Source organism: Cucumis sativus, chromosome 3 (assembly GCF_000004075.3).
Source record: "Cucumis sativus cultivar 9930 chromosome 3, Cucumber_9930_V3, whole genome shotgun sequence".
Taxonomy (NCBI): domain Eukaryota; kingdom Viridiplantae; phylum Streptophyta; class Magnoliopsida; order Cucurbitales; family Cucurbitaceae; genus Cucumis; species Cucumis sativus.
The window spans coordinates 37079750-37142106 of NC_026657.2; the positions used below are offsets into that span (position 1 = coordinate 37079750).

Sequence of the window (62357 nt, forward strand, 5' to 3'; positions counted from 1 at the left end):
CATTACATTGATATCATTGGTATATAGTAGCCTATTGGAGATATTACTTATAGATGCTATTAGTGATATTCTTACGTTGCTACCACATCTCATAAATATTATAAGTGATGGCAATAGAATAATATATTTGATAGTAGCTATCAAAAATATCAATTGGTAGCCTAATTAAATCTTATCAGTTCAAAATTGATATGTTTACCAAGGAGATATCACTTATATAAACTATCATTCTAATGATATCGCTTATAGTTGTTATTAGTGATGTTCTTCTAATGCAATCATTGATAGATAATGTTGCTAATATCATTTTACGCTGATAACAATACAGAAAAATATTAGGAATATCAATTGATAGCAACACCACTGATAGAAGATATTAGAGATAGTAACGGGTATTACATTTCTTAAATTGAAAGCTATCACTGATAGCAGTTATCAACGATAGCAACTAACTATAGCAACTGATATCATATTTCTCAAATTGAAAGTTACTCTGCCAACCAGTGGCTATCATTAATAACAACTATTAATAGTGATAACATCTATCAGCATATAAAGTCTATCAATTGCTATCAACAATAGCTTTCAATTTAAGAAAAACATAAATAAATATTTGTAACGATGATAATATAACGTCTATCAATTGCTATCAATGATAGCTTTCAATTTAAGAAAAACAGAAAGAAATATATGTAACGATGATGAGTTATCATTAATAATAGCTATTAGTGATAACAACTAATAACAACTATTAGTAATATTCACTACTTGTAGCTATTAGTGATAACTTTCAACGTGAAAAAATCGATAAGAAGTGCGTGAAATGATTATTTCTAAAGTTAAAAGTTACCTTTGATAACAATTATGAGTGATAGACGATATAGCTTTTTAATTGAGAGATTTGGCAAAAAAAAAAAAAAAAGTTCAAATGATGGTTAAATGTGATTATTTTAATCTTTTTACTATTTTTGGTATTATATATGCAATTATTTTGTTATTATTTTAGAGTTTTTTACCATTTATGGAAGTAACCTAATAATAAAGTTTTTTTTATTTTCTTTTGAGAAGAAGAAAAGTTGAAAGTAAGAATTTGGTGTATTTGATTTTCTGTTTATTTAAGAGAAAAATGGGTATATTGATTCTAATAAGACTTTTGGAAAAAGAAATAATTAATTTTGGTTTATGTCTCATCATGGATAATTGGATATGGATATCCAACCTCTTATAGTTTACATTCCCAAATTGTAATAAATAAACGGAAAGAAAGGAGAAAGAAATTTTCATACTTTAGAATATACCAAAATGAAAAGCAATTCATTTTCAACTTGTTTTGAGGTCTCTCCATAACCACTTTCCTAATGCTTTCTCTTGAAGCCTCATGTTTGATACTCCCTTTCTTTTTTTATTTTTTACTAAACGTACGCTTTCCTAACTAATTTTACTTTTATCTTTTTAAATAATAAACTTGATTTTAAAATTACCAACCAAAATTGAAAATTGAAAATTTTATGTGAAAAAATCAAATTTTGAATAACAAAAATATTTTTTAAAAATTAATTTTCAAATTCATACTTGTCTTTACAAAATAGATAACAAAACAATAAATTTAAATGTGAAAAAAAAATTATTATTAATTAAATTTTCAGTAAACTAAACACAAAAGAAACAAAATGCTCATAGTCATGAAAACTAATAGAGTAAAAAGAATCAAATTAGGGCACAAAAGACATAACTAACATAAGCTTTAATTTGGTTTTTCAAATAAAATGATTCATTCAAAACTATTATAAAAATTGATTCATTCTACATCAAACATTATACATTCCACTTATGTAAAATTGCTTTCGCAAGAAATAAGAGATTATCAACTCTCATACATTAAAAATCAACCGTTCAAACACGAGACTTAGAAATGTATGTTATATTATACTAAAATACAAGTATTCATGACCTTTGGACGTGAAACTCATCCAACTAAATCTAAAAGAAACAAAGAACCTCGAAGTCAACATTTCATATGCTCATATTCTAAATAGAAAGTTAGAACTTGTTTATTTCGACCGTACACATTTAAGAAAAATCAAACCATGCTTTAAAAATTGAAAATAATAATAACAATAAATAGTTTTTAAAGATTGTTTACATGAATCAAATTTAACTCAGAATAAATAGGAAGAATGAAAAATAATTTAAAATTATTTTTTTGAAAAAAAATTGAAACTATTTAAAAAGAAAAACTAGAATGTGTTTAGAGGAAAGAGATAGATTTTGCTATATTTTGTAAATAGTTTCGATATTTAAAAATATCCCTCGAAATTAAAAAAAAATGTATTTTCAAATATAGTAAAATGAAACCAAATATTATAAAATTTTAGGTTGTATTAACGATGGACATTTATAACCATTAATAGAAACTCATAAAAGTTTATCAATAGTTATTAGTGTCTATCTTCATAAAATCTAAGTTATGTTATATTTTTCACCACTTTTGTCATTTATAATAATTTTTCATATCTAAAAAACTATAACCTAAAATACCAAATGATTATGAAATAATCCAGTTTTAGTTTAATTTTCAATATATTAAATATAAAATAAAAAAATTTAATCAATGTTGAAAATTTTGTAAAAGATTATAACTTATATACTTTCAATTTTTTTACAAATTTGGTTATGCTTACCAAATATTCTATTAGAATCTTACCAAATTGTAGATCAAAATCTTACTCATTTTTTAAATCTCTTGTGAGATTTAGAATTCATGTTGGAAAGACGGATCGGTCACACTCTTTATAAAATAAATAGACTACTTCTTTTCTAAGAATGAGAGACACTTAAGGAACATGTGTTCGATACACCAAATTCTGTATTTTTTTTTTCAATTTTCGGACATGTCTCATACACATCTAAACACGCTCTCTTTCATCTTCGTTCTGTCATAACATTAAAATTCTAACCTCTTTGCTTTCTCTCTCTCGCTCTCTACAGCCTCTCATAACATAAATATCATAGAAAAATATAAAGATAGGAGAGGGAGAAGATCGTTGCTCTTCATTGGAAAAATTCATTCTTGAATTCTCATTGGAAACCGAAAAGATCATAACTAGTGGTGGATCTATAAAATTTATATAAAATGCACCAGACACTATATAATAAACACACTAAAAAATATGGAAATCATTGAAATTTAGGAAAAATATTGATATTTGAGAAAAGAAAATTATTGATATTTGAGGAAAGAAAATTATTGATATTTGAGAAAAGAAAATTATTGATGTTATATTTCGTAAAAATAACTGTAGCAGACAAGATTTGAACTCACGACCAAAAGCGGAATTTAGACAAAATGAAGTTAAATTTAATATATGTTGTAATCTAACACTTCAAAATTAATATTAAAATACAAAAATCAATAATGTGGAGACACGTGCCCCTGACCCCTTATAAATCCGTCATTGATCACAACATCTCCTTCTCTTTTCTCGTTAATTGTGGTTCTTAGATCATTAGAAAAATTCATTCTTGAATTCTCATTGGAAAATAAGAAAGCGGTTGCTCTCCAATGCCTGACTTTTATTTAGTATTTAATGTTATATTCTTTTTTATGAAAGATCACTTTCGATTTTCTATTGTTAGGTTAAATTGCTAACTTAGATATATGTGGATTGTTGGATGTACATCTTACATAATACGTTAAATTACCATGGTTAAATATTAACTTGACAATTGACAATGACACAATGACATTTTATGCTTTTTTTAGTGATGAACATTTAGTTTTTTTTGTTTTTCTTTTGAAGAAATAATGAACATTTAGTATTTTATGACAACTTTACATATATTATAAAAAAATTAAAATTTAAAAAATAGTGTATCCCGAACATGTGAGTTGGGTTGAAAACTAAATTTGGGTTATTCGGGTTACCAACCCAAATAACCCGAAAATATGGGTTGAGTTGAGAATATCTCCCAACCCAACAAAACCCAACCCAATTTCACCTCTAGTATCCGTGTCTATGCTTCTTAGTTTCTCTTATTGCTAATATTTTAAGATGAAAGCCGATGTTATTCAATACGATATTAGGAGCTCATAAAGCCCAAATGAATATTCAATCCAATAAAATTTTTGCACCATCCCGAGGGACAAGTTGAGATCTTGAGAATCTCACACCATATAAACCTAGGGACTTACACTTTTTACAAGAGATGATTTCAAAATGTTGCTAGAATCTTGGTGTAATATCTATGGAGATGCTTGGTCCAAAACAATCAACAAAAACTTGAATTGAAAGATTTTAATTTTCTAACGAAATCTTAATGGTTGATCTGATCAGAAAAATAACTTGAATGATTTAAAATATGAGCGTCAGTTTTCTCATTATATATAAAAAATTATTTAACAAAACCTACATTATTATCCGGACAATGATCAGGTGTATGAAGATATATATGTATATTCTCTATCTCTCCCCACAAAAGAAAAAATGTTTTGAAATAGATGATGAGAATTTTATGTTTGAAGGATAAGAAAATGGAGATCAGATGAGATGAGTGAATCGTGAGAGCACTCAATTTTCTTTCATTTTAAAGGAATATTGGAGTTTAAGTGAGGTTGGGTACAGTAGAGGTAATATATATTAATTACTGAAAACCCAGAAGTTAAAAGAGTTTAGAGTTAAGAGTTTCTAAAAAGAAAGCAAAAGTAAAATAGTTGGGGGGGGGGGGGGGGGGCAGCGGGAGAAGGAAAAATGGAAGTGGCCACGATTACGCAGCTGTTCATAACGCCTTACACGTTTCTTTCCTCTCGTGAACCAGTCTTCTACCTTTCTCCCACTCCCAAACTATGGATGCTTCCTTCACTCTCCACATTTCATCTTTTCACTTTCACTTTCACTTCCAACTCCCCACTCCTCTCCCAAACGCCATTCCACCTACTCCCTAAACCTCTCCCTCTCTCTTCCGGTAATTGCCTCAACTTCTGCTCTCTCTTCATTTTTACAAGCTTCAGTGTCTCATCGCCGTTGACTCTTCTCACTTCTTAGGGTTTTATTGAACTCCACCTTCATTTTACTTACCATTCTCGCCAAACCTCCGATCAGGTGCATGCACCTTTTGAATTCTCTTTCTCTCTTCTTCTTTCCTTTTTCTTTTTTTACCCTCTATTGTTTGAATTTAGACTTCCAAGAGCATCTTCTGGATGGAAATCGTACTTGACCACAACGATGCTGCTGATTGGACTTACAGAGGCGAAGGAGCTGTCAACCTCGTTCTCGCTTACACTGGATCTTCTCCTCTTTTTGTATGTCTACTTTGCATCAATATCATGTTCCAAGGACATCATCCTTGATTCCGATGTTTCAATCTCTCTCTCTCTCTCTCTTTCTCTCGCTAAAGTTTAGTGGAAGAATCTCCTGCGCAGTTTTCATCGCCTTTTCTTTTAAAGCATGATTAGCACTGTTCAATTTCTAGTTCTTTCTTTTTTTTTTCTTCTGTCTGATCGTTTAGTACTCTGTTAAAATGTTCATGAACTATTGATGAAATTTTCTTGTTGTTTGAAACTGCAATTGCTTCAATATACTGCTTGCAGCTTATCTCTGTACTAATTCTATTCTTAGTTCGGGAAAGTTGTACGGATACAAAAGACTGCAAGAAATGGATTGCATTGCACGAGCGTTCGGCATGTAGTTGCTTTGTCCGCGCATGAGCGTCTTTTGTGGAGAGATGTAGGGGACCTTGATTCGTGCACAGATCGTGATGTTGTGTGTCAAATGTATGTGCAGCATGTAATGATCCCGTTATTGGATTCCAAACATGTTGATGCTGGGGTATGTTACTCTATTCATTTCATGCTAATCTTGTTTAATTGATATAAGTTAATGGTGCTTCGTGTGAACCTACTGAAGTTATATCTTAAAAACTGCTATCCACCTGTTAAGTTAAATGATAGTCCATGTGAACCTACAAAATTGATAGCTTAATAACGATTAAATCTTCACTGTAGAACAATTGAAGTCTTTCTTAGTAAACAAAACCAATAATTCTGACTGTGTATTCTCATCAACATTGGTAGGTCCATATTCTTGTAACGAGAGAATTCCTTGAGACTATTGAGAAGAACATTCTTAGTCAGCGTCCTGCTTGGAGGGTTAGTGCAGGGCGAGTCAATATACATTGTGATTCCGTCCTCCTTCAATCTGACCATTCTATTTTTCCTCAAGGTAGAGTTTCCTCAAGCTCTCCTTAGCTATGCTTATTATCATTGTACTAATATTAAACACCTTTAAAGATTAGAATATTATGCATACAGGCTTCTAACTTCTTTATAACATGGTAAAAACATTATCAAGAAATTCTCTTATACAGCTGATTCAACTAAAAATTCAGATGCAGAATATCCATTGCTGTTTGTGTGTTTTCTTATGTATGGAGGTTTGCTTATGTGCTTCTTGCCATGGATTAACTCGTTGCATTACCTCAAGGAAATGGATTCTTGAGTGAATATATAGTTCTACGATCAGGAAGCTTGTTCTGATGTCTAATTGGGTTTTTGTAACTGATAAAACTCCCTCTGGAGCAAGGAAGGATGCTTCAAATAACTCATATAGTGTTCTTTATTGGAGATAAGTTAGAGCAAAAACCAATGAGTACATGAATAAAAAGTTGGAAAATAGGAAAAAAATCCACGAGGAGGTGGGAGATTTTTCTATTACCTTTGAGTGTGATTTACAATTGAGACGGCAAACTGGCAACTTTCAAGAAAATTTTCATCTTATATGCAAGAAACTTCTTTTTCTTCTTTAATTTTATCTTTATTTATTAAAGAATCTTTGTTCTCAAAATTGTTTTGTTATAACTGTTTCAACATTGTTAATTGACAAGCACTCATCTGGAAGTCTATTAAAATATTTACCAGCGCAAGTATCTTTGTTTTTAGGTGGTGAAGGTGAATTTTGCATATCTGTCGAGATAAAGGTGCACCCTAATGATTTTCATTTGTCCCATCTTCCCTCCACCTTTTGGTCTTTTTATCCACAGGAAAGTGAAAATTTCTATATAATACATGTTTTCATTTTTTTCCCCCAAATCAGCCAAAGTGGGGATGTCTTCCAACTTCAAGATTCATAAGCAAAAGAAATGCTATTAAGAAAAGTGTGACTCGTTTTAGGATGCTCCAAGCATGGAAGTTGCAGAAAGGCGAGGTAATTTTGCACCTCTTTTAAATCGTTCTTGTGTGTCAGATCCCAATTCTACACTTGAGTGTCTTATCTTCTGCCTACCCCACTTAAAAGAGCCTCTACGAGGCTTTTAATTGCTTTGCTTCTATGTAATTAATTGAGTACTCTTCTGAAACCGTGAAACATCTTAAATTTAACGTTGCATCCAACTTATGCAACAGATATCAGAGTTTAGTGATTACGATCCTCTAGATTTGTTCTCTGGATCCCAGGACCGTATATATAAAGCAATCAAAAATCTTTTCTCCACCCCTCAGAATAATTTCCGTGTCTTCTTGAATGGTTCACTAATACTTGGGACAGAGGGTGGCTATGCTGTTGACACTAATTTAGAGATTGAGGAAGCATTTGAAGATGCTCTTCGATCTGTTATCCAGAGAGGGAATGGATTTCGAACAATGAGTTTTCTACAACTTGTTGCTGAGGCTGTACATAAATCTGGATGTTTGAATCGTCTTCTTGATGTTCAAAAGCTTGACAGTTTTGACATAGAAGGGGCTATTCATGCATACTATGACATTATTTCTGAGCCCTGTCTGGTTTGTCGACAAATGAATGATGATGAACTGTTGAAAAGATGTGCCACATTACATTCTGCTCATCTTGATCAAAGCTTGGAGATTGTGAGGAACTATCTAATAGCTGCAACTGCCAAAGACTGTAGTTTGATGATTACATTTAGACCCTGGCACGTTGATTGTCCTGGCTCTACATATAACAGCATATTTGTAGAATCAACCAAGCAAACTTTTGACTACAAGGTAAATGTGCACTGTGAAACTTTTTTATTGTCTTTATTATTACAAGTTTCAAGTTAACTGGAAACTTATAATTTCTTTTACTGTATGTATGCATGTTTAATTTCTTTTCAAAGGTATTGCATTAATGCATAGGGTAGGGTAGGGGATTCGAATCTCTCGAGGTTGATAGTACAAACACGCCAATTGAGCTAGACTCATTTTGGCCATGTATAAATGTTTTGCTAGGCCTTTTTTGGGAAATTGTCAAAAATAGAACATTTGACAAAATGTGTAATGAATTGTCTTTTCGTAGTTTTGTTCTATGAAGTGTAAATTGTTTGTCAATTTTTTCTATTTCTGAAAAAGCCCCACTTTTTGTAGTATTTAAAAACATTGAAATTCTTGACAATTTTGCATTATTTCCGCATAATTGGAATGCAGTGTGTATCAGCTTCTGTGGCACTTTATCAATGCATTGTCTACTAGATTTTGGAAAACGTGCATGTGTCTGGTCTTGTGATGAATAGGTAGAGGTTCGATCACAAGTGTCATATGTCTACTGCTTATGTTTATTTATTTGTCTCCTTTTTATTATTGGTCTTGAAAGACTAGTACTCATTTTCCTAAATTACTTGGCGTTTTTTTAATTGTGTTTTTTCAGTCCACGAACTTATCTAGTCTCACACCTTTCATAAATAATACATGAATATAGTGATTTCCATGACTTTTTATTAACTCTCTATCAATATAGTGATTTCCATGAGTTTTTATTAACTCTATCCGGTTAAAAATTTTTAGGTGAATTTCATAGACCTGGATCTGAAACCTTTTAAGAAGATGGAACAATACTATGAACAAGACAAAAAAATAATTCGCAACTACAATCAGATGTTTGTAACAGAATTAGAGGCAGACAATTATTAAAGGCCCGAAGAGTTGTGAATTTATAGCACCTTTGAGGTCTCCAAAGTTTGTGGGAATACTTCTTTTCTGGTAAAACATGAAGTGAACATTTATTTTATTGTACATGCACATTGTACTAGAGATTCATTGTTTTTGTCCTAATTATTTTTGCTGTTATTAGTCAAAAAAGAAAAAAGAAAAAAGCAAAAAGTGTTTGGTGCCATTTTCTTCACCGATCTTCGATTCAAGCATCTACTCCCTGAGTTTTTGTCCAGAAGCTCCTCAAGTAGTTGTTTCTTCCTGCATTGCTCATAATACTTATTTGATGCTCTTATGCAGAGCTGGATGCTTTCCTCGCAGATTTTATCTGCTGTTTTACCAATTCCATTACAGAATCGTATGTATTTATCCCAATATTCACGACTGAGAAAGCATGGATGGAGTTCATCCGGACAATATTTGGGGTATGTATCATACATTATCATCTTTTTTATTTTTTAGAATAATTTGAATCTCAATTTCAATTAATGTACGTCAGAATTGACTATCAACTCTTTTGCCTAGAAATAAAAGAATGAAAGGAAAATGTTGGGGTATATTCTTTTATTTTTATCATGGAGTTCTGTGCATAGTGATTTGGGTAGGTTTGGATTTTGAAATGGTCTATTATCAGAGTGATCTATACGACTCATACATTGATTTGAATTGTCTGTTTTACTGTTTTACTGTTTTAGATGAATTTCTGAGAGTGCTGTTGATTTTGTCTTGAACCGTCTGGCTGAAGTCTTATAAATTTACTCATGCTACGGAATATAATTTTGAATGAACAGAAAACAGAAAAAGGTTATTCCCCAAAAATTGATGCTTTTGCCTTGAACCTTTGTTCTTACCACTTTGTACGCAGTCTTTTACCTTCTTTTTATACACCTTTTTCTTATTAACAATGACAGTTTTTATCTTATATTGTTTCTTTCTTCCTTCAAAGTTTTTTCTGATTCGCTTTTGCACACAATTTCTTTCTGACTCATTATTATTATTATATTAGTTAAACCCACAATATTCCTTTTTTTCCCCTTTCCCTTCAACTGCTGCCTTCTTTTTCATGGGTGTCTTTTTTTTTTTTGTGATTTTAATGAATAGTTCACTCATATGACCATTACTTGCTAAATAGTGAAGGCAACAATAGTTTTGTTATTGCCTATGAACTGATAATTGCCCAATAGTTTTGTTACTTTCCAAATATAGTTTGTTAAGTGAAACTATATTTGGTTGATGAACCGGAAAAAAGGTTGCGACTTTGTGGTCCGGAATATGTGCTATTCCGATTAAGCCTCCAAATAAGACGTCGGGGAATTAGACAAATGGTCATTTATTCATAGCCTAAATTCAATGAAATTTATGTTTTTACATTTTACTTTTTTCAGTTTTGGAAAGTTAATTTTTTTTAAAACATAAATGTTGGTCAAACGTTTCAAAAGAAAATGCAGTTTAGTTTGCAATTTGAATTTGTTAAAAGATACATTATCTAATTATTTACAAATTGACTTGAAAATTTCAAATGAAAAATTGATGTGCCAGTGGACATTCTTGTTCGTTCTTCTTCCACCTTTTCCCCCTCCCTTTTCTTTTGAATGTAAATATCGTATATCTAATTTATCCGAACTTTGTGAATATAAATATAGTATAACTAATCTGTCATACCAACAAACAAATATTGGCAAACAGCTTGATATATTGGATTTTTATATTTGTTGAATTATTGATAATAAATGTTTGTTATTCATTAATACTTTTTTCTTTTTTTTTTTTGAAAAAAATCTTAATACTAAAATGAAATCGATATTAAGAGAAAGTGTACAAATGATCAATGAAACACCCAATTAAAAAAATGTTCATATTTTTTAATTGTTTGATACACGTCAAATTTTAATGGAAGTCCAAAACTTTAACCCAAGCTCAAATTATATTTATGTTTTTTTTTGCTATAGGATTTCAAAAAAAAAAAAAAAAAAAAAAAAAAAAATTGGGGAGCCTCCCTCCTTACCTACATTTTTTAATTTTGTTCCACCAAAATTGTGAATTTATAAAATCCACGTAAGTATCGTATACTTTTATTTATATTGCATATATTATTCGTTTTTTCTTTTCTTTTCTTTTAAGGATGATACTTTTCTTGATCTTTGACCAATAATGTAATAGGAAAATTGATTCTCCATTTTATTCCTTAATCTTTGGGATTTTTGTTAAATATCATATAATCTTACCCTAGATGGAAACACTTTTCTTTATTTATGTACACTCAAAATTCAAATTAACTATTAAGTCAATCTTTTTCGAGATTAAAATAATATTTTGGTCTATGTACTTTCAAATTTATTTAATTTTAATTCTTATGTTCCTTTTAAAAAACCAATCTTAAATTTAGTTCAAAATGCTAATTTATTGTTTATTCTTTGTTTTTTAAAAATTATTATCAATAATATTTTTATTATAAAATTTTATTTTATTTTCTTGGGTGAAAACTATTAAGTAAAAACTACTGAATTTTAAGATTTAACAAAACTATAAAGACTAAATCCAACAATTAAAAGTATAAAAATTAAAACTGAGCAAACTCGAATGTAAGCTAAGAGCTACTTCAATCAACATAGTCATAAGGTTAGGTCGTTGATGGTGTTGCCTAAATGTGGATTATTGGACATCCTCCTTTGGTATTGGTTTGTAAATCGTTGTAAGGTGTGATTATGTATTATTTATTTTTAGAAGAAAAAGTAGTCCGTTAATAGAACATTTGACGGAATATATTTTATTTATTTAAAGGAAAAATACCTTCTTAATCTTAATATGTAAGAAGCCTTGAGAGAGAGAAAAGCCTGTGAAGTAATTTTTTATTTTAAATAATATTTTGATTTTTCTAATTTAAAATGTATGTATATTTATGGTAAATAATAGAAAAATATTTAGGAACCTTTCAAACATATTCTTAAAAATTCATTTAGAAATTGGTGACACATATGTATAGGTTAAAAATGTGTCAAAAAGAGGTAAATACACTTATGTTATAGGTATCTATTTGGTCCATAAGATTAGTTTTAATCTCGGTTTTTGAATAACGCAGTTTAAAATGAACTGTGACCCCTTACAGAATTGTAAAAGGTTGGAGGTGGATTTACTTGTCAATTTTGATTAGAACACTAAAATCAAATTAACTAAAAACTTTGTAAGTTAAAAGTTGAGATACAAAATATTTAAGAAAGAAGAAAGTTTTTTTTTAAAAGAAAACTTATTCTACATTTTGAGGTTGGAGCTGTTAATTTACCACTCGAAAAAAACAAACATATTTCTTTTCTTGAAATGCAGTAATTAATTAATTAATTTTTTTTTAAAAAAAAGTAAAATTTAAGATGAAAAAAAGATTAAGAAATCTTGATGAAGACAGCATGCTTTTACAAAAGAGTTCACCGTTGTCCAATAATTCAGAAAAATAAATCAAATGGAGCAACTAAAGGACAATCTAGAAAAACCCTAACCCCGTCGCGACACGTTGGTTTCCGGCGAGATGAAACGCCGTTGGAGGAGGCAATTCTTGGTGGTTTCCAATGAGATGAAACGACGACGACGTCATCGGCTGCGGCGGCGGCGGTAGCGCTGGCAACAGAGGCCCTCCAATTCTTACTGCTGTCAGTTTTTCAACTCTCTCCGCCACTTTGGCTCTCAAATCCATCAATGCTGATCGGAAATCTTTCAGTTCCTCCAATCGCAACCCTTCCACCGCCTCCTGCCACCAAAATCCGCCGTTCTTCCTCGAATCCTCGGCCGCGCGAATCAATTCCGCCGCTCGTTTCTTCTCTGCCTCAAACTCCAATGCACAATCAGCGAAATCACGATTAAACTCCGCTACAGGAATGTAACTCTCCGCTGGCTTCGGCGGCGACAAATTTCCGGTGAGATAACGATCCAAAAGCACATCGACATCAGGATGACCGAAACAAAAAAGCTTATCATTGGGAGAGAAGACGATAATGGCTACCTCTGCTCCACAAAGAACGGAGAGCTCGCCAGCTTTCTTGAAAAGTCCGGCACGACGTTTCGAAAACGTGACTTGTTTGCTGCTCTTCTTTTCTAACTTTTTTATTTCTATCTTTTGACGGCCGAGAGTTTTTTTCATCGGAATGGTGTTTAATTTCTCCATTGAAGATGACGTCCGAGCTTGTGGTTATATAGAAAGTTATATGTATATATATATATATATATATCGGAAATTTCCAAAATCAAAGGACTATAATAATTTGATTGGAGATTCTGATTTGGAAAATATGGAATCAAATTTTGTCCTAACATGGTATCACGATAAAAGCCTTAAAAAGGGTAAAGCCCACCTTTTCTATACTCAAAGAACCCACGTTTTCATCCCTTCATCTGTTAACACTTTTTTTTTTCTTTTTCTGAAATATTTTGTTCCTTTTTGCCTAATGTAATTAATATGATCATGTAGGGGTTCACTTCTGAAATGATTTCATTTTCAATTTTCTCTTCCTTTTGTAAATTAATCAAAAGCATGTTGCTAGAGATGTGATCTGATCACCAATGGCTAACCCTACAACCACCGCCTGGCGTCGCCACCACTTCTGATGACTGCTGCTGCAAAATTCTTTTAAAATACTTCAAATATATAACAAATCATATTTCTAAAAATACTAATCCTTTTTTTTTTCTTCTCTCTCTTTTATTTTAAAAATAATTTTAATATTTTACTATGTATATGATAATTTATCTTGCATGGACAATTGACAGGTTCGGAATTAAATGACTGTAGACTTATTTGATGAGGTTCTGATGCCTCGAAATTAGGTTGGGGGCATAAATTGAGGGCATGAATTAGTAATATAAATTTCTAATGCTTGTGTTTGTGTGTTGGTTTTGAATTTCTAGATTTAGTTTTTTTTTTTTTTTATGAATTGTATAATCTAAATTTATGGTGTATAAAATATTTAATTGATTTTTTTAATATTTTGTACATGTGATTCAATTTCTTGACTTATTGATTTTCATGACAATAATGCAAAACAAAAAATTTTAACATTTAATAACAATAATTTTGATTATAGTTGCATTAACATAAATGATCTAATTAGAAATATTACAAACTATTCATAAGATATAACAAGTTATGTAATTGGATGAAGTTTACAAAAGTCCCAGTTAAGCAAAACATCAAAAAGCGTTTAATTAGCTAGTTTTCAAGATAAGCATAGCAAAAGGATCTTACAAAAACGAAAGTCAAATAGAGTTACATTTACATTTAGTGATAATTATGTGTCAAAAATGATAAAACAAATATGAAAAAGAAAGTTTTAATGTGTTCATTTACTTTTATTTTTTGAACCAAAATGTACCATTACATTTTCTATTTTTTATTTGAGGAATAATTTTTCTTTTAATTTTACATATATAAAATATAAAAAAATCTATGTTTATTTGCTCAAAACAGTAAGAAATTATACTAACTATTTTGACTAAAAAAATCGTATTTAATACATACAATTATAAACAAACTTGTAATATTTTTTTTAGTAAAACCAACTCAAATTATTTTAATCTTTAATTCATTTGACTTGTCATGTAAAATTATAGTAGTAATTTTGGAAAATATATTAAAATAAAAGTGAAAGTACTAGTTTAAATTTGAGAACTCTTCATTTACCCCACATAGGAAGCAAACACGAGCTTGACATCAAATGTCAAGTCCATCTAATATCCAATAAGTCAAACAACCCCCTAAAGTTATTTCTTGGCAAATTATGTCAAGGAGGCCCTAATCAATTGTAACCACGCTTTTCCACTGACATGTGACATCCGAGTAAACCCCTCTGTAAGACCATAACAGTCGAAGATATTTCTAGTTTTCACATGTCCCATCCGTGCACTCCTAGCTTTCCTTTTTAGATAAGTGCGAGAATGACAAAATATTGGATAAAAAACTGAAAAATTGCAAAATTTTAAAATATTAAAATTGATGGCAAAATTGCCAGACATTTTTTTATTTTCTTTTTTACCGATTATAGCTCTTTACAGAGGAAAATTCTTTTTCAACATATACAATGTATTTGTATAAATTAAAAATGATACATGATATCATAGATTCACGGACGAGTGTATTTACAAACGTTTAGTTTTGAAAAATCTAAACTAAATTTTTATTTTCAGGCTAGATAAGATTGCACCAACATCCGCTAGATATATGCCTCCAATATAAACCAGATTTTCAGATTTTTAGGTTTCAAATCGATTGATTACCATTTTTCTTAGACATTTTTCCTTTTATTCCTTTTGTTCCCGTTATCCTATTTTTGATGATTTTCCAACTAAAAGCGAAAGTCTCTCCTCCTTCGTTACAAATATCCACTCCCAACGTAACTCGGCAAAATGATCTCCTCCTTCGTTACAAATATCCACTCCCAACATAACTCGGGCAAAATGATGGCGATTCCACAGGAGTTCTTGCCTTCACCCAAAACCATTCCATCGTTGATGGCATCACTCACCGCCTCCGCAGTGCTCTTCCGAACCTTCTACAACGAGCTAATTCCCGATGCGGTTCGGGACTATTTCGTCTCACGGCTCCATGATTTCTACACCCGTTTCTCCTCCCAATTAATCATCGTTATCGAAGAACTTGATGGGCTTACTGTCAACCAAATGTTTGATGCAGCTAATGTATATTTGGGCACAAAGGTCTCTTCGTCCACACGAAGGATTAAAGTCCACAAGCCACAAAAAGAGAAGGAATTAGCCGTCACCATAGACAGGAATCAAGAACTCATTGACATATTCCAAGGTGTCAATTTCAAGTGGGTTTTGGTTTCTTCCCGTATTGAGAGACCAATTTCAAGTAAGAATCGCAATGCTAATGTGCATGAGCACTCAGATGTTAGACATTTCGAACTAAGCTTTCACAAGAAACATAGGGAAATGGCACTGAGATTCTATCTTCCACATATTCTACGAGAAGCAAATACCATTGGAGATGAGAAGAAAGCCATGAAGCTCCATACAATAGATTACAATGGGACTCATTACTGGGGTTCAATCGATCTCAATCATCCAGCAACATTTGACACTATAGCCATGAATCCTGAAACTAAGAAGGCATTGATCGATGATCTCAATACGTTTATTGAGAGGAAAGAGTATTATAGAAGAGTAGGAAGGGCTTGGAAACGTGGGTATTTGTTATATGGACCACCAGGAACAGGGAAATCAAGCTTGATTGCGGCCATGGCTAACTATCTGAAGTTCGACATTTATGATATGGATTTAAAGGAAGTCCAATACAATTCAGATTTAAGAAGGTTACTGATTGGTACTGGAAACCGTTCAATATTAGTAATTGAGGATATTGATTGTTCTATTGAGCTGCAAGACAGAAGTTCAGATTCAAAAAATCAAACCAAATCTACAGAGGATGAAAAGGTACTAGATTCCTGACTAAGTATTTTTTAATCTAAAGCTTCGTGACATATTGAGGATGCTGCTGATCAAATTGTTTATTGCATTTAGATTACTCTGTCTGGATTATTGAACTTCATTGATGGCCTATGGTCAAGCTGTGGAGACGAGCGGATAGTGGTATTCACCACAAACCACATGGACCGGTTGGATCCGGCATTGTTGAGACCTGGGCGTATGGATATGCACCTGCATATGTCTTACTGCGACTTCGGTGGTTTCAAGATATTAGCATATAATTACCTCTTAATTCAGGAACATCCCCTCTTTGAAAAAATTAAAGAGTTCTTGAATAAAGTTGAGGCAACACCTGCTGAATTAGCTGGTGAGCTGATGAAGAGTGATGACACCATAAGTTCACTTCAAGGAATCATTCAACTCCTCCATGATAAGCAAGAGAAAACTCGACTGTCAGACCTCAGAATAAACTCAGGGAAAGCTTAGATTTGCTGTTACTGATACCCCCCTTGAAATCAACTAGAAATTTACTTACCAAGATTTTTTAACACTTGATATTCGAAATGAGAGTATATTTCTGCTTTTATGTCTCCTCATTTATGAATCTTTCTCTCTTGCCACTCCAATAAGTAGCCGAATGGAATTATTTTTACAATCCGAGTTTGTATTTAAAGCATGGAAAGCACTGCAGGCATCTCGGAAACTGATTTGTATGTACTATCTTAGATGCAGTTGTGGCTCCTTTGAATTCCTCATCCTTTTCTACAGCTTCAAGTTGTCGAAGTTCTTCACTCTTAACTTTTGTTTGCTTCTCAACCAGTTCTAATCTGTATTAGTCTCTCTCTCGTTTTGCTCTTATAATTACATTAGTCTCTTCTAAGTTATACCAGTACAGAGTACTATTGAAGCGAGAATCTGACTCGAGCTCATTTTGATTTGCAATTTCTCAAGTTCAAGGAAGACGAAGGTTCGATTACAGAATTAACAAGACAACAGTTAATACTGCAATCGACTTCTGGAAGTACAAAATCTTCAACATCATGAACACAGACATAATAAATTGAATCTATAATGGTAGAGACTAATTTTATCTTCCGCATTGCAATCGTGCAGATTCATAGTTATCGATATTTATACTCAGGACAGACAAGCACAGGGTTATTGTTGGCCCTCATTTTCGGTTGGTAGTATTATGAATATCAATATCTCTTATCTAATATTATTTCTTTCTCATATTGATTTTTCTTTCATCAGTATGAGAAGCTATTTCTTCATGAAGCTTTCCAACATATATGGACCTACTTTTTTTTTTAATTTCATTTTTAGGGATAATTAAATTATAAAACACCATTGGTAATCCATCCGACTTTTAGACTACCATACAAATAATTAGTTATTGTAAAAACATTCACCATGTTGTGGTCATTACAAATTAACAACTCCAGATAGAATTCCCAAGTTATTTCTTAAAAGAACTGTTCGAAAATACTTTTTATTAAGAAAATAATAATAATAAAAATAAACTTGTTGAAGTACGAACAAATTAAAACATTTAAACAAGTAGTCAAATCTGTTTACCAATTAGAAAATATACAAACATAGGAATAAAACAAAAGAAAAATTATTATCTTCCGTCTTAAGACTTTTTGTAAAACAGTTTATCATGCAAATATTTACGAGCTGTCCTATAGGTTGTACATCTGTGTCCTTAGTTCTATAAAGATCCAGAATATCCAGTTTTCACCCTTTGGTCCTTTCACATCATTTTGCAATTCATTTATTCCTTTTTCTACGTTAATTCTGGGTATAATTTGATGGAAAAGACATCACCATTTCAAGGATGAACAACAGTGGTTAAACTAAAAGGATCATCTTTTGATAAATAATATATACCTATCTTATACAATGGGACTCTTGGCGATCATGTCACTGCTATAAATAAGCAATGTAGTTCATTCACAAATTCTATCTTTGTGATTGTGGAACATCAAAGCAAATTGGTTATTTCATGCATTTTTCACAAATAACGCATCCAATGACCCAAAACCACCAAATTCTATCTACATATATATATATAGATATGTATATTCACAGAGTTGCTAAATACATAATGCAAGTAGAAGAGGCCAGAGGTAATGTAGTTCACCCACGCAAACCGACCTCAGCCATGAACAATTCCGTTCTATGTACAGGTATGCTATCTCCAGGAGTAACTGAAACAGAAACAGCAAGCACTTTTCGGTCTATTATCTTATTTCCACCAAGAGAAAAGGTGAGACAGAAATATAGAAAGCGTAAGACCCATCAACATCTCAGTTAATACAGGAGAATAAATGGGCTTCTGTACCTCTTGTTATGCCAAATTCCTCCTAGCCCTCAGGAGATTGAGCTTGTCCCTCCATTGAGCTGAAACAAGGTCATCCATGAAAACCAAAGGTATATTACTCAACACAAAAAGTTAACGAACTCCAATATTGATGGGGTGTTTTTGTCCTAAAACAGCACTTGACTAAACAGAATCCCTCCGACAATTTTTTAGAACCATCCAAAACAGAAGGCATTTTGTTTGTGGTTGGAAAAGTATATCCCACATAAAGCAACTAATTACTTTTGGTATGGTACGCATATTCAATGCTGTCATCACATTAAAACCACGTCCAATAACGTTGTGACTAAACTCTACTTACGAATGCAAATTTCCATACTAAATCAAGGAAATAAAATTGATTTAGAACATTCATAAATGAATTTAAGTATAATGATCTTCTCAAAACAGCACAAGTATATATATATATATATATATATATATCACTGAGAACAGAATAGGTACCAGCATCTCTATAGCGCTCTTCAACAGCAGCAATCAGCATGTTCCTCACGAGATTGAACTCTTTAGCTTCAACACAAGGCTGACCACTAGGCCTGAAAACAAAAGCTTTAAATTAAACTATTTTTTCTAATCAAATGAAGCCGAGTCCCAAATAGCTGTTGATAGAATAAGGGGCCATTATTCTGTCCACATCAATTTGTGAAAGCAGAACTTTGTTCTGCACAGTTCAAATCTTCAGATCAACTTCTATGCACATCTAAAAGGTTGCACAAACTTAAACTATCAAGCATAATGCGCTTCAGTCTGATAACGTTTTTGGATCCAACATAGATGGTACACTACCACTATGACCAGTTAAATTATCATAAAAGAATTGTTTACGTATGTGCAGATATAAGCAGAAATTGGAAAAGGATGAATTAAAGGAAAAATATCAATATTATTCATTTAAGAATAAAACAGTTGCAAAATTTTACTTGAGTTTCCTTTTCCTACAAGACAATAAATCATCTATAGAATTTTATGTAATTATTTTATTAAAAACATTTGATAAAGCTTATTTCATCAGTTTATTCTTCTATACATATAGTCTCTGCTCTATCATAGTCTATCAAGTATAATGGATGACTCAATAATTTAAAATGCTGGCTTACAAATATGAAAAATACTCAAGTACAGAGAAAATCCTCACATTATACATACCCTCCATATTTTGTAGGACCAAGGCACCGCCTTGTCCATGTTTCTAAGAAAATAATTAGTACTAAAGAAAGTGAGACTGAAAAGTTATTTATTACCTATCCAGTTCAGTGAATAATAAACCATCCGTAGCCAGAGCCTGAGTTGACAGCTTCCCACTTTCAACAACTCTCATACCATCACTGAATGCAAGATACTTGTTCACTTGAATTGGCACCTAGATCAATTGCAAGAAGTGATACGATTCAGATACCACAGCACATAATCACGCCCAAATTTTGAAATACATCTAAATACAACTCATACAAATGTAAAGAGGCATCCTATAACCAATAGCAAACGAGCTAATTACCCAGAAAGTCAAAATATTTATGCACTTGCAGGCAATTCAATGCCACTAACTGAAATATTTCAACAGTTCTTTTGGCCACTTAAGGAAGTAGTTGACCTGAGTCTCCATTCTCAACCAACAAAAGGCATGCAGGAAATTGTTTTAAGTTACCTGGCATCGGACTGCAATGTTTATTGCATCTGAAGGTCGGAGATCAAAGCTGAGGCAGTCGGTCTCACAGCCAATCTGAAACACACAATTTTTATTTCTTAAACTTACCTAAGAGAAAGATAAAGAATCCAGAAGGAGAAATTTATACATGCCTTTGAGAGGTATAACTGAGCAAAATATGCCTCATGTACTCTCTTTGTGACCCTTACAAGTTTGACCTGCATCGATAAGTGAATTATTTTTTATTAACATTAGAAAGAGGGCATATCCCACTTAAGCTTTACAAAAACATATGCTATAGATATACAGCAAGGTAGACTTAAAAGAAAAGGTGGGAAAATAGAAAAATGAATCAAAGCATACTTCATAGCCCATCTTGTCAATCATCTCCTTTACCACTTGATACATAGTTGGTCTAGCCTGAAACCAAATAATAATAACTGTTAGAAATCCCTTTTGAATAGAATATCATGTTGCTACCTTAATTTCACAAATTAAAAGAAATTCAAATTCCAACAAATTTTGTTCTCTCTCAAGAGAAGACAAAGAAGACATACAATTGGAACATTGCGCACAGCAGCCATAAGCAACACACTCGGCATTTCCACTGCAAAAGATGAAATGTTAACAGGGACAAATAAATATACAAATTCGTCAATAATATTAAGCTGATGTATGATTATGTGAAAGTCAATGATAAAATGTTGACAGGGGACACAACAATAATCAAATTGGTTCAGTAATATTAAGTTCATGTAAGAAACTATAGTTCACTAAGACATACACACGATTATGGGAAGAAGAAGACCAGTTCCATCTTCCATCTTCAACACAATTGCAGGATGTGGAGCATAATCAGGCAGATGCCCGCCATGAGGGTTGTTGTGAACACACCTTAAGTGCCTACCATCCCTCATTTTAATCACGAAACCATCCGCACCACTTTTCACCTCAACTATACAGCACAAAAAACAAAACAGCATTTCTATTAGTTAATTGCACCATCTAACTACAAATTAACATACATTAGAATTAAGTTCCCAATATACAGACACTCTATCATTAAAAATGTAATCATAGGATTTAACCCATCAACTTAGCGTACCGGCCTCGACCACGCTGGATTCAACATATTCTTCATTTTTCTCGTTGAAGTTCTCGGCTGTACTTCCATTGTCGTCAGATGATGAACTAAAGCTGCAACGCAATGTCTTGCATTTTCTAGTACAACGTTTGAGAGAAATAGCCGGTAACTTAGCATTCAATCCGTTGATTCCCGTGAATCCCCATAATTGACCTCTTCGAAAACTAAAAGCCATTAAAGAACGATTGATTGGCAAAGAACAAAACCCTGCTTGCTTCGCACAAATAGTAGGGCAAACAACTGGTCCTTGCAACGACCCCATATCGCCTTTTGTTCACCAAAATGAAAATGATCAGATAAAAAAAAAACATAATCCCCAATCTAAACCAAAAAACACACAAGTCACAACACCAACTGAATTTGCTTAAGGAATTGGCGATTCGAACGCATATATAATTAGGGAACACCGCAAACTAAAGTCTTAACTTAAAGGAAATTGAAATTTGAAGTCAAAACATTCAGGCGAAGAAAACTAGAACAGTGTAAGAGTCATCAGCTTGAATGAATTCAAATATTAGTTCCTCGGCGACGAGTTAACAAGGAAGAAAAAAAAGAGTAGAGTAACAGATTCACAGAGTCGGATTCAACGTTTTTTATTACCTATAAGGGTTATCTAGATTATTGTGTCCTGATCATCAGTCTTAACACTGGGAAGTGTTTGAAGATCCATTACCTTTTAAAAGATACAAAAAATTAGGCCGTATCACGACCAAAGCTCGAAAGGTGCGCTAAAAATCGACGATCACAGCTCGAGATTGTAAAACAATTCCCGCCAGATTCTCGATCCCGGAATTCTAGAATCCAAAATCTGAATTTCAAGAAGGGAATGGATGGCTAAAATCAAGTTCAGAGACTATGAACAACATAGATCAAAGAAGAAAAGTGAAGGAAAATAATAATTAAAAAAAAAAAAAAAAAAGAACTGGGAAGGAAAAGACCGACAAGTTGAGGAGATAAGGAGAAACGGTAGACGGGGAAGAAGATAAATGGACTCTGGAAAGGAGTGTGAATGAAGACTTTTGCTCACAGTACACGCCATTGCTTAATTATTCATTCACTCATAGGCTTCGTAAATTTACCATTTTGGCCCTCAAACCATTAAGGAAGAAAACGACGAACTTAGAAAATTATGGACATACATTTATTTATTTATGGTGGGATAAGTTGCTAAATAAAGTTATTATTTAAATGCGGTAGCATGTTTTATCCTCATCTATATACTTCAATTAAATAAATACAATTATTATTTAAATTTTTTTATTTTTATGTATAATTAAAAGAAAAATGTTTCATCACCTAACTCGTGATTATTAACATATTAACCCTTAGTCCGTTCAACTATTTAAAAGTTATTAATTTCAATTTTATTTTCTTCTTCAAATTTTATATCTACTTCATTCTTTTTATTCATAATTACGTTTTACTTTTCAACCTCAAAAATATTTAATTTACTATCTCTATCATTAGAAATTTTTTTATTCTTTAACGAAATAATGATGTAACTTTTATATTTGAATCATTAGAACTTAGATCGATCATATTACATGAATTGGTAAATAATCAATAAATCTTGTTAATTTATTAAATAATCTTTCTCGCCCCCTTGCAAATATAATCAACATATTCATCCAAATAAACCTAAAACATGTTTTCATTCCACTTTGATTCTCCCATCCTTTGTTATTATTTTTCTACTGTTTTTCAAATTAAAATATTAGAACAAATCAAAAGAACATTAAGTAGGTTAAAGAAATAAAGTAGAATATCATATTTGTGTTAACATTAATGGTAGGGTAAAATAATAAAAATAATATAACTACAACTCATATAAGTATAAGTATAATATCAATGCCTCAAAATATTTTTTGAATTTTTTAATAAAAATATTCATTTATCATCTAGTCTTTAATTAAAAATTAAGAACCTAGATTTTTAGGAAAGATTATCTTATTTTACAGTCTCTCATTCACACATAAAAATTAGGAAAGAGACTAAAATAAAATAAGATAAAAAAATTTAAATATAATCCAAAATTATATTATCTTGATCGCTTTCCAATCATAACACACTAAAAACTAAAAAAATATAAGCACTTAGTATACTTTTAGCTAAAGTGCACTTAAATAGTTCTAGGTCAAGTATAATTTTGATAGCTCTTATTTAAAGTTTTTCATTTTAGTGTTTACTTTCATTAAAATATTGTTAACTTAAAAAAAAAAAAAGTCCTTATTAACATTTTCCTAAATTTTGTTATTTTTAAATCAAGATGATCGGAGAATTCTATTTTCAAAGTCACGTGTTTGGGAGAATTCTATCATCCATGGTCTCATGTTGATAAGGCAATTATTTCATACGAAAAGTATAACAAGATGACATTTTAGAAATAACAATGTATTAATATTATTTTTTAAAAATGTAAATATAGTAAAATTTATGAACAATAAATTTCTATTATCGATAGACTATTACTAAAATTTGCAATATAGCTTATCATAGATAGACATTAAAAAATTTGGGTATATTTGTAGTGGTTTTAAAAATGTTGTTATATATATAAGTTAAAGTTAGGTTATTTTCATCCTTTTTACATAAATTGTACAAATATATTCATATTATGTGTTTTCTTTAATAAAAAATATTCATACCTCTATTAATTATAACCATGCACTTTATTAGGGTATGGTTATAAGTACATTAATTAAGCTTCCAAATTGGACAAATCAAAAAAGAAAAAAGATTGTTAGTCTGAATGTCTATTTAAAATTGTGTATCTTGTAAACATAACAATAGAAGAATGGAAGAGTATTGATATTTGGTTGAATGTTTATTTAAAAGTAGAGGATGTTTGATGGGAGAAGTAGCCAAATAAAATTGAATTTAGAATCCATATTAGAAGGAGAAATATGGATATAGTTAGTGAGAAGGAGAAATGTGTGGAGTGGAGTGCAGGCGAAGATGGGGAAGAAGCCAAAAAGAATTTAATATGGGGGGGAGTGGTGGGAGGGGCGTTTGTGACCTTTTAGAAGAAAAGCGAAGGGAAGGATAAAATTGGGGGGGTGGGGTGGGCGGAATCTTCACCATGCGCTCTGCCTTACATCATAAAATAAATAAAATATTGTGAAGCGTCGACGGCGGCGGGCCACATCAAACTATCAAAGCCTCCACCCACAGCCACGTGTATTACAATCGTCCTGAAACGTTCTTGGATAAGGCTACCCCCGATATCAAATAAAATATCTGTCTTCTATTCCATTTTCCCTATGAAAATATCTTTTCCCAAACTCTTCGGCGTTGACAGCTCAGTGGGGACACTGACCCTTTCAATCCTCTTTTCCATCTTTTTTCTTAATACCATTTTTTAAAAAAACTTTCTAATCAATCCGGTTCGGCTTTCCCAATATTCGGTTTTCATTTTCTCTATCTTCTGTTTCCGGTCTCAAACTTAATCAAACCCAACATTTACACATTACTAATTTCATTTTATTCTCCTAAACTCCTATAAGATCTACAACTTTACCCACCACCTATTTTAATATTAAAATAATTTATTTCACTAAAATTTCAAAGTTTATTATTAAATTGTTTCACATATGCTTCACCATGTTCAATAAATACCATAAACATTCTTTCACATATGCTTCACCATGTGCTGATGGTTGATGATGAAGAACTTTTCAGAACAAATCCTTGGGGTAGGTTAGCTTTTGATCTTTTAGTTGATTTAGTGTACAAAGCAGCATCTAGCAAATGTGCTACATGCATGACATTGGACAGTTTTGTCTTTCCAATCCTTGCATGGACTTATGAAGTAATCCTCACTTTGACCTCGAGACATAACTCTTTTGCAAAAAGAGTCGAAATGAAGATCCTAAGAATAATAAACTGGGCAGCTGATAGCCAATTAAAATGGACAGACTTGCAGAAGAAAGTATTTGAATCACTTGAGGTTATATCTTTTAAGTACTACACGATAATTTTTTTTTTTTTTTAATAATCAACATCCTTTTAATAGTACACAATAATTTGAATTTTTTTTTGTATGTTTGTTATCCTATAGTTTGAAATATGTCCATTCTTGGAATATCATTGAAGTTGAAGCAAAACTTCATAAAAGTAGATTAGAGTTAAATGTAGTAGACCTAACAATTAATAGAGGGGACACTACTTAGTTGACATTGATCTTATATTGGAAAGGCTAGAAAGAATAGAGAAAAATCAAGCGATAAATGAAATGTTGAATGAAAACCAACAAGTTCTAATGAGGACTCAAGCCTTACGGAAAGAGCAAATGGAACTACTTATGGAGAAAATGAATCCAATGGTGAATAAGATGGAAAAAATAGAATGAAATGTAAAGGAATAGGTTAACGGCCAACAATTTATAGTATGTAGTATAATTACATGTTCTATTACATATATTACTCAATAAAAATATTTACATACTATTGCCTTTGAAATCTAAACAAGAGGCTACTGAATTCAAAGGAGGCTTGATAGTGAATGAAAAAAATATGATGAAAATGAAATGGATTAAAATAAACAACATGTCAACGTGAGCTTAGCTCAATTGGCACCTATATGTACTTGTGGACAAGAGGTCTCAAGTTCAACTCCGAGTCAATTGGTTAAAATCCCGTTTGATAAATTTTACCTTTTTGTTTTAAAATCTAAAAAATCCACAAGTTGGACACTGTTGCAAATCTCCGAACTCCAGACAATACACATCCGTACTTGCAAGCAATTTTTGTTTGGCTTCATAAAATGAACTAGAGATATTGGTATCACACATTGGAAACACACATTTTATTATCTCTAACATCATGTTGAAGGGTTTGTTGCTCCAACCATTACCTTCACATGCATTATCGTAACCAAAAAGTTCAGGAACAAAAATTCTAAATAGTCATTTTTCATTCGTAATTATTAACGTGATGAAGAAACTAGCAAGAGATGTATTATTCTAAAAATTCAAATTTAATAAACAACCTCTCAATTCAATATAACCTATAAATCTCAAAACATTCAAGTTATATATAAATCTCAAATTCAATCTCAACCTCAATTTTAAATCCTAAAAACAACTCAAATTCAATACTAAAATCTAAAACTAATTCAATATTAAAACCTAAAACTAATTTAGACGTAAGTCTAAATTCTAAAACTATTTCAAAATCTAAATTATACAAAATTCCTAACACTAATTAACTAAACTAAAAAAAAACAACAAAGAACACGCAATACATACATTTTCTTAAATTCTAAAACAAAAAGAACATAGAAAACAAACCTTGATTAGGAGCGGTGGTCGACAAATAGGACGACGAGGGAGGACGACGGACGACAAAAAACTCCGACAACAACAACAGACGGACGACTAACAGTGGATGGTGGACAAATCTCCCTCTCTCTCTCGACAATCTCTCTTCCTCTTTATTCCTTTTGTGTTTTGTGAATACTGAACTCAAATTTATAAGGCTTTTTTCGATGCACTTTGAAAACATCGAAGAAGAGATTTTTTTCCTGACGTTGTAAAGTGAAATGTCAGATCTAAATCAAACCATTTCAGACGTTTCACTAAAGAGTCGAGGAATGTTAAGCAATTAATTTATTATTTTAATATTTTTCGACGCCATAACCTGAAACGTCAGATTTTAAACCCATCCAATCTCGACGTTTATCTAATGGCTTCAGTATTAGTTGGACATAATTTTGACGTCATGCAAGGATGTCGAAAAAATTTAAACAATTTAAATATTATTTAATTTATCCTAACGTCTTTGACGTAGATGTTAGGGATGGTTGACACCATCACCAATGTTCCTGCATACATGTCGGGGAAAGTTCACAATAAATTTAAAAAAAAATCAAATTGGTTGAGCAATACCGACGTCTTTATTGGGACATCAGAATGGCTTACCTATACTGATGCCCCTTTGTATCTGTCAGGAATGGTGGAACATTCCCGATGTGCTTATTCCTGACTTTGTTTGCAGCATCAGGATATATTCTGATTTCTTGTACTGTCAAATTTGTGATTGTTGATACTTTTCATAAGTTGTTTGAAGTTGTAAAGTTAGAAGTTTTGAGTTGTTGAAGTTTTGGAGTTGTGGCGAAGTTGTGCAGGTTGTGTAGTTGAAAAGAATTTGCAATAGTTAATTGAAGTTGGTTTGTAGTTGTATGTAATGTATTTTGCATATTTTGACATTTATAAAAATTTTTTAGCTTGTTTGAGGTCAATTACAGGTGACTTATAGGAGGGTCATTAAAAGTAAATTTTTGTTACGAGCAAAACCCGTTAGTAGAAGGGCTATCTTGATGGACAAAACCCATCATTAGAAAGGCTATTTCGATGGAAAAAACACGTCAACAAAAAGAGTATTATCTTAGTGGGCTGATCCAATTTCTTGATGGGCAATTGACATCAAAGTCCCTTTTCTTAATGGTCAATTCCATCAAGAAAAGGTTTTTGATGACATGTCTAGGCCATCAAGTAAACTAGTTTTCTTGATTGACTATTCAATTTTATTCATTGGCAAAAAATATCAAAGTCTCCCTTCTTGATGGGCAATACCATCAAGAAAGGGTTTTTATGATATGTTTTGGCCATCAAGAAAAGAATTTTCTTAATGGACAAAAAACATCGAAGTCTCCTTTCTTTGATGACCAATACCATCAAAAAAGAGTTTTTTATGACATGTTTTGACCAGCTTTTTTGATGGTCGGACTTTCTATTTTTTTGACATGTTTTGCACATCAAATAAGGCCAAATTTGTAGTAGTGCAAATTATCCGGCGTTAAGGTCAAGGATATATGGGGTATGAAAGGCGAGCTACCACGGGTTAAAGTTGATCAAGGCGTTTTGAGTTTTATTGTTATAGTTGTATTTAAGAAGCATGTGAATTGTATTATTGGACATACACGTTATCTTAAGTTAATAAAGAAGTTTGTTTAATTTGAGATTTCGCTGTTTGGTATTATTTTCTCATCACTTAAGTTTAAAGCTAGTTTAAGTTTAAGTTGAGTTTTATTAGGCGATCAAGCTAAGTTCAAGGACATAAGCCAAGTATTTTGACATTTCACTTGAAGCGTCAAGACTGCTTAAGTCTCACGGCATGTTGCATATCGAGTTTTGGGACGCAAGCGAGGCAGGACGTGACATTTTTGTTACAATAATTTCTTGTTTGTACCTATTGAGCTTATTTCTAGCCCTGAATTGTGATTGGTACTCCTGTGGTTGTGCATGCTTAACTATGTGTCTAATGAGGGATGATAGAAGGTGCTAAAAAATGTCACTTCGTGAAAATGTTTAGATGTATCTTGACCCAACATATCATTTTCTACAAAAAAAAATTAACCTGGAGAGAAAAATTCATTTTCTCATATCATCCTGTGAGGCCAGTATATATAGACATAACTTTTTTTTAAGTAAAAAAAACATCACAACAAAATTCAAACTTACATCTCTGAACAAAAATGCATTTGAAGAAAATAAAAATGCACTTTACATAAATTTCTTACTACTAATTTATCTGTATCCAATTAAAATGGAAATACCTTCCAGGGAAGGAAATTTTCTATAGGAACAAAACTAAATGTAAAGTCAGGGGTAATAAAGGGTAATTGATAGATCAGAAAATAAGAATGTTAAGTGTTGGATCCAACTGACAATTAACAAATACATGAAACTGATTAATGTTAATGGATCAAACTTGGTCCATTTCTGCATCTATCCATTGCTTTAAACAGACTGACCAAATTTGCTCCATTAATTCATAGAACCCTACTAGTCCTTAATTAGAGAATTTAAACTAACTTCTTTAACTTATCTCAATAATCTATATATATATATATATATATTAATAATATTAATTAAGAAGTTCCTCCATTAAACCCTGGTGGCGGCCAAATTCCGACGCCACCGCCGCTGTCGCCGGTCACGTATGACAAGCACCCCAATGGAACCAAACACAGCCCTCTACTTCTGAGATCTCGATTTTGCCCTCCTTCATTTCCGTCCTCCACCGAACTCTAAAATATATATATATTTAATAGCACATTAATTAAAATCAAGATAAATAAAATTGTGTTAAAAACAATTTAATCATCTAAACTTTTAAAGTAACGAATTAGTTTCTATTAATCCAAATATTTTAAATTGGAGTGAAGTTTAGTGCTAAACTATTGCTTGCTGAACCACCAAACTGATTTTTAACCCAATTTAGAAAAAGAAAAAGAAAACTCTATTAAAATTAATTAATTAAATTTACCCGATGTGTGGGCTGAGTGGCTTTGTTGCCGCCGGCGGGCTTCATGTATGGAACGCTCAATGTCTGCAAATTTAAAGGGTTAGTTTCTTTGAAACGACACACGAAAATAATCAATCAATTCATTATAATGGATATGGAGGGAAAAAAAGAAGTACCTCAACCTGATTTTGAAGGAATTTGATGTAACCAATGGCTTCCATTAACACAGATGCTGTGTCTGTCTGCAACATCACCATTACACGTCATTCTAAAACCTACGTTTTCATATATATATATATATATATGCATGTAACACCATAACACAACACAACAAACAAACTAAGCAGTGTCCAAACTATATAGAAACCCTGCCGGCTACAAATTCTATGCAGTATTTTAGGATTGGTCATTCACAAATCCCTGTGGGTCAAATCATTCATATAATTTGTGAAGTCTTTGGAGGCAAAAAAAAATATATGTCATTTTAATTAGCCTCAACACTTGATATAATAATATATACCATGTTAAATCATCAGTCAATTTAAAAGTCCAAGAATTAGGGCGTTTAGAACATATATATTTAATATTTAGTTGCAGTTAAAATTGTGTTTTATATGTTTTACGTTTACCGAGATGAGCAGATATGTATTTATGAATAGAGAAAATGAACTCTATTTTTAATATTGTAATTAGTAAGTCAATTTTTTAGAAACTAACATATTTATGCTTTCAAATATATCGTGCTACAAACTCAATTATTTTTAAAATAATTGAAATATGTATCATGCATGTATCCTAAATTATAGGATATTACAAAATAATAGTTTAGAAATTTTCTTATATAAACGCTTGTCCAAAAAAGTTAAAAATAATTAATTAAATTAAAATTCAATTTCCGGATTTACTACTAAATCAAGTGTCTTTCGTGGAAATCCAACTCTTTCAAACGAATCCCATGTTTTAAATTTTGGATTTTTAGATTTCTTATTTAAACCAGCTTATAATTATCACATCAATATAATCAGGTAGCCATTTATTAATTCCATTTAAAAATATAAACACAAGTCAGTAATTAACATAATACTTTAACTTAAAATACCTTGCCAAAGGGTGCAACCAATTGTTGAAGTGCTGCAATTCTATCACCCAATTTCTCCTTTCTAACCTGCCCAAAGTAAAAGAGAAACCATGCAGGATAAATAAAAATAAACAAATAATTTTATTATTAAATAAATAAATAAATAAGATGAATGTAGTGTGTTGAAACCTTAAATGGTGGGCAAGAAGCGCGTGAATCCAATCGTGATTTCTTAAGAGGAGGAGATTGTTGATTCAACCTTGACTCCATGGAATTACAACCTCGTTTTGGTTTACATTCTTCAGCACTGCTATATGTTGTCATCTTTAACAATCCAAGAAAAAAAGACGAATCAGAAAAAAGAAAATTGAAAAATTAAAAGAAAAAGAAAAAGAGAAGAAAAAAAGAAAGGGAAAGTGGTTGACTGGGAAAGCAAATGCATTTACAATTACAAATGTATAAAGCTGAAAGTACCTTCCATGCTGCAAAAAGATCCCCTCTTACTACTATTTCATGCTCTAATTAACAACAATGATACAACAATAATAATCATCATAAAATTAACTAACTTACTTTACTTGGAATAATGCATGGGAGAGTGCCCGTCGGCGGAGATTCTTGAATCTGGTCGTGAAAATCGGAGACTGTTTCTTTAAAAATACCGAAATTATCCTGCCTGAAACTTCCAACCAACATATCGGCGGGCGTTTGTAAGTTCAAATCTAAGGAATTTGAGAACGAAGGTGGCGGTGGGGGTTGCGACGAGAGGTTCCAATTAGAGACATTAATGCTAGGGTAAATTTGAGGGAAATGGGGAGGTCTATTATTATTACTTGATCTTGAAATGATGGGGTGATCAGTACCGTTGATTTGACAGCCGGATGAAATGAGGGTTTTGATCAAGAGCTTGTGAGTGAGGTCATTGAGATCGGAATCGTTGTTGTTATTAATATTGATGAAATCTTGAAGATTTGTAATGTTGTTGTTGTTGTTCAAGATTTCTGTGAATTTAGGGAAAGATTGATGATGAGGAGGAGGAGGAGGGGGAGTTGTTGGAGGTGTGGAGGAGATTTGTTGTTGGCTATGATGGAGAGATTGAGTGAAAAAATTATTACTACCTGTATTTACAACATTATCACCATTAGTATTATTCCATTGATCATAATTACCCAAATCTTGAAGCATTATTGAACTACTGTTTGTGTTTTTCTGCTCACAGTCTGATGATCTAATTGGATGTGAAGAATTAGTTGTTGTTACTTCTCCATTGAATATTGTTGGGTTATCGTAGACGTTGCAAGTATTATTGTTATTCCTGTTACAACACAAAACAACCAATAAATAAATAAAATTGCAAAACCCTAATCAGTCTCCATAATTTAGCAATTAAATGGGCTCTTATGGAAGTTCTAAATGTCTCAATTATTGTTCTCTAATTTTTTTAAAAAAGCATATAATATATCAATCAGTAGCAGTTAAACTTTATATCACTCTTTTTCTTTCCTTTTATTTTATTGTTAAATTGAAAAAAGAGCAAAACATCTAAAGATTGAAGAAATTAAAAACCCTCAAAACCTAAGTGAAAACATAAATCTGAAAATCCCCCAAATGCTTATATATTGAAATGAAACTAAGAAAAGTGAACTTACAGAGAGATATTAGAAGACCAGGCAGTTCCAAGGCCAAAATAAGAAGGAACAATGGACAAAGAGGAAGAAGAAGAAGAAGAAGAAGAAGAAGAAGCAAGAAGCAGCTGGTGATCTTGAAGCTGATGCTGGTGGTGATTGAGATTAGCAGTAGACTCCATATACACAATGATTAAAATTTATATGTAATAAATATATATTTATATATATATATAACATAAACCCCACCCAAAAAAGAAAAAAAGAAAAGAAAAGAAAAGGGAGAGGTTGAAAATCCCAAGAAGAGAGAAGAAGAGATGATGGGCAATAATCAAAACAAAAAACAAGTAGTAGGAAGTGAAGGAATTAAGTGAGCCCAAGTAGGGTTTGTTTTTCTAAATGTTTTAGAATCTGTTCATTGAAACAAAGGCCACAGCCACATTCCCAGGTAAGGCAAACACAAACCAACACATCATATTTTGCTTTTACTACCCCCCCTCACTTTTTCATGTTTTTTATATAATTAATATATTATAATAACTATTATGATTATTTATTTTTAATTTTTTCTTCCCTTTTCTTTACTCTTTTTTAAGTTTGCAGCCCCTTACTAAAGTAACCTTGAAAAGAAAGAAAGAGAGAGCGTGGGGTTATTCATCCCCATACCCCTCTCTGACTATAACTTTAGTTATTATTATTATTTCTTTTTCCTTTTCTTTTTCTAATTTCTAATTTATTTATTTATTTATTTCTTTCTTTCTTTCTTTCTTTCTTTGAATTATCTGCAATTACAGGGAGATGATTACTTCCTCAATATATGATCTGATTTAAGAAACACAGTTAGTTGCCTTCAATCCCAAGGCTTTTCAAAACTAAACAACCTTTAACTTGTCAATTCAAATCATACCAACCATATGCTTATCTTTATAGTATTTATAATTTCTCCTTTTATTTAATAATTGTACCACAGGTCTAATTGTCTGATATTCTTCTGTCTACTTAAACATATTAAAAATGTCTTTTTTTTTCTTTTTTCTTTTTATCATTTTCCTCATAGTTTCCAATACCTTTGATGTAAATTTTAGAGCAATTAAAAGAGTATCAAGAAAGAACTTGGGGAATTATTCTAAATCCCATAAATTTATATGTTCTTTTGTTTTTGTTATTTATTTTAACAACATACGATCAATAAGATCTAAATAGGTGCATCCACTCGTCTTCCTCTTTAATATCTTAATAAGATATGTGGTTTTGTTAAGATATTAAGAGTGCGTTTGAAATCTAAAGACCGTGTTTGAAATGCATTTTTAAGTGTTTCAAGTGTTTGGATACTTAAGATAACTTTTGAAGTATATTTTAATTGGTTTCTGTGAAAGGAGTTTAAATGGAAATGAATTTTTTCTAATTGAAGTCAATCTAAACAAACCTAAGCTTGTTTCTTCCATTGTTCTCTAAGGTGTTATGAACAATTAATATACTTGATTACCTTAGCTTGTTTGTACATGGTGGAAGATATTTTATTTTCTACTATTAAATATGGTTTTTGAGTTATGATCACGTTACTATGAATATGTTAAAGCTAGCTAGTGAGATATTCTGTTAATTTCTTTAGTTTCTTGTTTGAAAAAAAAGTGGTTGGATTTAAAGAACTTGGTTGATCTATATAACAGAAGACTCAGACTAATTTATGCTTTATTCAACACACTATGATGCCTAAGTATAGGGTTAATAAGCAGAAGGTAGTTTTGAGCTCAATATATTTATGTAGTGTGTACATTGTTGTTATGGAAATGGACTCGCTACTTAATTCTCTTCTATTTAAGCCTCTTGGTAGTTGATGAGATTGTTTTCTCTCTACCATCTGAAAGCGCATGTTGAGAATATTATCCCACACTAATCCCGTAAATGTTTAAACTACTCATTCTAACCCTACTGTTTATCTAATAATAGCAAAATTGTCATATTTGTTGAACTAATAACATTTATGCTCCCTTACAAATTCAATTGTATGTTTCTTTTTTTTTTCTTTTTTATGCACGAATGTTTTATTAAATCCTAAAAATTGAGGTTTTGATAATCGATCTCTTCGTTCACAACGCGTATTAACGATAGTTGAACTAAGTTATTGTTTACATATTTAAATAATTTAATCTTAACTTATAATATATATTCTCAATTTCATACTAAGTTGTTCCATTCCATGTCAATGTGTGTCTGTTTTCTATCTAAAGCTTTGATCCTAATTTTAAACTGGAAGGATCAGATTGATATATAACTTTTCTAATTTTGATACTAAGTTGATCCTATTTTGCATTCTTCCACTTTTCTCTCTCTCTTTTTTTTCCCTTAACTATTTTAGAGTAAGAAGTAAAAATAAAAATAAAAAAGGAGAAAACTAAAAAACTGCAATATATACGATAGAAAATCAAACATCTTAATCTCAACCGATAATACAAACACAACGTAAAGTTGATGTATATTAGTTTTTGTAAATGAGAGGAATAGTCTACCTATATATTATTTTGGTTTTTTCAATATAGAACTCTCAACATCTCCAACATGCCCTCTCGAGATGGTGTCTCTTTGGATTCACCTATATTGTATTAAATATCTATATGAGCTTAATGGACTCTGATACCATGTTTGATAGAATGAGGTTCTATCTTGAGGGGTATGTTGGAGATATTGAGAGTTACACATTGAACAAATCAAAGAGAATTACAATTCATATAATATAGATGAACTACTTTTCTCATTGTCAATTGATTTTTAGATGGAATCTCATACTATCAAACAGATTTAACTACACATTTGATTTTATGATTTGTAGAAAGTTAAAGAATTTAGTTTTTATAGTTTATAATTAAATTTAGGGTAATTGTCAAAAATAGCAAATTTGACAAAATATTTACAATATATAGCAAAATTTTTCAAATTCTCTCAATAATAGATATTGATAGACATTAGTGATAGGAGTCTATCGGTGACTATCATTGATAGAATTTAGAATTTTGCTATAGCTTGTAAATATTTTGATTTATTTTGCTATATTTATAAATATCCCTTAAATTAAAATTTTAATTTCTTTTGTTATGGATCGTTAAACAAGATGTTATCAAATTATAGTAACCAAATTAATACATTCAAAATTATAGGACAAAAGTATACCATCTTTTTTCTTAAAACATTCATATCTATCAAATTGGTAATTAAGAAAATAGAAGAGATAATATATATAAATATATTATTTTTGGGTGTTTCTAATCATAAAATTGTGGACCATTGAAGTTGAAGATTGAGAATTATGTGGACATAATTTTATTATCGAAAGAGGGGGTTTTGATGTTGGTGTAAGAGTTGTCCCATGGTCATCATTGTTAGTAGCATGCATTAAAAGTAGTTCTTACTTCTTTCCCAGCAACCCCTCAAGGCCACGTCAAACTCTAGCCTTGAACCCCGAAATTCAATATCAAATTTCTGTCAGACTATTATTCTTTTTCTATTTTATAAATTATAACATAAACCTTCACTTCAAGACTAATACTTGTCATAAAACCCTATCTATTTACAACAATTAAATTATATACATCAAAACACTTTCTCTCCTCTTAATTGTTCAATTTTAATTTTCAATAGTTTTTATTATCTTTATTTATTAATATTATTCTTATTCTTATTTCTATTATAATTTTAGAAACAAATTTATATCTAATATTTTGTTGCATGTGAATCATTGTACTTACACTTTTTGAATACCAATATTCTTATTATTAAAAAGAAAACATAAAAAGAACTTATTCGTAAAAATTAACTTTGGTACATTTAGTTTAAGATTTATTAAAATATTGAAGCTAAATTAGATATTTGAAAATAACTAAATCAAAATTTAAACTCCAAGCAAGATAGAGAACCACAGTGGTATTTTACCCTAGCTAAATTAGTAAGCTATATCTGTAATCCTATTCAATTGCAATAATTTAAAATTGGTAGATGATAATCACAATTCAAATTGGCAATTTAAGGAAGTTGACATGTTAATTTTAAATTAACTTAGGAGTGGAATTTTAATATATATATATATTTAAAAAAATTATGTCAATGGACATGATCTACTTTATTTTAATTAGGTCCCATATATCCTATTCTTGCTTCCTTTTTCTTTTGTCTTCCCAATTTCATAGAAAATCAAACTAAAACAAAAGGCGAGAATAATGTTTAAAAAAGAAAAATCAAGGGAGGAATTTACCTTTATGCCACGTTTGATCCGGATGAGTGGGGTATCCATATATAATTTTTGGAAATAATAAGAAAACTAAAGAATTAAATTGATTACTTGATATTGATAACAATAACAATAACAATAATTTTTGTAGGTTGGATGACACAGCAACTTTTCAAACCAATTTTGACTAAAGCATTTTTTAGAATTTTCTGATTTAAACTTATCGGCAAAAGGTGAAAGCTTTACAATGGTAACTTCTAGCTCCCCACCAACGTCCATCCTTCACTTCTTTCTAGGGAAAACCATATTCAGAAGGAGATAGATTTTCAATAATTCTTTTGTTAACATTCAATAACTCATCATTAATCGTTATATACACTTCGTTTAATTTTTTTTTTTAAAAAAAACATATGAATTAAGTTTAAATGGCCTACACATGAATTTAAATTTAGGTACGACAGCTTCACGATTATTCTCTTTGGAGAGTATTTATATCATGAATTTGTTCCTTGTCTCAAAATTTTGATCTTGGGACATTTTGTGTCTCTTCAATTGATCTTTAATTAGAGTTGAAATCAAGTTAGAGATTTAAAGAATATACTGAGTGTTATGAGGATTAGAATCTTCTTAAATATTGGTGTCTGTTATGTGTATATAATTTGAGTCCGTATGGGGGGATGAGGGGCCATGGAGCAAACGCCATTGGTTTCAAAGCATTGATTATGATGCTATAGAAATTTAGACATTTTGTCACACCCGTATACCACCTAAATGGCAAGCAGCATATTTATTACTTTCTAACCTACAAAGAATATTGATGGCATATAAACGACTAGCCGACAAATAATTGGATATTTTTAAGAAGGTTGTCTATTTGGTAGGTTATATATCGAGCATGAACATACGACAGATGCAATGAACTTAAAATCAAGAGAAATTGAAGAAATGGCCTTACATGAATCTAAATTGAAGTTAGATTATTTGGAATTTTCATGGCAAGAGAATGATCCTTTCCCGACGGTCGAAGTTGTCGAAAAATGTATTGTTGGAAAAGTAAATTTCCGACGACATTTTTTCATCGAAAAAGTGATTGGAAAAGCTATGTTGGGAGAGGAATTTCTGACTACGTAAGATTAAACGTCAGGATACCTCCAAAGTTCAAAATCTCGACGGACTTGATAAGACGTGAGGAAACTAGGGTATACATAAGTTAGATTAGATCGGGTGGAAGGAAAATTATGAATCAACTCAAAGTATTTGAGTTGGCAAAAAATGAACTATGTCGGTTTAATATGAAAAGTCAACCCAAAAAATTCGGGTTGGATTGGCGTTGGTTTTTTTTTTTTTTATCTCTCCATAATTTATTTATACAAAATTTCATATTGTTTTTCAATATCTAAGGAGTGAACAAATTGTTATTCAAGGTACAAGGTGACATATATATGTGTTTGTGCATGTGTATATATTCAATTTCCAAGTATACAATGTTCATCCAAAATGTGGTTTATTTTAGGTTTATATATATATATAATCGGGTTGAGACGGGTCAACTTTTTTTTCTCCAATTTTCTACCTCAACCCAACCCAACTCAGTTCTTAAGGTTTGGGTTGGGTAATACGGATTGATCGGGTTATCGAATTTTTTGAACGGAGATCTTATCTTCTGATGGCGTACAAACAATGTCAGGAGTTAAGGTCAACTCCTAACTGTCTACATACACTCGTCGAGAGTTCTTGTATATATATCTGATGACGGAGTTCATCGTTCGGAGTGTCTGAACTCCCTACAAAGTTGTCAGGAATAGTTATGTTTTTTCTTTTTTTGTAGTTATTATTTTGATTTTTTAAATTGTCGCTCAATTAAGTCGTTTCTTCTTCAGCTTTGTGATCTAAAATTTCAATATAATATTTTCAAACTGAACGTTATATATTAAATAACTAAATTGAAACATGAAACTCAATGTTTACAAAATTTATAAAAAGGTTTGCATAATGGTCTAAAACGTGCTTTTGAGTTAATGTTTACATAAAAAAAGATGTCATATCCAAAATCCATCTCCAAACGTCATCTCGAACAATTACTTATCTACAATCACATCAAATAAAATACATTGTTTCAAACTTCAAATAAACCAAAGAATTTCATATAACCCCATATTCAACTTTCCAAAATAAGTCAAAGTCATTCGCACCCCTCAACAAAAGAGATGGTTAAGATGACAAAAGAAAATTATTTGATAACTTTCCCCTCCATCTCTTTTAAGAAAGATGGTTAAGATATAATCTGAACTCTCGATATTTTACAATTTGATTTCTCTTTTATAAAATTAAAAAAAAAAAATCTCTCAAAAGTTTTTCCTTTTCACCAAACCAATCACAAAACCCACAACTCTCTGTTGATTTTCACCTTGAGAATAACGAGGAAGACTTCGTGGTATTCTTGGGAGATTCAAGAAAAGTTCTTGTTGAGATTCTACAAAGTAATTTTTTCCACTTCCTTCTTAAAAGCATGTTTAGGCTTTATTCTTTTGGTTTTCTTTGAATTCTTTTTGTTTTTTAAATTGGATTCCATTTGCACAGTGTTGATACGCTTCCGCTACGGGAATTCCATTCTTTCATGATTGACTTAATGGTCTATTGATTGTCTTTTCTCGTTGGTGTTGGTCCATTTATTTGAATGTTCTTTTGTGTTTTTACGAGAATAGTTTTTTACCTAGCAGAGTTACGTTGTGTGGTTTGCATATTTGTGGTGTTTTTGATAAAGCTTCTGTATTGTGAAGATAGTTTGTTGTTCTGTTTTATGAAGACTATTTGTTGTTTATATGTTGTTCAACATTGATTGCGAAGTCGGATTATAATGTGTTGAAGTCTAATCACACTATAGTGTTGGAGTTGAATAATCAAAGCAAACACATGGTCGTTTTTGCAAGGAGAATCAAGTAAGTATCTACTACTTAGGTGGGAGCCTAAGTGATCGACTAGCTCAATCTTGTTGTACCTCAATAATATCTTTTAAAAGATAAGTTGGATACTTGATGATCCATTTATATATACTCTAGTGAACATATTTTTTCAATTAGGTGTAACCCCAGACATAGGTGTATTTCACCGAACTGGTTATAACATGAGATCCAATATTTACATTAATCAACCCCTATTGTTTTTTTTTTTCAGTAAAATTAATACTGAAGACTTTATAAAATTTTAATATATTATTGATAAACAATAAACCTAATTTAAAATTGTGAGAAAAATTAATTATTTAAAAAAGTAATTAATAAATTTTAATTATTAAAAAGTAATTTCATGTTATATAACTAATTACAAATATAACTATTTAATTGATTAATAGTTTTATGGCATCCGTTCTTTACATTTTATTTAAAAATAAGCATAAGCATATATGGGTATATATATAAACTAATTTAATAAATTAAAATAACAAGTATACATTAAATTGGAGTAGACAAATACATACACTATAATTTTAATATAATTTTATAAATTAATCACAAATCTAATTTTCATTTAATATAAAATTAAAAGAATAAAGAATGTACTAATGAGAAAAAGAGAGGAAAAATAAAGAATACCAATCATTTTGGATGGGTATAGTTTAAGAATATAAATGATGCATGAGAATAACTTATTTCCATGACTAAACTACAAAATATTGTAAAAATTTTAAGAAATCATTTTTTTTAAAAGCTTAAATTATTTTTAAAATATGCACTAGAGATCCGTAATAAATAAAATAAATAAGATATCATGCAAACAAAACAAATTAAAAATACTCTTATTAAAAATAACTTTTATCGACCTCTCACTAAAGTGATTTTTGAAGCTCATTAAAAATCCATTTTTCCTAATTATATATAATATAAATTATTTCATTTACCATGGTAATTAAAAAGAGGATTCATTCAAATAACATACAATATGATTGAGAGGGCCGGGGTAAACGTTAGACTCTTTGTGTGTGATTGGATATATTCATGTTGATGTTGACCTTTTCAATGAATGTCATAATAATGATACTTGGTGCTTCTTTATATGCTTCTTGATTGCAGATGTAATTATGAGATAGAGTTAAAAAGAGATAAGTTAATTAGTTATGATCCACCCCTTAGGAAAAAGGTTCTACAGTAATTCAAAGATTAACAAGTTAATTAAGTATATAATTCACTTTAAAGTAAAAAGATCTCATAATAATTTGATAAGGTCCACTAAGAATCACATCAAACTAAAAAGTTGATGGAGGATGGTGAGATCAGAGTATGGGCAAAGCCCTCACCTCCCTCTCTTTCCTCTCCCTTATATCTGCAACATTTTGTACATTAATATGCCTTCAATTCATTTAATATTTGTATATTTGACTATTTTATATATCTTTTTATTCTTTAAAGCTTTTCTTCTTTTTATATAGATTTTTTTTACCTTTTTTATTGCCCCCTTTACTTATCTTAGCAGCAACTTCTTATTATGTTATACTAAAAAAAAATCACATTATTTTCATTCCCACTAAAGATTTCTGTATTTGTAGATATATATTAATGAAAGTAGCGTTAAAAACCTTCCAATCCTTTAATCTTACTCTCTGATCTGGTGTACTGTAAAGATTCCTCCCCTTCAAATTAATTAAATAAATAACTATAACTTTAGCAGGGTTTTATGACTATTTGATTTTTAAGTATTATGTTTTTATGGTTACCACGTTTTTACCATGGTTTTTTTTTTTTTTTTTAGTACTATCTAGCTGGTAATATTTAAAAAAAGGATGGCATGCTCTAAACAAAATAATCATAATCATAATTAATAAATATAAACATAAATTTATACTTCAAAATAAACACAAATTTTATTATAAGTTGTTTATATAGACGAATTCAATGTTAGGTTTGATATACAAAAGCCTACAATTAATAAACTATTAAAATGAAAATGAAATTCAAGATTTTGTAATTTTTGAAGTATGATTTCAAGTCACCAATTTAAACAAATTACATATATTAGACAGATTATTTCATTTTACTTTTAATAATTTTTTTAAAAAAATTATTAATATAATAAAAACAAAAGTTTAGATACCCAAATAATCAATATGTAATTTGGACCACAGAGAAGAATGAAAACTTCATATAATAAAGAAAGAAAATGAAAATACCTGAAAGCAAGATTCAAACTTTGAGTCAACCCACATGTAGAATTTGAATTCACTGAAACCAGTGAAAAACAGTGAAAACTTTATGTAAATAGATGCATGTAGACTGGTTAATTATGAAACAGCTGCAGGTTTAATTTTTTTTAAAAATACCCACACCACCTTTACAGAAATTTATCATTATCTTTTTAATTGGACTTGGTTAAATAATGGGTAAGCTATGGTTTGAACATAATTTGCTTATTCTGAAGGGTTTTTTGTTTTTTTTTTCTTTGTGGTTAGATTTTAGGGTTTTGAAAGTGGTAACTTTTTCCCTCTCAATAACTTTCAGCCTTTTTCCTCTTTTACTCATTTTATCTTTTAGGTTCTTTCAATGAGCAATTGCACCAATAGTTTCCCTTATGGTACCACTAAGCTTTTACATGTCTCTTCTTCTTTCTGCCATGGAGATGCTTTTTACAAGTGTGTGAGCGTGCACCAAAATTTAAATCTCTATTCAGTTTTTTTTTTTAATCAAGTTTGTTTGAATTAAAATGATTAGGTTTGGATATAGTTTCCATTTTGTCCATAAATTTGAAAATTTTACGTATTTAGTTCTTAAATTTTGAGTTTGTTATCCATTTAATCTAAAAGATTTCAAAATGTTTAATAAACTTGAGATATAAATTTTATTTCAATTTAATTCACACTTTTTTTAATTTTGATTTTTTTACTAAATATTTCTTTTCCATTTTTAGTATTACTGTTTTAAAATTAATTTTAAATAACTATAACAAGTACAATTAAGTTTGGTTACTTTTCTATCGACTAAAAGGGGAATTAAAATATTCTTTCATAATTATTTTAAATTGATTAATGGATGAAGACTGAAAATTGAGTATTTAATAAATAATAAAAAAAAGAACAAGGTTAAAGATATAAAATATTAAAATCTAAGGATGAAGCAAAACTCAAATATTCCAAAAGTAAAGTTGTAAACATGAAAAGTAAGTTGGAATTAAACACAAAATTTAATAAATAAATGCATAACATTTTGAACGTTAGCTAAAACCTAAAGGTAGAACTCACATATATTTTTGAAACGAGAAATCAACAATGGAAAAATAATAATAAAAGGTTGAGTTTTAGAGGAAGAATTAAGGAAAAGGAAAATGTTAGAAATTTAGGTAAAATATATATATATATATATATATATATATATATATATATATATATATATATAATAGTGAAGTCGTTGACAAGGGTATGTAATTAATAATAATATTCCAGTTTGTAACATAATAAAAATGATAAAGATCTGATTTTTTAGTCTTTTTGGGGCAGAGTCCTTAAAAGAAGGGTTTAAAGTAGTAGGAGATGTAAAGGTGGGTTTTTGAGAAGAAGACAAAACATTGGAACAGGAGAATATTTGCTTTCTAAAATTTAGAGCTAAGGGCAAAAAGGGAAAGAAAAATAAACTATTTATTTTTTATATGCTTATTAGGGCCCATACTACCCTTCCCCCTTCTTTTTACACTATCTTAACAATTGAAGAAGATTATGATGTTGTTGATCTTCACAATTACTCTAGTTACTGTTTGTTTATTCTTCAACAACTTGAGAAGTGGAAAAGATAAAAGTCTCCATAAGAGGGAGTTTAACACTTGAATCAGGAAATCTAATTGTTCAATCTACACACTCTTAATGGGAGCATAAGATTATTGAGAGGAAATATTACCCTTAGGGGAGGTAAATGATAATTTAAGAAGTAAGTTATTTCTTTCTCAACAAATCAAAAATAAAAGAAAATAACTATTTTTGTGTTACTCTATTTGCCGAGTCAATTACAAAATAAGTGCATCCTTCCCGTAATTCTTTTACATTATATTATTGAATGCATTATCATTTTCATAAATTACTTTAAATTGTCCAATTCTGTTATATAAAGTTCAAAAAAGTATTTAAACTTAGTCCACTAATTTATTGTTAAGTTATATATAATATGCATATTAACTACATGAATTATCATTAACAAAATTGTAAAATATAAAAAAAATGAAATGTAATAAATTTTATGTTTGAGTGGTTTTTGTCAATTCTATGGATGTAAATAGCTTTTCAAGTTTTTCTATTTAAAAAAAAAAATAATTATCATTGATTTGTTGACATTCACTAACTAAGACTCACTAAATAAGGTTGAACAAATTGTAAAATTCATAACATACCGAAACTTGATAAAAGAAAAGTGGGGTGGAATTGGTAATTTGACTTTTTGTAATTCATGATATTAATTATTGAAAGAAACATAGGCATGTTGAGAATGTTTTTTAGTGTCTTTTCTTAACCAAGTATGGTACAGACATTCTCTTCCCTTTGATTTTAATTTTTCGACTTCCAAACAAAGAAAAAAAAAAGAGAAGACTTTACTCATTAATGCCTCAAAGAGTTTAAAAGAAAATAAATCCCTCCTTCTTAAAAAAACAAATCTCCATTGGTGCGTTACACCACACCAAAACACACACACACACACTTATACAGAATAAAGGGGCCATCTATGAACAGAAGTTTTGTCTTTCTTTCTTTCCATCCTCATTCTTTCTTTCTTTTTTTAAATAAAATTTTACATTTTTATTATATCCCCCCCCTTTTTTTTTCTTTTTCCATTTTTATACTATACAAGTTGACCTTTGTAATTCTTGGTTTATTCCTTTGTTTGTTTTTCTTAAATAGAAATTATTAGCTCCAATTCTCTCTTCTCCATCTTATCTTTACATGTGCTTGGTGGATTTAATATAATGCATCACTACCTTGCCAATTTCTTGCCTCAAACATTAGTTTCTGTGTTTTAATTACATTTTTCAAGCCTATTTTTAAATTAGATAACATAAAATATCAAATCCTGTCGTCTATTTGTATATATTTTAATAAGTTTTATCATTTTTTCTAACTTCAATTAAATGGATGTGATGTATGTGTAAAGGAATTGAAATGTAAAGCTTCACACTAATTGAGCTTTTCAGTTCTTTTTTTTTTTTTTTTCAATTAATTATTTGTGTAAGTTAAAGAAGGAAATGTACGCAATTTTTAAAACACTATATCCAACGCTCATTAAAAGTTTTAGTACCCTTTTTAGCTTTTCTTTACTCTATATGGAAAAAGGAAAGTACTATGAGATTCGTACTCCTTGAACCGCTGACAATTGGACGTGCTACAAAGAATAACTCATTAATTTAATTATAACAGCTATTAACAAATTGAATTTTAATTTAGTTAGAGACTTAATAAATTTCAATTAATACATCTATAATTAATATTTGAGTTACATTACTATTTAACATTTTTTTTCATTTAATTATTCTAGTTAAATTATTTTATTCTTACAAGTACTAGAACTAGCCTTTTATTAAGTGTTTATTTCATTTTATCGACAATTGAAAAGGGCGGGTTATACACCATTTTGGGCCTATCGGTCAGATAAGATCACCAATTAAGGCCCATTTAAAATAGCCCATTGTATGTGGGCCTCCTTTCATCAAACGTTCGTTTCTCTATCGGGAAACCACTCACCGGTCATATAATACTCGAACTTCTCAACCACATTCGCCGGAAGTGACACGAGAACCCTCACAGCCTTAACATCTCCGATTACCGGCAGAAACAAGCAGAAGACATCGCTAGCCAAAGGGCTCATTTCAAGAGGCTTCCCTGACCCAAAATCCAAGTCCTGTAATCCCAATTTTGTCCAGTCCGATATAACGAAAGTGGCCGACAAGTCGGCTTGGAGACTTTTGTCCTTCAGCAGAAAGATCATGGACTTGACGTAATCGTCATCGACGATGGATTTGGCGTTTTGCACCAAGCGAACGACAGGTGTTAAGTCGTGAGCAAGGGTCAATTCGTTGACGGAAGATTGGGCACATCCGAGAACGATGGCATTGCCGTAATAGCCGTGAGGGATTTTGGGGGAAAGTTTGTTACGGATATTAACAGAGAAAAGGAGCTTGACGTGAAGGGAAGGGGGGAGATCGAGGGAGCGAATCCAGGAACGCCAGGTGTGGGAAGCTAGGGTTTCGAAAGTGGTGCAGTTGGAGGAGGGTTTTAGGAGAAGGATTTGAGATTGGGTGAAGATTGTGGAGGAGGGGATCAACAAGGGATGAGATTGGAGGGATTTAGTGATGTCGAGGTGCCAGTTGGGGCGTGGGGTTTTGGTATACTGGGGGAGAGGGAAGGGGGGGATTTTGGTGGGGTGTTGGTGGTGAGATAACACGTGGCGGCTGTGGAACGGTGGGTTGAGTGGAGGGGGGAGATTTGATTGGGAACTAATGTGGGCCCAAGCATGCAGAAATTGGGACGTTCCAATGCCATCGCATAAACAGTGATTGATTGCGGCTGTTACAATCATACCACCGCATCGGAGATACGTAACCTGAAATTTCTCTACTATCATCAATTCTCTTTCATTCTTGGGAAAGGAAATAAATTACAACCAAAAAAATAACGTATCATATCATAAGGTTATTACTAAGGAAAACTTAACATTAAAAGAAGAAAAAGTATAACCTGAAGACTGAGAGGAGGGAAATCAAGGGGATCCAGCAGCTTAGGCTTAAATAAAAGGGTTGTCTTCGTCCAAAAAGCAGAGTTTGTTGGTTTAGAACAAAATGAAAGAAAATTATGAGAATTTAGGTCCACAAAAGCTTCAGCAAACAAAGCTCCTTCTCCATTGCAATCAACTTCAAGCTTCTGAGGATCCATGGGACAACCCCTGAGTCGCCCAGCCAGTGGGTAATAATCCACTAGAACTCTTGAAAGACAAAATTTCAACCATTCTGCTTCTATTGATTCTCTGTAAACTAAAACACATTTTATCGAAAATCTTAGAAATGTTTGATCGTCCACATCCGAAAGTCGTAGAATATGCTTCGGAGTTTCGCTCATTGGTTTTATCAAAACCGGGTCGTTTCGATACACGCACTTTGGGAGTCGTTCTTCACAATTTTTACTTGTCACCTTCTTTGCTGCCATTGAATTCCTATATCTCTTCTTTTTTATTTTGAAGTGAAGTTGGATTTGGAAGATCATATGTTTATATATATGTTTTTTTCTATCAAAAGTAGTAATGTCGTTTCTTTTTCTTTGTCACTTCTAATGGTTTCAAGCTAGCAAGTTTATTAGTTGTTTAGGTAATTGTAATAAGTAATAATACTATTATTATATGGCAAAAAGTTTTAAGAAATTATAAAATTTATTAATGTTAGACTCAGTTATTAATAATTTTTTTATTGACATACAATATAATATATAAGGTGGATTTAAATTTTAAATTCATTTGGAATAGATGTGTGTTTATATGTGTATGTGTTATTTGTTAATATTTTGAATCAAGTTGTTTTTTTAAATACGGCAAAATTAACTACAATTTTTTAAGACATTTTTTTTTTTTTTTGTAATTAAGCATAATTAATTTGATTTTTAGTGTAGATAGCCCTTCTAGAGTAGAAGCAATAAGGTCCACAAAATAACAAGGATTGATCCCAAAAGAATCGAACTATGAACAAGTAAAATTTTAATTTCTTTACTTTCAAATTTATAATATAATTTTCATTTTTTTATTTTATCGGATTAACAATTTAGTTTATATACATTCAATTTCTAATAATATTAATTAATACTGTATTAAATTCATCAAACTTAAATGTCAATTTTAATTTTAATACACAATGACTTAGTTTTCATAGGTAATAAATTTTATTAAATCTTCAATATATATTATTTTTCACAATATAAATTATAATTGTTAGGTAATAAAAATTTATAACCAAACATCTCATTTTTAGGGTAGACGTGTACCCAATCCATGAATTAGTTTACTTGTGGACCGGGTACACGTCTCCTGTATGAAATTGTGGACCCAATCCACGCAATGCAGGACTGAAGTTGTGTATGTGGTACGACTCCACTCATATGCATGTCTATCTTGTGTGGCTATCGACGATGTAGTTAACTATCACATTGTTCGGCATACAGGGTGTTGTGGACCTGCTGCACGACTTCCGAACCTGATACATGACTTTGCCACATTAATACCCTAGTCGCTCACGATTCTACCTTCCATTCATTCTGCTTCCATTCACAAAAAAAAAAAAAAAAAAAAACCAAAAACTTCATTTACTTTTCCTCTCACTCAACCTTTACGAAAAAACTTCCCATCCCCTCTCATTCTGCCTTCCGACGTTCGTCGTCCCACAAGGTATGTTTCCTTTCTTTCCTTGTATGGTATTGTTGTATTATATTTTTGTTTACAATGTAGGAATGTAAGATTTTGTTAAATTTAACTTAGCCGTGAGGTACACAATTTTATTGAATAATGCTTATTAAATTATACTTCTTGAAATTATTTGATCATTTTAGGTAGTATATTATTTAATTTTAGACATATTATTTTTTAGATACATTATTTGATTTTAGGTATCTTATTTGATTTTAGCAATATTATTTGAAATTATTTGATATTAGGTATCTTATTTGAAATTATTTGACTAAGGTGGGTTCTTTAATTAGTGGGGAATTAAGAATCTCATGTTTGAATAACATATTTTAGGGCTTGAATTCATATATTGATGATTGAATTTTCGTAATGATTGCATTTTTGTAAAAGTTTGGGCTTCAATTCATGTATTGGTTAGGCTTTCTTGAGTTTAAATGTAAATTAGATATAGAGTTTGAATTTGGGTATTGAAGTATTAAGCTTTGTTTAATTAGAGTGATGCATCTCACCTAGTGAATTCTTGATATTTTTGAAATTTAACAATTGATTAAATATGTTGATGCCATCTGAAGATCTAATTATTTTTTTAACTTGGTAATGATGGTGATGGTGATATAAATGTAGAGTTTGCTTAATTATTTGAAAATGAAGAAAGTATAAAGCATGAAAATGAAATATGTGATGCCATTTGAGATATTTCACAAATAGAAGAATACATTGCTTCTTATATTTGTGAATAAATGTCTACATTGGTAGATAGGAATGTATCTGTAGACAATTTTTGTTTAATTCAAAAGGAAATGCTATTTGATTGTAAAGAAGATCTTCAGTTGGTCGTTAAATTAAAAGTATTGTGTGACAAAACACTATAAAATTTTTGTAGTTGAATCAAACCAAAATATTTGGTATGTCAGATGCAAATAGTGGAAAGAGGATTGTAATTGAAGGTTACGTAGAAGTAGACATAAGAGCCACGTAATTTTTTAAATTACAAGACTCGAAAGGGAACACTCATGTATGTACTCAGAGTTAACACAAAATGACTCATAGAGTATGTGAAGATTTTTTATGAGTTCTACTGCTTGACATGAAAGGTCAAGATTGACTCTTTCATGCTTGGTCAAACAGTTCACAAAATTGTCACTAGATGTTGACGTTATGAGCGTCTAAAGATATGCTCGTGCACACATTATCCAACTCATTGGAGGTTTTTTATTTGCCGACAAGTCAAATGCCCTGGTACATTGTATGTTTCTTTCGCTTTTAAGCAATTTTGACTAAGGCAGTACATACTCTTAGGGTGTTGCATGGCTTTATAGGGAACAATAGTATACAATCCTTAAAAATAGATGGGTCATTGATGCTACAAGTATGAGCATATGAATTTTTTTTTATTGAAGCACCATAAGTTGCATTACAGGCTCCAGTTGCTCGATCACTAAATTTCATGTATTATTTTATTTATATATTATTTTTTAAAATAAAATTTACACTCTCTATAATTTATTATTAATTTTTCACACATTAGATGAATTGGTATCCTACCTACATCGAAACAATCAACAAATATGTTGTTGACGTATCGATAGATATTTGATCGACTAATGCACACTCAGGTAGTAAAGTATCATATAAACCTTGTTTACTAATTTTTTGCTGTCTACTTATGTTTGTTTTTGTTAAGAATTAATTAGACACCATACACATCCAATATTATGGCATATTACTTCCTTATCGATGCAACAATGGTGAAGAGGTCTAAACTTACATGGGTCCTATGATATGTTTCCATATCGTTGAGTTGCATCTACCAAATATGTTGCGATAGTTTGATATGCTTCAAATTCACCAACCATTGTTCTTTACAAACTTGACACTACACCAAATTGATTTAAGAGGCAAACATGACTATTCAAAATGCGACCAACTAAGAAGCTTTTAAAGATTATGTGTAGGGTCACAAATATTTACAATAAAATGTCGTGGAAAATGTGATACTTGGAAGTCACAAAAATAGGGTTTTTTTTTTTTTTATGTGTTTTTTTTAAAGAAGTCGTATATTTTTAATGGGTAACTAGGATTAATGGAAGTTGTGTACCCGGTACATGATTTTCTTCGGATAGTTATAATCCACTTTTACAATTTCTTTTCAACCTACCATATTCTTGTCATTACTATATAAAAAAAATCCATATTTTCTAAAGATAGTCCGAAAATTAGAGATAAAAAGTGTTATTTAACCTTAACGACAACAAAGCGTGATCGTGAATAAAAGAAAGCAAAGTCTTTTTGTGTTTCAAATTGTGGTCCACACTTGAAGTGAAATCCTTAGTCTTTCCATGGAATGAAAGTAAAATCTTATCACAAGGATTTGCATGATTATAAGATTAGATGCCTTGTGGAATTACTATAGCAACGAATTTTTATTTTTGGCCATAAGTTATGACAAGCTTCACTTAGCGGATAACTCCTTCACATAATTATATGGGGCAATAAAAAGAAGTAAATGGACTAAAATAAATAAGTATAACAAGTAGATTGCCAATGATTCAAGAAGTAAAACTTTTGTAGAAGTGACTAAAAAAATTCAACATTTAATTAAAAACTTGCTATATTAAAAAATATAAATCTTTAATCAAATCAAATCATTTTTTCTTTTGCCTATAAATTATAAAAAAGTCTTTTTTTTTTTTTACTGGGAATATTTTCTAAAACTCATCTAACTACGTGGAACGATATGAGATCCAATAAACTGGACCCCCGAAAAAGAGCCTCTGTTAATGCCAAGAAAGTAGATTTTATATCATTAAGAATATCTTTTAACCATTTGTAAGTGATTGCCATTTGGTGCCACCAATGTCTAATTTTAGCAACCTAACTCATTTGCCTTCTTTATCCAAAGCTACGAGCCTAAGATGCCAAGGACAGTTTGGCCGAATGAGATGATATCTTATCTTTACCCAACAATAAAATTTCATGATTTGAAAGGTTTATTCACACTTGGGAAAATGCTCATCTTTCTGTAGAATAAAAAAGAATCGAACCAATTCGATGCATTTGACATTTGACTTCAAATGTGCACTCAATCTCTATTCGACTTTTACAGAAACAATCAACTTTTTTGTGATTGAAATGATAAGACTCCCATTTTTTGGTTGGGAGTGAAAAAATATCTTATCATATTTATTTGAACGAGTGACAATGAAAACAGTTATATGGTACTCTTTGCCATTTGCATATACATCTTTCTATCTCTAATCTAAAAATCAATTAGCAATAAATATTATATCGGTAATACAATACCATATCCAGCATAAATTTTTATCACAAAATCAATAGACAAAAGTAGTAGATAGAAAAACAAGGTTAATTGATTTTACCAATATAGGATTCTCGAAAATTAAACATGGAGACTATTCAAAACGCATCACTCAATATTCTTCAAGGCATACTAACCCCAAGATCTGTTCCTCCATTGATACAGTAACCAGGAGGTTTATACCATTAAACCCCCCCACCTTCCAACACTTTATTCACACCATTGAATGCGTTTACTCATCATTTTTCCTCAATAAATATTTCATTTTATTGTCCTTTCAACAATTCCATTATCTTCTTCTATTGCTACTCTTTAAAATAATAATAACAATTTAGAGTCCATTCAATATATTCAAACATATTCTCAAAACTCAAACTTGTAAACCAAATATTTGCATCCTATAGATAGAAATAGACTAAGGAGTGAAGAAAGAACCACTATAAAACGATGGAACTCAAAACTCTATATTCTACTACCTAATCACCATTAAGTTCAAAGGTTCAAGCTAAATACAACAAAGCAAATTTCAAAGCACCGACCTGACCTACTAGAATGCAGACCACCACTCTGACTGAATATGTCTATAGCTCATAAGCCGTAGTTTCCTAATTACTACTTTACAATGCCGTTTTTGACAATTTTGATAACTTTAAAGCATTTTACACTATGAACACTGTAGACCACAGCTATTATGAGAGATACTCTTGAAGGAAGAATAACTAACACTCAAGAACTCCACAAGATAAAAGTAACTCCGTATTATGCACCAAACACAGCCTCAGATAAACCAAAACCCACAGGTGTTTATTTTGCTTACTGACAGAGCAGCTCAAAATAATAAAAAAGAGAAACTAGATCGAGGAAGGCTACATTCACAACCGAGCAACATATGAATTTGCTTGTGTCACATATCTTACCCACCTATATGGGTTATAGGTGTTAGACTTCTTTGCAATCTGCAAGTACTTAACCTGCATGTAAAAAGGGAAGATGTTAGCATAAAGTAATGGATTATTGAAGCAGATGACTTGGCTCTTCTGTTTAGATAACGTGCCTGGAGCCTTGAAGCGTTGTACATTGGAATAGTGAATGTCATACTAACAGGTCCAGCTTCTTTCACAATGTTTCCTGCCATGAAAAATATATTTTAAATGCATATATTTACTTCCTGATAAAAGAATCTGGTTTGTCGATGTACAACATATTTACCATGTGATTCTTGCGAAAATGTGAGCCTCGCACGCAAAGTATGTTCAGATCCACCAACAATCTGCCATGTTACAGCTATTAGTAACAATAAATTTAATGCAGATGTCTAATGATAAGAGAATAATAGACTGGCATACTGTTCTGGCTCCCAATAGAAAAAGATAAAATGACAGGACTGACGAAAAGGGTAAAAGCAAGGCAGTTTGTTATGTTGAGTTCTCCAGGTACTTGTACGGGAGAGTGATGCACAAGTGAGGAAAGGATAAGATGTGGAAGTTATGATATGAGAAACTGATCTTACCAGATTGGACTAGTGAGCATAAACTGAGCTTGTAGCTCTCTCCCGATAATGGATAGTCAAATAATACAAAATTAATATCTAACACATTCAATTAATATTATTTTTTTTTAAAAAAAAAGCAAATAGTTTCTTTGAATTAGTGAAATGGAAAAGGGAAAATACCCTACTACCAAAAGGTGTTAGGTAAGGGCTCTACAATCACATATATAAGACATGCTATAAAAATGAGCAGTTCTAGGTGGCAAGCTAACTTACAAAGTGTTAGTTGACTAATGTATAAACTGAGAATTCATTGATTAAAAATGAAAGTAAAGAGAACTAATAAGCTCAAAATAACTTGCCACTCCTCACGAAAATCCTTGACAAACAACAGCTCATTAAAGAGGAAAAAGGTTGAGGGAATTGTCTTACCTTCTTCAAACTCCATTCTAGTCTCTTGTTCGCCTCTTTAAAATCAGTTGTATTTCCAACTGCTCCAGGTTCCAATTCAAAACTGACCCTGAAAATGTTATAGATATAATAAGTTTAGAAGAGTGATAAAAACAACAGACTATTCAACTGAAATCCAAGAAATGAGTTTACACGATAATAAAAAATGATAACCATTTACTAGTGACTTTCTTCTGTGCTACACTACACGTACCTTGTTGTGAAAGTTGGAAGGGGCATCTGAATCATAATTGTGTTTGCTGTGATGCTGGAGGCAAATTCAGCACGAACTTTAAGAATTACTTCAGCCTGCAAGAGATCAGTACTATTTAATAACAAAAACCACACAGAACATTAACACACAGGAGGGAAGTTCATTCAACCTTAAGGGACCCTGCTTCTTCAATTAAGGCATTAATACGAAAGGGAGGTTTGAATTCTTGAGTCATTCGATAATTCATGACAGGAAATTCACCTTCTGGTGGTACCTTTAAAATTTGAATCAAGAATGAGTCTCAATTAATCCACAAATAAGCCAAAGAAATAACTAGTCTATTTCTCCTTTTTTTTACTAACCAAGACCAAAGTTCTGTCGATGTCAAAATTCTCAAGATGCACAGATTCGTGAAAATTACAATCATCAAGGATCACTGTCCCTCCACCAGATGAACTGCTATAATCTGTCACCACAGGCTGAATCAGGATGAGTCCCAGAAAATGTTACGTCATGAAAAATAGTAAGCACTAAATCAAAAGAAATACACTAAATAGCGAAAAAAAGTATCCGTATTATTAATAGGGAGAGGCTGTTCCCGACCCGTCATGGGAGATGACAACCATCTCTCCTTTAATTGAACACAAAAAAAAGGATTTATCAACTTCCTTTCTATATTGAGTTAGCAATTTATAGAACACATTTAATCATCCATAATAAATCTTTGTAGAAGATAGAAGACAATGGCAGGAGAGCATAAAAGATTAAAAATACACACAAGACCATATACAAATAAAAGAGAGAAAGAAAACCCATAAATCATGATAGAAGTCACCTTTAATTAGAAAATATAATGAAAAATAAAAATTTGAACACTTGGCCAAAGTAAGCCTAACTCAACATTGATTGGCATCAACTTTCTCTCTAAAGTTTGAAGGCTTGATCCCCACTCTCGCAAATGTCGTAGTCAAAAGGTTTCAAATTCCTTGGGCTGCTTGGTAGCCAACTCGAAATCTTGTTTTATGTTTATCAGATTCACTAAATTCAAGGAGTATGTGTTTGGATTCTGTTTCGAGAACTGTTATGGATATTATGGATTCTGTAAACAATTTTTTTATGTTTTCAATATATCCGTATTTTGATTTCAAAATTTTAAAATGCAATATTTAAGAGGTTAAAAACAATAACAAATATTGTATTTCATGTTAACTCAATTATTTTTGTTAAATTAAATATGTACTATATTATATATTATATGATATTACAAAATAATAATTATACAAAAATTTTAACATAAAACAAGTTCATAAATTAGTTAGCAATAATTTATATTCAACTTAACATTTAGTGAGTAACTATAATTAGTTTGATAGTTTATAAATATATATTTAAATACATTTAGAAAAATTGTTTAAATTGGAATTTAATTTCTAAATCTGCTACCAAACACGTATCTAAAAACATAAAATACAATTTTGTTTTCCTAAAATCCCTTGTTTCCACAATTCTATTTTCAGACTGCTTACTAAACGTGTCATATATACTCCACGACTTCTCTACTTCCCCAAACAGCCGCCATCTAGTTACAACTTACAACCCCCCCCCTCAACCACCACCACACTCGGCAGACAGACAGAGAGCATCTATGGAAGGTAACTCAGACTTGAAGTTCACGAGCCTTAAATCACTTCTTGGATATATATCAACGACCTAACAGAATACAGAATCTTACCATAGATTGACCTTCCACCTCTTCCAATGCTCAAGTCCTCATTAAGAGCAAGGCGAATTTCTGGGTTACCCGTTAGATAGCTCTTCATTTGAATGGTACCATCAATCTCTGAAGTAAGTATATACCCCTGCAGTCAACATTTGTAATCATTATGAAAATACCAAGGCAAAAAAAAGATGAGCATTTAGCAAGAACTATTACAGCACATTGTCAGATAATTTCACTTATCCTATTGAGATGTGATGCTTTCCCTTAGTAGAATTATAAGTTAAAAGTGTGGTAGCATTTAGCAAGATGCATAAAAATGTGCCCATCAAATTCAAATTAAAGAATATCAATCCTTAGAAGTAAGGTTTTCTCTCTCATTTTCTCCAAACATGTAAGAACTTGTGTCGTCATTGAAATCGATAAATCCTAGAACTCTCCCAAAGCTTTTCTAATGACTCCCACTTTTAAGTTTTAAAAAGTAATATTCTGCCACAATAACTGGCCCAGTGACCCCAGCTCCGTCTCCAACAACGCAAATTAACCGACTACTAACTTACTCCTCCATGCAAACCATGTTATTTAAATCAAGTATCAACAATACAGGGAAAGCTTTTCAATCATATAGAATTATGCAGGGTGCATCTTTAATTCACACAAAATTTGAGAAGGTTCATGCTTTCCTCAACCTATTGTCAGAGTTCTTTTAGCCTACCGGTTACTGGCTTCTCCGGTTCCTATATTTTGCAGTCCACTATTGGAGAGCACCATTGGGTGGAGGTTTCTCGAGAAATTAACAACTAAGAAGAAGAAAGAAAGCAACTACTAAAAAAGACTGAAATCGAATTGAGTTTTATTATATCCGATACTGGGAAATGGGGAATCTCTTTCATTGTTCTTTTCTTAGTGATTTTACAGAGAGAATTTTTTTTCGTAAGAAGAGATTTAGCTCAATGAGAATCTCATTCTTTATCAATAGCTTCTTTGCTCCTCTCCCTCTGGTCTTTCCTTCCTCCTTAACTCTGAATTCCCCTTTCCCGCCACAAACCCTTGTTACTCATAGAGTGAGTCGATTCCTTACTCACTGAAACCCTTATTCCTATCCAATTTTTTCTATGGATAACCTTCCCCAAGGATTTCTTCATTCTTCTTGTCAACTCAGTAGCTTGAAGTTACTGACTCAGATGCTCCTACTAAATCAGAATCTTACCTCGCTTCAGCAACGGCTGGGGCTTATTCAAGAGAAAGAGAGAATACAGAATAGCCTTCTGCCGATCCCGCAAGATCTCATACCATCGACCCTACACCAACCGACCTGAACATGACGCTACTTATCCTCAACTGGGACCTATGACGCTGTCCTTTCCTTGTCTCACAATAAAAACTGCCTGCCTCTACCTATGATCATTCCCTAGTTTCCGAGCTTCTGCCTCAACGAAGAATCAAAACAGATAATGAAACGATTTCCTCAATGAGTGATTCATTTTCTTACTCAATGTCTCATTCAACAATGAAATACCAACCAGATTAAGACCTCTGCTCTATGGAGCATATTCCAACCCCTGATCGAGACTACTAAAGAAACTGGGAATTTCCTCGCTTTGTCAATTGAGCCAGACTCTGACTCAAGACTCACAGACACAGCGGCTGCCACGGACTCTGATTCAATTGAGTGGGACTTCTTCCTTTATCTTCCGATTCCCCTACTAATCATGAAACCCGATCAAAGAACTGAGCCGTACACCCGAATGGGCTGCTTCACCCCACTTAAAATTCTCCCTTTCTGACTCTTAGAGTGACTCATGAGAATGCTACCCCAATTCCATACTTATTCCATTCCTGTGGAATTAGCATCTGTTTCCATCCTAAGGCGAGTATTTCTTCATTCAAAGGCTTAATGATTCACCATCCCCTTCTCGCAATCTTACTTTACTTGGCAGTAAATGTACAATTTGAACTCCTTTATTGATCTTGCATACGAGATTGTGCTCTTCAATCACTCCTAAGACCCATGAGTCGGAGCACAAACACGCTTATCTTTCTACGGGATCAGGGGCTGTTGTAGAGGTTGAGGGGAGGGAAGGTGTTGCTCACAGGGCGAGTTCCAAAAGGTAATGATAGTTAAGAAAAATACGGGATTGTCCATCTATTGTACGTGAGTAGAAAAACACATGAAAAATATCCTTCTCACTCCAATTCCAGCAGTCAAAACTAGACAGGCATCAAATGCCGCAAGACAAAAAATGATTCAAAATAGACCAGTCAACAACTCCACATTATAGATATATATATATATATATATATACACATATATATATATTGGAAACACCCATATGAATATTTTAATAAGTTTAACAGAGTTGAAGATAACAAACAGGAATAACTGAAGCTGAAAAGGAATAACAAGAAATACTCACACTTGAGCTGAATGTGACACTAATCTTCTCGATTATGTCAACAAAAATTTCCTCTCTTTTTCTACCTCCAGGCTCATTTGCAACCACAGACTTAGTAACAGCTGTACCTGGCATCCGTTTGCTCCCTTGCTTCAATGAGACAAGTAGAAAAAGTCTAATAAAGAAACAGTAAGGCATAAAACTGAGAAAGATTGTCATGTAGTATAGAAAATACCACAAAAATGGAAGCAGGACCCAGGGGTGGCAAGCGTGCAGCATCAACCACAATTGGCTCATTAAATACATATGACTTCAGAACCTCAGTTGAAGTTGTTTGTACATAACCAAAATCCTAACAATTAAAAACCATATAACAAAATGCACATGTTTAAAATTTAGCGTGTTTACTATTGCAGAACATATTTTCTAAACAACAGTAATAAGGCCATGAGGCATTTAAAAGAAAAACTTAACCACCAGATAGAAAAAAATAAATGATTTTCAATAAAATATGCTAGGGCAAATCTAGTGGTTGATTTGTCAAATCCTGAAAAGGAATAGGGAGATAACAAACTTACAATAACTTCATCTAGCAACTCGTACACAAGAACAAAATTTCTCCTGAGGGAATCTTCATTGAGAACCCCAAGGTAATCTTTGATGACACGTGCAATTCTTTGAAGAAGTTCAAGAACAAGAGAAGGCGATGCATTAATCCTTGTTGTAGCAACAAATAACAGTCCTACAACCTTCACGTGAAAGTAGTTTACACCATCCAAATTCTGCCATCAAAGAAAGATGACCCAAAAAATTTTAAAACTCGAAAAATATGAGAAAGAAGTTGTATGATCAACCTATTTCCAAGAAGACAAGTCAGTAAACTACACCAAGAAGCATACAAGTCAATAGCTTTAATGCATAATATTGTGTTTATTGTAACGAATATTTTGGCATACGTTGAACTCAATGTCTTAGTGAGATGCACAAAGCCCATGGCCTGCACAAACTAGTGAAATCAATGGAACTACATGCACAAAGATATCATTCATTTACTTGCTACCAAGAAAAACATAAAACTTAATGGATTGCACTCAATGTCCAATCGGAAAGAAATAGTCAATAGCTTACAACAAAAGCTGGTGGAATGCAAGGAACAGATGAATGTATATCATAGATATCATAAAAGCTACAAAACAGAAGGTAGGAAACACTTCTTCTTATTGAGAAAATCAGAAACAAAAGTTTAACAACTGCTTTTAATTTGAATCTACAATTCCAAATTCTAACATTTTCCAGTGAGTATGCAGCAGACAAGATGCCAGTAGACTACCACGCAGTCAACACCAGAAAATACCTACAAAGACAGGTGGCGCATCTCCTTCTCCATCTTCCTTCCAGAATTTTACTTTTCGGAAAAAGATCTCAGCACTTCCTTTCGGAACTTCGCCACGATCTGCATGCATTTAACAATAATCACAACATATTGAAGAAAAATGATTCACCGTATCAGATTGTAGACGAATATCAGTTCAAACAACAAAAATAGCATCCTTAACTACAAGGTTTTAGACTTATTTAGCACGTCACGCCATTCTGATTCAGAATAGATAACGTGAAAGAAAACAGTATGAAAATCGAGACGAAAACCGATGCAATTCAAAGAAGGGGAGGAGAAAAATCTAAAACACATCAGATCTGGAGAGAAAAAAAACTTACAATCTCGGAATACAATATTGTCGCCTCTTTGCGAGAGCACGAAAAACTGGGAAATCATGGCCAATAAGTCAGCAACGGCTGTTGAGATTATAAAAAATCAGTACGTCTCCGATTCACAGAGACTAAGGAACATGAAGGAACTCAACCGGATGGGAGACTTTCCGAGCACTCCCTCGGGAAGAAATTAGACACGAACCTGCTTGCCTTTTGCCACATCACGTGCAAATCACGTGACCAACAAAATAAAATTGGGCCGATAATTTTAAGCCTTTATCTCTCCAGCCCATTTTATCACTGTGGGCCGGTGGACTGAAACACTGCAAGAAGAAAGTTTCAAATATTGAAGGGTGGGTTGGGGAAGGGTTGGGTTACCGGCGTTAGGGTTATTATAAAACTAGTGTTATGATAAAATGTGTTTGAAAGAAGGGTTATGTGAGTAGGATTATGATAGTGTTATAATAAGATGTGTTTGGGGGAAAGGTTACGTGGGTAGTGTTATGATAGTTTTATGATAAAATGTGTTTGGGAGAATGATTATTTAGGTAGTGTTATGATAAGATGTATTTGGAGGAAGAGTTATTTAGGTAGTGTTATGATAAGATGTGTTTGGGAAAAGAGTTATTTAAGTAGTGTTTTCATAGTGTTATGATAAGATGTGTTTGGGGGAAGTGTTATATGGGTAAGGTTATGATGGGTTTATAATAAGATGTGTTTGGGGGAAGGGTTATGTTGGTAGTGATGTGATGTATTTAGTTTTTGTAATTAATTTTTTTTATGAAATTTAAAATCCAATAGCCAAAGTGAATAATTTTTTTGTTTACCAAATCGTCTGACGTTGTGTGAAGCAATGAACCTAATTTGTGCATTGGTAACGCCCATATGAACTAGTTGGCGATTATTTTTTACGTTTGATTATATTCATAATTTCAATTATTTTTTGTGACTCACCACGTAAAATTGGAAACATGAATGCAAATATATATATAAAAAGGAAATAAACTAATCCATACATAACTGCATTAAATAAACATGAATAATCGAAACTAAAAACATGAAAGTTTAAAGTCACTACAAGGTGCTAACTTTGTCCGTGGAAGGTAAAAGAAACAAACAGGTAGCGCCTTGTAGGATCACTGTGTAGTAATCAAGCTTCTCGTCTTCTGCCAATTTGAGGAAACCCTTCATGTCAGCTAACTTTTTCATCAGTATTCAATTACATTGCACCATGTCCAACCTAGTTAGCTCAGGTATGGCACGCAATGCTCGAACGACAGCCCTACGGGTAGTGCTTTCATTCTCAAGTGCCAAACGCGACCACTCTACAATGAGCCTCAGATGGTCGGTTTGGCAGGCCATGACATCCTGAATGACATCAATTGTTTCCAAATTCAGCCCTCCCCACTTTCACTTTGAGCCATTCGAACACGTTCTAGAATCGCTTGCTCGACTAGATCGTGCGATGTCATCAGGGGACATGTTAAACCCATGGCTGGACAGGGAAGGAATTTTCATATCGTTAAGATCCACGTGCGCAAAATCCTCAAACTCGGGCAGAATGTTCAACTCGACATCGGCAAAGGACTCCGCACGCGCTCCCGTTGCCCAATATTTTCCAAAGACGTAGGACAATTCTTTGTAAAATGGGAATGATCTGTTAAGGAGCCCTTTGGCCGCAGGATGAGACTGCATACTTGAACAAAAATTGCATACATGAGACTAGTGTCATATCTTAGTAGAAATTAATAACATTGTACAATTATATTTTTCACATACCCCGCGAATCAAGGCAGGACTCAAATTCTTTGACCCATGTGTGGAACAAGAAAATCAAGCCTGACCCAGTTGTCGAACAAGTCTTTCTCAGCAACTATGCAATTTGCATCCTCATTCCAGCTGAACCCATTGCATGAGGGTTCCCGCATTTATGCAATTGTTTGGTAGGAGGAAAAGCAGACAAATATAATTTTCGAAAAAAAATATTATTTGTTAATCAAATTATCATATGACTACATGATACGAAAACTTAACAAATTGAAGTTAGAAACCCTCTTGGAATGAGAATCCCTAATTCTCAAAGGCTAAAACTTAATTCATCGCCCAAACCTCATTAAAACAACCTAAATAGTAAAACTTAAACCTTCCAATAAAAAAACATATTACCCCGTAAAAATACTAAACGTACTTATATAAAAATTTATTAAGTACAATTTAGTTAATAATTTGATACCTGAAAAAGTTTACATCACAATATATGATTTGATATAAGTGCACCTAATTTTTGTTAGGATTAGTTTTTTTTATGTGAAAGGCATAAAATATCTTTTACCAATAAAGTATCCACAATACCAAACTACTTAATTTAAATCGGTAAAATGAATTATTATTTTGTAAGCATCCTTTTGATCCAAGAAGAACCTTCTTTCCAAAGCCTCTTTTGAAAAAAAAAAATATAAATATATGTAGATGATTTAAAATGAATTAATTGTTGAAACTTGCAAATAGGAATGTCAAAGAGCAGCTAGGCTTTTCTTGGAGTAAAACCTAACAGAAAACAGAATAAACGGTTGCCAAAAATAAAATTAAGGAATATGATTCTGGTGAAGAGGGTAGCTAAGTTGCAAACCCAAATTTTGGATTCCGAGGAATCCAAATCTTGAAAGCATATAATTTCTTTCTTTTTTATAAAGAAAAAAGAAAAGTTGTTGATATCTTTCTCTTTAATTAAGTTATTATACAAAATAAAAATGTAGAAAAAGAAAAGAAAAAGAAAACAAAAGGTAAAATGGACGACAGTCAAAGACTGGCTTTTGCAAAAGTATGAGTGTGTAGAGAGCACATTGTTGAAAAGAAATTAAAACAACCTTGGTGGTGGATATTATTCTGCTTCCTTTTCTTTGTTCCACATGGCCTAATTTTAAAGCCACCACTTGGACTTGCAACATAGCCGCTAGTAGCAT

The 62357-nt window shown here is 31.7% G+C and overlaps 7 protein-coding genes and 1 pseudogene across 14 annotated transcripts; 2 read left to right on the forward strand and 6 right to left on the reverse strand.

The window, feature by feature from the left end:
- The first annotated feature begins 4727 nt into the window (after positions 1–4727).
- LOC101220612 (inositol-pentakisphosphate 2-kinase) lies at positions 4728–9490 on the forward strand. 5 transcript variants are annotated; one of them, XR_969135.2, is made up of 9 exons: positions 4728–5099; positions 5177–5299; positions 5616–5825; positions 6071–6218; positions 6935–6972; positions 7089–7199; positions 7397–7996; positions 8774–8968; positions 9218–9336. XR_969135.2 is itself a non-coding variant. In XM_031883047.1 (9 exons), the coding sequence occupies exons 3-9, from the start codon at positions 5198–5200 to the stop codon at positions 9377–9379; spliced, it is 1371 nt and encodes a 456-aa protein (XP_031738907.1). In that variant the 5' UTR covers positions 4728–4962; positions 5043–5099; positions 5177–5197; the 3' UTR covers positions 9380–9490. The 5 variants fall into 5 exon arrangements, 4 of the variants coding, with proteins under 4 accessions (XP_031738907.1, XP_031738908.1, XP_031738906.1 ...); XM_031883047.1 differs by lacking the exon at positions 8774–8968 and having other exon boundaries at positions 4728–4962; positions 5043–5099; positions 9218–9490; XM_031883048.1 differs by having other exon boundaries at positions 8774–9490.
- A 2781-nt stretch (positions 9491–12271) lies between these two features.
- LOC101206073 (agamous-like MADS-box protein AGL62) lies at positions 12272–13972 on the reverse strand. Its single transcript, XM_004147829.3, has one exon. It carries the CDS (start codon positions 13068–13070, stop codon positions 12393–12395), a length of 678 nt encoding a protein of 225 aa, XP_004147877.3. The 5' UTR covers positions 13071–13972; the 3' UTR covers positions 12272–12392.
- A 1240-nt stretch (positions 13973–15212) lies between these two features.
- LOC101205839 (AAA-ATPase At3g50940) lies at positions 15213–17112 on the forward strand. Its single transcript, XM_004147828.3, has 2 exons — positions 15213–16351; positions 16439–17112. The coding sequence occupies exons 1-2, from the start codon at positions 15305–15307 to the stop codon at positions 16829–16831; spliced, it is 1440 nt and encodes a 479-aa protein (XP_004147876.2). The 5' UTR covers positions 15213–15304; the 3' UTR covers positions 16832–17112.
- Positions 17113–18199: 1087 nt separating this feature from the next.
- On the reverse strand, positions 18200–22611 carry LOC101220382 (bifunctional nuclease 1). Of its 2 annotated transcripts, XM_004147803.3 has the most exons (12): positions 22463–22611; positions 22194–22328; positions 21482–21787; positions 21161–21331; positions 20934–20983; positions 20740–20796; positions 20529–20594; positions 20377–20451; positions 19973–20091; positions 19176–19267; positions 18693–18751; positions 18200–18558 (listed from the first exon to the last, which is right to left on the reverse strand). In XM_004147803.3, the coding sequence occupies exons 3-11, from the start codon at positions 21780–21782 to the stop codon at positions 18699–18701; spliced, it is 984 nt and encodes a 327-aa protein (XP_004147851.1). In that variant the 5' UTR covers positions 21783–21787; positions 22194–22328; positions 22463–22611; the 3' UTR covers positions 18200–18558; positions 18693–18698. The 2 variants fall into 2 exon arrangements, with proteins under 2 accessions (XP_004147851.1, XP_011652430.1); XM_011654128.2 differs by having other exon boundaries at positions 22194–22466.
- Positions 22612–29115: 6504 nt separating this feature from the next.
- Positions 29116–32947, reverse strand: LOC101205604 (transcription factor bHLH110). Of its 3 annotated transcripts, XM_011654131.2 has the most exons (8): positions 32494–32945; positions 32062–32159; positions 31418–31962; positions 31034–31168; positions 30866–30931; positions 29943–30008; positions 29788–29850; positions 29116–29548 (listed from the first exon to the last, which is right to left on the reverse strand). In XM_011654131.2, the coding sequence occupies exons 1-8, from the start codon at positions 32649–32651 to the stop codon at positions 29390–29392; spliced, it is 1290 nt and encodes a 429-aa protein (XP_011652433.1). In that variant the 5' UTR covers positions 32652–32945; the 3' UTR covers positions 29116–29389. The 3 variants fall into 3 exon arrangements, with proteins under 3 accessions (XP_011652433.1, XP_011652431.1, XP_004147875.2); XM_011654129.2 differs by having other exon boundaries at positions 29949–30008; positions 31418–32159; positions 32494–32947; XM_004147827.3 differs by having other exon boundaries at positions 31418–32159; positions 32494–32946.
- A 12253-nt stretch (positions 32948–45200) lies between these two features.
- Positions 45201–46961, reverse strand: LOC101205368 (fatty alcohol:caffeoyl-CoA acyltransferase). The gene is made up of 2 exons (XM_004147826.3): positions 46392–46961; positions 45201–46257 (listed from the first exon to the last, which is right to left on the reverse strand). Exons 1-2 carry the CDS (start codon positions 46911–46913, stop codon positions 45364–45366), a joined length of 1416 nt encoding a protein of 471 aa, XP_004147874.3. The 5' UTR covers positions 46914–46961; the 3' UTR covers positions 45201–45363.
- A 4897-nt stretch (positions 46962–51858) lies between these two features.
- Positions 51859–59586, reverse strand: LOC101220143 (AP-4 complex subunit mu). Its single transcript, XM_004147802.3, has 13 exons — positions 59401–59586; positions 59043–59137; positions 58263–58466; positions 57920–58036; positions 57706–57834; positions 55304–55430; positions 53934–54037; positions 53741–53845; positions 53572–53666; positions 53340–53427; positions 52628–52688; positions 52473–52546; positions 51859–52389 (listed from the first exon to the last, which is right to left on the reverse strand). Exons 1-13 carry the CDS (start codon positions 59456–59458, stop codon positions 52291–52293), a joined length of 1356 nt encoding a protein of 451 aa, XP_004147850.2. The 5' UTR covers positions 59459–59586; the 3' UTR covers positions 51859–52290.
- Positions 54131–54216, reverse strand: LOC116403032 (annotated as a pseudogene).
- Positions 59587–62357: the final 2771 nt, after the last annotated feature.

Excerpts from the sequence above, each read along its gene's own strand:
- LOC101220382 (XM_004147803.3), bottom strand. The coding sequence starts at position 21,782 with ATGGGGTCGTTGCAAGGACCAGTTGTTTGCCCTACTATTTGTGCGAAG. Across the intron at positions 20,984-21,160 it reads TCTTCTTCCCATAATCGTGT|TGGAAATGCCGAGTGTGTTG; the intron begins GTATGTCTTAGT and ends CATCTTTTGCAG. Across the intron at positions 18,752-19,175 it reads AGAGCGCTATAGAGATGCTG|CTCAATGGAGGGACAAGCTC; the intron begins GTACCTATTCTG and ends ACCTTGTTTCAG.
- LOC101205839 (XM_004147828.3), top strand. The coding sequence starts at position 15,305 with ATGATCTCCTCCTTCGTTACAAATATCCACTCCCAACATAACTCGGGC. Across the intron at positions 16,352-16,438 it reads AATCTACAGAGGATGAAAAG|ATTACTCTGTCTGGATTATT; the intron begins GTACTAGATTCC and ends TATTGCATTTAG.
- LOC101205604 (XM_004147827.3), bottom strand. The coding sequence starts at position 32,651 with ATGGAGTCTACTGCTAATCTCAATCACCACCAGCATCAGCTTCAAGAT. Across the intron at positions 30,009-30,865 it reads TGGTTGCACCCTTTGGCAAG|ACAGACACAGCATCTGTGTT; the intron begins GTATTTTAAGTT and ends GTGATGTTGCAG. Across the intron at positions 29,851-29,942 it reads TCCTTCAAAATCAGGTTGAG|ACATTGAGCGTTCCATACAT; the intron begins GTACTTCTTTTT and ends TTAAATTTGCAG.
- LOC101206073 (XM_004147829.3), bottom strand. The coding sequence starts at position 13,070 with ATGGAGAAATTAAACACCATTCCGATGAAAAAAACTCTCGGCCGTCAA.
- LOC101220612 (XM_031883046.1), top strand. The coding sequence starts at position 5,198 with ATGGAAATCGTACTTGACCACAACGATGCTGCTGATTGGACTTACAGA. Across the intron at positions 5,300-5,615 it reads CTGGATCTTCTCCTCTTTTT|TTCGGGAAAGTTGTACGGAT; the intron begins GTATGTCTACTT and ends TTCTATTCTTAG. Across the intron at positions 6,219-6,934 it reads CCATTCTATTTTTCCTCAAG|GTGGTGAAGGTGAATTTTGC; the intron begins GTAGAGTTTCCT and ends CTTTGTTTTTAG.
- LOC101220143 (XM_004147802.3), bottom strand. The coding sequence starts at position 59,458 with ATGATTTCCCAGTTTTTCGTGCTCTCGCAAAGAGGCGACAATATTGTA. Across the intron at positions 53,667-53,740 it reads AAGAAGCAGGGTCCCTTAAG|GCTGAAGTAATTCTTAAAGT; the intron begins GTTGAATGAACT and ends GATCTCTTGCAG. Across the intron at positions 52,390-52,472 it reads ACAACGCTTCAAGGCTCCAG|GTTAAGTACTTGCAGATTGC; the intron begins GCACGTTATCTA and ends TTTTACATGCAG.
- LOC101205368 (XM_004147826.3), bottom strand. The coding sequence starts at position 46,913 with ATGATCTTCCAAATCCAACTTCACTTCAAAATAAAAAAGAAGAGATAT. Across the intron at positions 46,258-46,391 it reads TCCCTCCTCTCAGTCTTCAG|GTTACGTATCTCCGATGCGG; the intron begins GTTATACTTTTT and ends GAGAAATTTCAG.